General features: G+C 37.0%; 6 protein-coding genes across 8 annotated transcripts; 2 read left to right on the top strand and 4 right to left on the bottom strand.

The window, feature by feature from the left end:
• The first annotated feature begins 9123 nt into the window (after positions 1 to 9123).
• On the top strand, positions 9124 to 15593 carry LOC128862821 (homeobox protein Hox-B3). The gene is made up of 2 exons (XM_054101581.1): positions 9124 to 11261; positions 14188 to 15593. Exons 1-2 carry the CDS (start codon positions 10120 to 10122, stop codon positions 15125 to 15127), a joined length of 2082 nt encoding a protein of 693 aa, XP_053957556.1. The 5' UTR covers positions 9124 to 10119; the 3' UTR covers positions 15128 to 15593.
• Positions 15594 to 15991: 398 nt separating this feature from the next.
• LOC128862812 (ribosomal protein S6 kinase delta-1) lies at positions 15992 to 22301 on the bottom strand. Its single transcript, XM_054101569.1, has 5 exons — positions 21787 to 22301; positions 20932 to 21733; positions 19809 to 20751; positions 17022 to 17241; positions 15992 to 16957 (listed from the first exon to the last, which is right to left on the bottom strand). The coding sequence occupies exons 1-5, from the start codon at positions 21880 to 21882 to the stop codon at positions 16703 to 16705; spliced, it is 2316 nt and encodes a 771-aa protein (XP_053957544.1). The 5' UTR covers positions 21883 to 22301; the 3' UTR covers positions 15992 to 16702.
• Positions 22302 to 24346: 2045 nt separating this feature from the next.
• LOC128862787 (centrosome-associated zinc finger protein CP190) lies at positions 24347 to 29979 on the top strand. 3 transcript variants are annotated; one of them, XM_054101536.1, is made up of 4 exons: positions 24347 to 24465; positions 25424 to 25868; positions 25930 to 28272; positions 28331 to 29979. In XM_054101536.1, exons 2-4 carry the CDS (start codon positions 25467 to 25469, stop codon positions 29375 to 29377), a joined length of 3792 nt encoding a protein of 1263 aa, XP_053957511.1. In that variant the 5' UTR covers positions 24347 to 24465; positions 25424 to 25466; the 3' UTR covers positions 29378 to 29979. The 3 variants fall into 3 exon arrangements, with proteins under 3 accessions (XP_053957511.1, XP_053957518.1, XP_053957504.1); XM_054101543.1 differs by lacking the exon at positions 24347 to 24465 and adding an exon at positions 24773 to 24791; XM_054101529.1 differs by lacking the exon at positions 24347 to 24465 and adding an exon at positions 24802 to 25006.
• Positions 29980 to 31866: 1887 nt separating this feature from the next.
• LOC128862803 (zinc transporter ZIP1) lies at positions 31867 to 36549 on the bottom strand. Its single transcript, XM_054101557.1, has 4 exons — positions 35834 to 36549; positions 35529 to 35778; positions 32173 to 32551; positions 31867 to 32119 (listed from the first exon to the last, which is right to left on the bottom strand). Exons 1-4 carry the CDS (start codon positions 36295 to 36297, stop codon positions 32106 to 32108), a joined length of 1107 nt encoding a protein of 368 aa, XP_053957532.1. The 5' UTR covers positions 36298 to 36549; the 3' UTR covers positions 31867 to 32105.
• A 4484-nt stretch (positions 36550 to 41033) lies between these two features.
• LOC128862781 (ATP synthase subunit O, mitochondrial) lies at positions 41034 to 42151 on the bottom strand. Its single transcript, XM_054101517.1, has 3 exons — positions 42040 to 42151; positions 41427 to 41864; positions 41034 to 41342 (listed from the first exon to the last, which is right to left on the bottom strand). Exons 1-3 carry the CDS (start codon positions 42067 to 42069, stop codon positions 41187 to 41189), a joined length of 624 nt encoding a protein of 207 aa, XP_053957492.1. The 5' UTR covers positions 42070 to 42151; the 3' UTR covers positions 41034 to 41186.
• Positions 42152 to 44468: 2317 nt separating this feature from the next.
• LOC128862773 (protein SET) lies at positions 44469 to 46569 on the bottom strand. Its single transcript, XM_054101504.1, has 5 exons — positions 46085 to 46569; positions 45153 to 45342; positions 44792 to 45082; positions 44668 to 44718; positions 44469 to 44603 (listed from the first exon to the last, which is right to left on the bottom strand). The coding sequence occupies exons 1-5, from the start codon at positions 46340 to 46342 to the stop codon at positions 44593 to 44595; spliced, it is 801 nt and encodes a 266-aa protein (XP_053957479.1). The 5' UTR covers positions 46343 to 46569; the 3' UTR covers positions 44469 to 44592.
• Between the last annotated feature and the right edge of the window lie 14379 nt (positions 46570 to 60948).

Below are 60948 nucleotides of genomic sequence, written 5' to 3'. Positions count from 1 at the left end.
AAAATTCGTTATTTTTTTGGTGCAAATAAACGTACGGATGAGTCGGCAATTCAAAGGTTGGTGAAAAATTTCAAAAAACTGATTCTGTCGAGAATAGAAAACTGACTGTCAGACCAAAAACTGGACGTTCTGTTGAGAATATTGCTGCTGTGCTGCCGTAGCGCAAAGTGTTGCTGAACAACCTTCAACATCGATATCTCGACGTGCTCAGCAATAAGGCATTCACGAATCGACCGTTTGGCGGATTTAAACTGTAGACGTGCTCACGGTGGACATTCAAACGATGTAACCTTTCACATATAATTGTTAAGAGCTTTTTTTTTAATAAAAATATTGAAACCTGATAGAATCTAAATTTTTACATTTTTTGTTTTAAACAAACATCTAAACGCGTCTCTTGAATGACCCTTTAATGCTGGCTTTTATGTCAAATATGCCAGTTTGGCTTATTAATTTTGTTTTGCACTAACTTTATAGTCTATAAAAACTTACTGTCAGCTAGAAATACGATCTAAAATCAGAAGAAAGCTCTTGGCTCTAACTACTTGCATTAATTTTCTCAAAACAAGAAAATTTATTTCCACCTCAACTCAACAAAACGAAATATGCAACCATATAAAATAAACCGCTCACTTATTTCACAAACGATAACACTGTGCTTCTACAGTGACGTCAGTAAAGCACTAAAATTCCGAACTAGCACCAGAATTCTTAAAAAACATGAAGTACCAAAACGTGGTGGTTGATTTGTATTTTTGTGCTACGTTTTTTAAATTATGAAAACTCGAAGCGAGCTCAACACGTGTCCCACAGCGGAACAACTGACGTGGGCAGTACTCATATGAGTATCTTTTTTTGCTAATGAGCTGGAAATAAATACAATGCTAGCTTAAAACACGAAGGGTCATACAATTTATGCGTCGGCTCATTATTGCAGACAGACAAACATAGATATGCAGACAGGACTTAAAACTTTCAAATTTTTACGTACATGGGAAAAATGTGGATTGATCTAAAAGCACTTAAAGCTTAAATTGCCACTCTTCAATTAACATGCACACATACATTTGTACATACTGTCATTGGGATAACAAATTGTTGGTTGGCACGATTTCTGGGCAAGCAGAAGTTTCCGATGCAGTGAATGTAAAATATATTTATTTTGGCTGGATTTCCTTCTACATTAAAAATATGTGTACGGGGGTCTTTTGAAAAATCCAGCAAAGTCAAAGAGATGATACTCTTGACGCGCATCGAGATTATGTTTGGTTAGTAGCACCTCTTGGAACAACACCCACCAAGTTTCAGCCAGATTGGTATATTTCTTTGTGTTTGGCATTCGTTTCAATTGAGGAGCCGAGTGATTTTCCCTTTCCATCACGACAACGCACCAGCTCACGCCGCAGCAGTTGTGGTTGCAAAATTAATGGGAGTTGCGTTTCAACTCATTTAACATCCTCGCAATTCTCCAGACTTGGCTCCTTGTGATCCCTCGAACTACAGATTGTTCCCCATTTTGAAAAAATGGTGGGAAAAAGCTGCTTGTTTTGATTGAAACGAGGAGGTGATTGCAGACACGAATGGCTATTTTTCAAACATGGACAAATCTTATTCGGAAGGAATCAACTAACTAGCACAGCGTTGGACGAAGTGTATAAGCCTAGTAGGAGACTATGTCGTTAACCCCATACGTTTAAGTAGTAGTTTTTATTAAGTAGTTTTTATTTTTGCACGGACTTTTAATACAACCCTCGCACATACAATAAATTGTATTAAATATAGGGTCATACAAGTATTTACTATTATTCGTGGACTCAATATAATTGTATACCACAAACTATTACTATTTTAAAGGCCGAAGGCAATGCGATCGGTAATTCGATGCATTCCTTGCAAATTACTCAGATTTTTATTTAATTTTCCTAAAATGTTGTGGCCTGACCAAAAAAACGGTCATAACAAATACTTCTTTTCAAATTAAATTTAAAAAAATTTGATCAATAATTGATGCCGGCAACATTTCTGGACCCACACCGATACCGCTGGGTTCCGCTGGGTTCCGGGTCACCCTGAAATAGAAAACTTCACGCGTAAAGTAGACATAAGGAAAATAGTTGGGTCACTTTTACTGAAATTACCTTCTCTCCAAAAATTCACATTGGGAATGAGACAGAGTGTAGACTCTGTCTGGAGGATGAAGCAACCACAGAGCATATCTTGTGTAACTGTATTGCCTTAGCAAAGACAAGACTGCACATCCTTCATCGAAATTAAATCGATCCGAATGAAATCAGGAATACTCCTGTGGCAGATATTCTGAAATTTATCCGCAAGGCGCATAAGAATTAGGCTTTCAACCAATTCTCAACCTGAGGCAAGGAACATCTATGTTAAATAGAACCTGATGGAAAACATTTAGGGTTGTAGTGCCAGCCGCTAAGACTAGTATTAACTACTTAACTACTTCTAAAACATGTAGTAGTGCACAAAAGATCTTTTAGGTCGAAGTTTCGGCCATTATACACACTGCATATTCCAAATTATTCATTAAAAATTATTAATGCTCCTTCTGGTTACCCATCCCTGGATGCAATATCTTAGAACTAAACACTTATCTAAACAAAACATTTTTCTCAATCTTTTTATGACAGGTTTGATAACTACTTTCCAATAATTGTAAGAAATTTAGAATTTTAAATACAAATTTATTGCTAAATAATATACGTTGGCTTTTGAAAAAATGATTTTTTGTAAAGCAAGTTTTTGTTTCAATTCATTTCTTGGTAAATCAGTTGAGTTGTATTTTTTCTTTCGCCGTGTCCATGTGGCTATCAGCTCAGAATGAAACAAGGTGAATCCATTATTTGTTTTCTATGTAGTTTCTCAATACTCTGCCATGACAATCAAGTTAGTTTAGATTTTACTCTGTTTTTGAATGCTAGTTTCAAACCCATTTTTTTCTTTTCATTTAATTGGCTCAGCAAAAATATGAACTCCTATTAAAAAAACCAGAACTTTGTTGATTTCTTGAAGAAATTTCCTGCTCTTGTATACCCTCTTTTATTAGGTTAGGTTAGGTTGAACTGATTGACTTGCAGTCACGCATAGACTGGTGCGTTTGGCCCAGTTTAACAGAGCGCGCCAGTTGTTTCTCTCTCGTGCTCTCTTCACCTAATCCACCTACTTGGCTAGCCAAACAGCCCTTGACGTATATTAGTGTTGCAAACAGCTGTAAAATCAGTACTCCTATGTATAAGGATATGAAAACTGATAAGTGGGCATTGCAGCAACAAACATGTTTCAGACCTTCATAAATCGCTGCCTTAGAGGCCATCCTGCGCGTATGGTGGCCCGATAACTGGGTGTCAAATGATGAGCTCCTCCCCAAATGATGAGCTCCTCCCGCCTCAATTTAGATTCACGGTCGTAAATGGAGTTGGATTGGTGATACTATGTGAAAACCTGTGACTAACATCAGCAGAATATCTTTAGACTGGAACCCACAAGGCTCACGCAGTAGAGGTCGGCCCAAAGGAGCTTGTACGATGAATTTACGAGAACTGACGACTCGCTGACGTGGCAGCAAATAAATCTTAAAGCCAAGAATCAATCCCAATGAAATTTATTTGTTTCGGCATTTTGTGCCCCGAGCCGGCGCGCTAGCAAATAAAAATAATAATGTGAATAATACACTAAAAAAATAAAAATTAAAAAAAATAAAATAATAAGTGAAACTTTTAAATCCGGTCCGCGATATTTAAGGGGATAGGGGTAGTCAGAGGCCCAAAAAAATGATGATTTTCAATATTTTTTTTTTTTTTTTTTGGTAGTCAATTGCTTTATTTTACAAAAATAAAAAGATAGCATTAATACATCACGTTTCGACTTGATTTTTGCAAAATTTCAAAAACAAAATTAACAATTGTAAAAGTTATCGCTGCTTGTGTGGATCCCGTTTCTCCAGAAGTCCCTTACGGTGATCATCACAAATCTTTGGAGATTCATCTAAAATCAATCGGACAAGAGAAATTTGTTTTATTAATAGATAATCTTGTGCCTGATCGAAGCTTTTTTTAGTTTTTTCAAAATTAACAATATGGCGACCCCAATAAATATTTTTCAGATTTTCGAGAAAAACACCTACAACTAAAAAAAATCCTTCGATCAGGCTCGAGTTTTTTATGTTTTTCAAAAGCAGTACAAATTTTATTGAAATCTACTAAGCGGTTTTTAAGTTACAGTGAACACCAGTTCAAAAAACATAGTTTTGAGAAAAAGGCATTTAAAGTTTTGCTATCGATTTGTGTAGAGTTATACGAATTATTTAATTACTTACACTATGTCATATATTCTCGGGCCATATAATAGTTCTTCAGCCGACATAACAGCTTTCAAAATATCGATTTGCTGTTGCCTACGTAGCATTCTACCTTCTCGAGTGTTACCGTTAGCGCGCTTATCTGCCACTTTCATACGTGCAGCATCCAGCTACTTGTTCTCGAATGCTCCGGAGTGCCCGAGCGCCCTTTGCTAATTGTTGAATAACTCGAAAAGTATTTGACGGATTCACTTCAAATTTTCACACACCTTTAAGATGCCCAACTATGCTGGAAAGAGCACGTTAAAATAAAACACGTGGAATTAAACCTCAAAATGCAAAAATTTAACTGGCTTACTGGAAGGAGGCCTCCTCTTTCCATACAAAACAAACTTTTAATTTATAAACAAGTATTTAAACCTGTGTGGACTTATGGTATACAGCTATGGGGCTGTGCCATACATACTCATATCGAAAAAATACAACGATTTCAAAACAAGTTTCTAAAGAACGCAGTAAACGCACCATGGTATGTGAGGAACACTGATTTACATCGTGACCTCAAGATGTCATTAGTATCAGATGTTGTCAAACATTACGCTGTAGCTCATACCGAAAGGCTCGAAAAATATACTAACCCGGAGGCTCGGCGGCTTGCCAATTTAGATGACCAAATATATGTAAATTTCTGTCAGCTGTCTTCCAGTTATATACGTATTTCGTGTAAATACTGTCGAATTTAATAAAATAATTAATATTATTTGATAGTTGTGAACTAGGTGCAATAGAATGAAATGTATTTAAATATGTATAACGTTTCAATAAAAAAAAACACATTTTTAAGATATTATACTCTAAGAAAATGCAAAAAACAAGCTAAAGATCCAATTTTTTGAAAATTCTGACTAAAACTTCTCCAGAAGCAAAGAACTAGTTTCTAACTAGAAACTACAATTTTAAAAAATATATATATACATAGGTATATGCAGGTGTTACTGGCTTTTTATCGCTCATACAAACTTTATTTTTTCAGATTTGTTTTTACAGGCTTCTGAACGAAAGGCTGCAAAATCCACATGATACCTGTTTATCTGGCAACCCTGAGCCTAATTGAAGTTGTTCTGAAAATAAGTATAAACAACAACAAATTTTTGCTTTCCGATGACAAAAAAAAGTAACTATGACATCCTTTAGCAGAAAAACCTCATTCTAATTTAGCAGCAAAAGTTATTTTTGAGCACATCAAATTTCAATTATTTCCACTAAACTTCAACATTTTATTCAAAACCACTATTTTTCAGACAGTAATCAACCATACCAAGTTTACTCCATGAAAAACTTTTAATTTTTAGTGATTTTCTCACAATTTGATTAGGGGTTAAAAAAATTTAAGAAATGAAATTTAGCAAAAAGTTTTAATTTTCAAACATTTCCAACGATTTTTACTACTACTATCGCCTTTCTACTGCTCCCACACTGCCAGTATGTTTCACACCCTAAATTGAACCCTTAATCAAATTAATTCATTTGTTTCGAATGATTTTAGAACCAAAGCTAAAAGGTCGTTCGATTCATTACATCCTTTTGCACATCCCTAAATTGTTCTCACAGCCATATAAAGCCACTATCCTACATCGGGCAGCCAGTCATTCTAACCGCCTTCACTTAAAAAGTTGTTCACAATTTGAAAATTGGAGGCGCGCAAGCGCTCACGCAATCTATCTGCTGTCAAAGTGAAAAGACCGTATGTGGGATTGACACCCCTAAATAGCACACCGCATACTCATGCATCGTACATTTCGAAGTGCTTACTTGCTTTTGCGCATCTCCTGTGTTTCTAAGCATTCCTACACTGATGCGCTGCTTGCAGCGGGTCGGGGGTTAGACAAAACGATACCAGACACAAGCAGTTCGCATGCCAAATCGTCGTAAGCATGCAGGAAGTTTTGAATGGTGAGAAAACAAATACAACGAGCGCATAATACACAAAATCTATGGAAAAATATGTACAAAAGCATCAACAACAGCAACAACCCTGTAGGAAATCCATGCAAGTATTGAATCATATACATATATAATGCGCATGCTAATTTGACAGAACTAATAAAATATAGAACTATTGTATTATTTTATGGCAAAATTTTTACAAGTCTGCAATAATTACAATTCAAGTTTTATAAATAGCAAATCTTAAGATACTTCTTGCACAGAACATGTGAGCTTTGATATCAGTTTACTGAAACTTAAAATTTATACAATTTTTAAACAAAAAAAAATCAAGATAAGTTCGACCAAGATTTTTGCCGAGGCCGAACCGAACCGAACCGAACAAAACATTTGCGGCCGAACATGGCCGAATCTCGATCGTTTCAATTTCGTTTCTTCGATCATTCTCTACTAACAAGTGAGGCATTAGTTCAGAACAATTCACTCTATTTTTTTTTCTTTGTAAAGAAGTTGATGTCGAACTGTCAGAAACATTGTCAAAGGTGTCGTCACACCAATGGTATGTGGGGCATGCTCCCACTAGCACTATAACATTCCTCCTCCACCGCTGATTTCACTCTATCGATGTTCGAAAACTCTAATCCTACAACTGCCTCCACTTCCGAGTGAATTTCATTTAAATTTTCTAGCAACTGCAGTACCTGGCAACGCTGGCACAGAGGAGTTTTAAAGAAGCGCACAACACTCTACGTAGAAGCGCTAAAATTATGGTATAAAGTTATCATTTTCATAAAATTTGTGTAAAATAATTGAATTAACCGCAATTTTTTAAATTATAAAATTCAAATTTGTATAGGTATTTATTGGACAGGTCGAAAGTATGGCAGAAGGGGTAGGAGATAATATGAGCGGCTGTGACTGCGGAACGAAAGATCATTCAGAGAAATCGGTTTTTTTTTCATTCAGTTAGCCAAGCCGGAAAATATTTATTTTATTTTTTTTTATTAATTATACAGCAATTAAGTAATAAATCTCCTAACTATAATACGAAGAAGTACAAAAAACACAGAGCGCAAAGTATTTGAATACCAAACCTTTAGTTCCGAAAATCAATATGCCACAATTCGATTAAGCATTTAAAGCCAAGTGCCCCACAGAAGTCAAACATCTAATGCACTATTTATTTTGTTAGATAATTGTATTTTTACGTGCATGTCTGAAATCAGAAATGGGAGAATACATTTTTTTTATTGAAAATGTAGGCAGCTACGGTGTCAATCCAAAGAGAAGACATGGCGAAAAGATTTTTAGAGGTGTACTACCTAGCAGATCGTTATTCGGCTCTGAGCGAATTTGACTAATGTCCGACGTCATTCGTTTTTTGTTTCACTAAGTTTAGGCTAAATTTTTTGAAACACAAAATGAATGACGTAGAATTCAAAGATCCCCTCAAAAATTGTTTCTTCACCATACCTAACAAGCAAATCTGGTATTTAATAACCTTGAAGGGAAAAGATATTAGATTGTAAACATTGAGCAGTTGATTTTGCTGAAGAGAACTTTTCACCTCATATGGTGAATTAAACAAGTGTTTCGCATATTATTTTTGGCTGCGCATACTTACGTCTCGTATCAGTAAAAAAATAAGGATGATAGCTTACCAGGTTTGGCCAATCCGCTATGGTGAAAAACAAAATTATGTGAGTAGCTTCCGCTCTCACGTCATTGGGGATTCTGCCCGTTCATTTCACACACTCGACCAATCAGTCGAAGCATGAGTGAAGATTGCGTTGATTTTTTTTTTCGTATATAACCAACACATTATCAGTTTTTTCGTAAGCCAACCACCGTGCCAACCCCCATGACGGAAGCAAATCAGCTGATTCCTTCACATTCGCTTAGACCCAGTTAACGGTCTGATATTGGCCACACCTTCTGAAACAAAACTATGTCAATTGAACTATAGCAATAAGGTAAGACACCCAAAGTTATTTTAAAATATTCTCTGCAAATTATTTGAGGCACGCGTTTTTTGTAATCACTTCAAAATTAAGTCTAAACGTTTTACAAGCACATCCATAATAGCACATATGTACAAGGGGGCGCGAATTTAATTCTTTTTTCTGTTTTTGAATAATTTTTTTGTGTACTGCAGCTGTCTAGTTCCCAACTGTCAAATATGATTTAAGCACGATGCCACTTGCAAAAGTTATAAATCTTCCGATGGGGTGATTGATTTTGTGCCACCTTGTATGTATTGATGTATGTATGTACAAAGAAAGCATTACCTTAATTTGAGAGAATCGCATTGTATAACCTAAGGGAAATTATGTCAGCTGCATGACGATAACGTATATTTTATTACAAGAACCTCTTATAGTTTTGGTAACTTTTTTAATTTATAATTAAATATGTCGGATATTAGCATGTGGGCATGTATGTATATAAACATATTCTTTTTATTCAAGTTGAATCCATTTTTCCAATAAGAACTTGTAGCTTTCATTTAACTTCACTTACTGTGCCGTAATTCATCTCCAAATTTTTCCCCACAGGGAAACTATAGCTAAATATGCACATTGTTATTTACCTAGTTGCCCATCCATACACAGATAACTTCATGGTACATTCATAACGATCCGCCTAAAATAAAAAGTCGCACGGATCAACATTCTACGCATGAAATACCAAACCCAAGTGCTCGTATAGAAGCAACAATGTGTGGCACTGCCCTCTTTACACTCGCTTGTGAAGATCGGACGTTGTACTGCTCTTGCATAAGCACCCGAAGCGGCGTACAAAAATGGGATGCTGCTATTCGCCTACCCTCAAATAACTGTGCATTGTGGTCGTACAGCAAGCGGCGGCCATTGCGCTGCGCTGATTGGTTGAGCTAAGGCCTAAGTCAATTGACGGCTAAATTGAGTATAAAAAGGCAATCATCGTTTTGTGGGCACAATTAAGGGCACAGACTTCGTTAGCAATAGACACGCGTTGTGTAAAGGCGGCTGATAACGGTGAAATCAACTATCAGCAATCAGTATTGCGCGTTCACGACTAGTAAACTTTGTGTGTGCCAAGTTGAAACTATTCAGAATCGTTGAAAAGTGTCTAAACTTAACTGCAGCTGGCAGATGAATACTCTTGTATTTTAAATGGACTTAATTCCTTTAATTAAAGCGCTTTGGTGACAAGAATTAAAACTCAACCGAAAGCAAAATATTATACATATATGTATGCATATCTAAATTGGAAAAGTGTGCGGAAAATTGTGCAAATAAGGCAAAGCGATACCGACACTCGGTGAGACGGCTCAGCAACACCAACCAATGAACAACCGATTGCGACCGTTTCGCGGTAAATGCAATTAATTAATTTACAACAATTTAATTTTGTGGCCTGCAGAAGCTTCATCGTAGTCAGCGTAGCGCCACAATCATCAATTCAACACAATTGCATTAATTGATTTTGATTTAATTTTCACGCGCACATAGATTAGGCGCAATGGATTAAGTAGAAACCAAGCGAAATCTGTTACACACATACATGCATACATGCATACAATTGCTGTTTGAGTGGTAAAAGTGCGAGTGAGGACACCTGAGAAAGTGATTTATTGTAAGTGTTGCAGCTAATTGCTATATTTAGCTATAATATCCCACGAATCACAGAGTGTACCTTACAACATATCAACACATACGTATGTATGTATAATAAAGTAAACGGCGCGAAACGTAACGAAATTTTACGTGAACTCCACTAAATCAACAAGTTTAGCCAGCTAATAGATCAAAAGCAATTCGTTTACCACTAAGAAACCATACCCAAGCAACTGTTCGATATTGACATCACTGATGTTAGACACAAACTTTTGCGCAAGCAGTGAAGTACTGAATGATTTTCAAGTAAACATGGAGCACGCCACCTTTGACGACCAAATATTCAACGATTTCTCAGGTCCACTTAGTCCTTTGGGGGCCAAGCCATTAGCACCTTCTGCCACCGGAGTTGGCACGTCCGGACCACACGGTCTACATCCCGTCATGCTGGGCCTACCGCCAAACTCTGTACTACAACACAACGGTAGTGGCGAAATGTGTAGCCAGCGCTTGCCCGACTGTAATACGCTGCTGCCAGGCGGATCGCCAAAATTAGATCCCTACAAAACGCCTGATTATGGTCAGAAACTAGAATATGGTTCAGTAAATAAAATGGGTTGCTACTCCCCGACTCAAAAGTATGAATACATCACTGCCGTGCCACCCAATGTCAATAATCAGCACAAGCTGGATCATCATGCCGCACATCCACAGCAATACTCGGTCACACCACCACCACCGCCACCAACGAACGGTGGTGTCGCCAGTCCCAATGGCTTGATTCATCACAAACAGTTGCACAATCATCACCAAGCCCCTATGCTGGCTGACTACCATTCCCACATGTCGGCAAACAATGGCAAACTTGACTACTCTCCAAACTCCGCTGCGGCAGCTGCTAAATTGGAGTATGAGCAGCACATGCAACAGTTGTATGGTTCCAGTCCTCATCATACGCCACACGGGCATGACGGCAACGGCGGTGCGGTGGTGCTGAACGGAAATGAGTCTGCGCAGCAAGCAAATGGCCTAATCTCTGGCAACATGGCGCATAACGGCGCGGGCGATGCTGTTCTAATCAACACCAACAATGGAGCAACAAGTGTAGTGGGCGTCACAATGGCAGGCGCGACAGTAGCACAAGCTGGTAGTACAGGAAGTAATGCCCAATCGGGTAACAATAACAAACATAAGAAAGCGGACGAGTTGTGTCAAATGGGGTCCATAAATGGCAACGGTGGCGATATGAACTCAAATGGTGGCGGCGGCAATGGAGCCAATGCTAACAGCGGCAGTGGTGGTGGTGCGAATGGTCCCCAATCATCGACGCCACCAGCAAAGAACAAGAACGACAAGAAAAAGGGCGATCCCAATGGCATTAAGAAGAAGAAAACGCGGTAAGAGACGAAATTAATATTATCAACTTTTTATTTTGTGTGAATTGTTGACAGCAGGAAATCCAAGCTTTTATCTGACGTTTTTATATCGAACCCACTCACGCAGTAGAAGATGTGTAATAAGTTGCCGCGTTTAATGCCTAATTATGTGCCTACAAACATATGTGGATACATAAAAGCACAGCGGGAAGTGCTTGGCGTTTATTATTAATTCATTTTTGCTCAATTTTTTTGTATGCAATTTATTGATACACAATGTGGGAAAATGATTTTCAAGGGTTTAACCAATCAATAATTATAGACATGTATATGGGTACTTCCATTTCTCACAGAAATAGTTGACAGATAAGCAGTATGACCGTTATGTTTTATTAGGCCCTCTGCACATTATACGTCAAATCTTAGTAAATAATAGTATCCTGATCCTCTTTACACCAGATTTTAGCCAGTAAGTAAATATTGGCCCTTTTATCAAGTGAGACTCCTATGCGCAAAATTTAAATTCAAAAAAAATTATTATAAAAAGGATTATTAGATTTACTTGACAATTATCATATTTAAAAGTTTTCTTTTGAGGCACCAGCGACTGCAACTTACAAATAATAAAATGTTACCGAGAACAAAACTAAAAAATTACCGTTATTCGAGCTCTATATTTTTTCTTTCCTCATATTTGTTGTTGTAACATTAGATGTTGTAATATAAATTTTAAAGTGTAGTTGCAATGTTACAAATCTCCTGATTTAATCAAGAGCCAAAACAAAATATATAATTATTGGACTTACCAAAACAAAGAGTGGACGTTTTTAAATTATAATAAACTGTAAATATATATAAAATAGGTGAGGTTAGGTTGGCCCGCTTGGCTGAAAGCCATCACACAGACCTATTGGTCCTTAGTGTTACCAGATGGAGCTAGACCTTTTATAAAATATAGACAATATATAAAATTGGCGCTTACACCTTTTTCGTGTTTTGGGAGTTCGGCCGAGCTCCTCTTCCTATTTGTGGAAATACTTTCACATATTATTAGATGAAGAAAAAAATGCTGAGTATTTTCCATTACATCGGGCTTTTTTTAGGGGTTGAGAACTTGAAGTGGTAATACAAAAGATAAATATTGATTTTTTTTTTTTCATTATAATCTAGTAGATAAATTCATTACATTTATTTTGTATATATTCGCCGCGGCTACGAGTTGCATGGTCCATTCCATCAGTCGAATTTGTTGGCCACTTTGGGTTGGGCATAGTGCACCAAATAATTAATGCAAAAAGCGGATAGTTAAAACACTCAAAAACTGACGACTTGGTGATAACAAAATCCTTATTTTAACAACCACTAAAAAATTAACCATAGTGTAATTTAGCGGCAGTGCAAAATGGCCAGCCCTGATGGCAAGTTGCGCCTCTTTTTGGAAACAACAATTCAGCGGTCGATAGCGCTCGCCATCCACCGTAACAGCAGTTCTTTCCTCATTGCGAAAGAAATAAGGACCGATGATGCCGCCAGTGCTCTATGAATTTCGCGAACAGATTTCTTTTTTTTTAAGTAAATTTCCAGAATTTGGAAAAGTTACTCTGGCGTTAAGCGATTCATGATGACTTGCGAGGCCTTAAACCTCAATCATACAATCGTTTTACACTTGTAAAATAGACAGCTGCAGTATACAAACAGACAAGCAAAGGTCAAAATAAAGATTACCATCCCTCAAAATTTTTTTATTTAGTAAAAAAGTTATTCACAACAAAATTAAATGATTAATTTTGCGCCACCTCGTGTAGTTTAAAGTTGACATGACGCGTAAAAAAAATCACAAAATAAAGGCGGAAAATTAATAGAAGTTATTAATAATTTGCCTGTAACTTAATATCTGAGAATTCGATCGCAAAGAGAAAAATATCCAAAACAGTAAATGAACGCCAAACCAGTAAAACCTGCAAGTTTTACGAAAAAAAGTTAAAAAAAAAATAAACCAAATAAAATGCAAAATAACGAGCTTAACCTTACATGGTTTTATTTTGTTCACAATAATTTGTTTCATTTCATCATCGCTGTCAGATGAAGAACATTTCGTTAGCATCTTTATATTTTCTTAGCTTCTGCCTATGCATGTATGTATTATATATACCTTCAATGCCTTTCGATTTGTATTTCGGAAACTGCAGCAACAGCAACTACAGGCTATGCTTCAGAAGTACATACCTCTATACCATTGGCCAACTCCTATTTAATATGACTTCAAATAAACATTATTAATGTTGTCTAAAATGTATTAACTTACATTTTCCGTTTTAATTACCATTTTTATTTAAATTTAGTTTTTGACTCAATTCTCAAATTTTAATTCGTGTTTATTTTTACTTTGCGATCAGCTCTTTGTCTCAATAGCAAATTGGTACAAGTAAAAATTTATCCAGTAAATACTTGGAATTTCCCCTCTAAATGAAATGCCACATTGCTCTCTCTCTTTCCCCTACTTTGCAAGTTTACCGTTTACTGTTTACATGCTAAGCTTTTGAAATCGGAAAACGGTTTGCTTCAAAGATGGTTTGAGATAAATATGTTATACTTTATAATGTGATGGTTAAATTTCTGTCTTTAGTTCCAACATTTAAACTCAATGTGATTAACAAATTTTTTTAAATAGATATTTATGAACATTCTTAAAACAACGTAATGCGAACTTATTTCACTAAACAAAGCCATAAAGTAATGTTACATAATTTAATTTGGCAAAGGCCTCTTTTTACTTTAAAAGGTTAAATTAAGGTGTCATTCGTTAGGGTACTTCATACCCATATTTTGTGTACAAGTATTTTTCGATATTATGTGAGCTTTAGTAAGGACCAAGATAATAAATTCTCATATTTTAAAATAGTTTTTTTCCAAAAATTAATATTCGTTTAAAAATCTTTATTTTTAGAACCACTTTTACGGCATATCAGCTGGAAGAACTGGAGCGTGCATTCGAACGTGCTCCCTATCCGGATGTATTCGCACGTGAAGAACTCGCCATTAAACTCAATCTTAGCGAATCGCGCGTACAAGTGTGGTTTCAGAACCGTCGCGCCAAGTGGCGCAAGCACGAGCCTCCACGCAAAACTGGCTATATTAAGACAAACACACCGCCCAACTCCTCAATGAATACCTCACTTGGGCCACCGTTCGCTACCTTCCCACAAACGACCACTGTTACGCCGCCCGGCAGCATGGACAGTTGGACAAGCTATCAACCGCCCTACGAACTTAGTCCCCAATTCAGCTTGCTGTCGCCGGCTGCCAGCCCATATGGCACATACTCAAGCCAATACGGCACTTATGTGCACGAAAGCCAACTGTTCCCAATGCGTCACTTCGAGTATGGCAGCCCGCCGCGATTGGAAATGGGCGGCCCTGGTACGGATGATGGCAGTGCGACGCACAAAATGCACTCAGCCGACGGCGGTTATGGCCCATCTACAATTGATGATGCCAATGCGTCAGCGCATATGGGCGATCACAATGTTGTGGTAATGCATCATCAGGTCACAAATAATGGTAAATATCTAACCAGTGAAGAGGCGAAATATGTGAGTGTGGGTGGTGTGCCGCACACATTAAGTCCTTTGGATCCACATCACTCCAATGGGGGCTGCCATGTAGCTGAAGCCCAGCCACACCCGCACGATGGCAATACAGTGATGAAACAACACTACGGTACTATTGTAGCAGGAGCAGTCGGCTCGCAAGGAGTGGAGGATCCGAGCAATGATGGCACCACGTCTAGCCTACAAACTGTGATCAAAAATGAGGAGAATGGCAGTGGACCAGGACAAGGCGCCAGTGTGACTCATAGTTATGTATTGCCGCCTTTTTTGCACTAAAGGAAATGCTCTCACATCGGAAACAGCGGCACGACCACCAGCAATTCCAGACGCAGTGGCCCCTATCGACAGCTGGATTATTTAGTCACGACATTTTACGACGCCGACGTATTCAACGTAATACGACTGGTGCCATCGTCTCGAAGACCTGTTTTCAGCGGCCATTGTGATGCGAATTAAGGTAAATGTTATTCGAACGAGTTCAAACAGCTGCTGCTAAGGTGACCAGAAGATTGGAGTGAAGAGCATTTCATAGTAGATATTTCAAATTCAATACATTCGGTTCCTTTTTATTTTTAAGAATATGTGCGTAAGATTGTAATTGTGTAGGAGATATGTACATATAATAAATGAATAGTTGAAAAATAAATTATACATAAAATAAATGTTATTATAAGTTACTGGAAACGGAAAAATCGAATAGCAACAGAATCCAGAGTCTTGCCATGTTGTATGTATCAGTGTGTAGTTGTTAGATTAAAACAAATTGTCAAAACAATTTAATTTTGTATAGAATAAAAATCCTGTATTTTACAATTAGCTTTTTCAAAATAAAATATCTATATTTATTACTTTTTGTACTAAATGTATATTTTTAAATTGTATGAAAACTTCGATTGCATTCCATATGTGCCTTTTTACCTTCTTAGTGAATTCAGAAATAAGTTTTAGTGCTTTTAGACGAATACCAATTATCAATGTAGGAAATGCTATACGATTTAAGAGCTAAAACGCATTCCGAATGTGCCTTTTGTATTTATGTATGCATATATATATAAATAATATATTGAAAACTGTAAATCCGACCTATTTTAAGCAGTAGGAAGATGTTTAAGCTCTAAGTTTTTATTAGATAAAATTCACTCTGGTGTAAACATATGTTTTTTATTGTAAAACGTGAATTGTTGTGAAATTGACAATATCTTGATTTGTATAAGGAATACGATTTTCGAGCAAGTTTCAGTTCTATGTACATTTCGTATTACATTTGCTTTGATACTAATTTAATTAGATATAATTTTTTCTTCTATTAAATAATTTATATTCAATTAATAATTAAGGAATTTTAGATATCGTAATACTGTTAAATAACGAAAATAAAATAGTTTCCAGTAAATACTTTAAATTTGCATTCATTTGTACCAAACTTTACTTTGTAATTTTATGTTTAATAATGAACAAATAGGTAAAATTTATTTAGAATATCTTTTGACTATTAGAAAAATAAAAAACACAAAATTAAAATATTAAAATATGAAGCGAATATTGCTTAATCTTTAATAAGGAGATTCGCTTCTTTATATCGTGCGAAAATGTGACATTTCTCTTTTTTTATCTTGTCGTATCATACAGTCCCAGAAATCACCAGTTTATGCAATATCTCATACTCACCAACAAGAAAAACGCGGAATATTTAGTGAAAGTTTATCGCAACAAAACGAATTTAAAGGTAGCAAGCCAACTCATTCGGCTCCGCACACCTTACTTCTGCTACAAAATATAAACAAAATGAATTTCAAATAATCATACATCCACGCTATCTTAATTGACCCCAATTCATCTACGTATGCATTCTTAAATAATCACACTTTCATTGCACTGACTGCGTTCATTATTGCTGCAACTCAAACCGGCACACCGCACAGCCTCCCAATCTGTACCAACGAAAAATTCATGTGCTTGGATTTGTTCAAAGTCCGCCCGTTCTTCTGGCACCTGTTGTAACAGTTTTTCCAGCAAATCCCTTGCACACTCCGATATTTCCACATTTTCCGGGTATTGCACAAAACCATACAAATCTATGCATCCAGGATGAGCAGATTTAAAAGGCTAAAATATAGATCAGCTTAACTTCATTGCTTGTTTGCCCATATAGTACATGTTATTGACTTACCAGACCCAAAAGCAACTGGTAGAGCACAATCCCGTAACTCCACCAATCCGATTTGAATGTGAGCGGGCGTTCAGGAGCTACATAGTGACCAGCCAACGCTGTTGGACTATATGCTTTGTGAATGTAATTGTCGGCATCACTCAAGCCTTCGTTTTGGTAAAAATATGTGAGCAATAACTGACCTTTGGCACCAATTAGCAAATTTTCCATGTGAAGATCACTAAAAATGGAATAGAATTAGAGCTTATTATTTATATTAATTAATATGAGAACGCTACAGAATTATTTGGATGATAGACTTTTTTGCAAACCTGTTTTAACATATACATATATAATATAGGATTTTCCAATAAGAGGTGTTATTTTGGTAAAACATCAATGGTTTCGTTGCTTGTGTGGCACGTAGCGCCGTCTTGTTGAAAATAAACGTTGTCCAGATCAATACCATCCAATTCCGGTCATAAAAAATCATTAATCATCTCTCGATCGCGCAATCCATTCACCGTAACTATTACTCCAGCTTCATTTTCGAAAAAGTAAGGTCCAATGACTCCGCCGGACCATAAACCGAACCAAACAGTCACACGTTGAGGATAGAGAGACTTTTCAACAATAACTCTTGGATTTTCTGAGCCCCACATCCGACAATTTTGTTTGGTGACGAATCCACCGAGTTGCAAATGGGCCTCATCACCCAAGATGATTTTTCGATGGAATTCCGGAGCATTTTCATGCATTTCAACGACCAAATCAGCAAAGACACGACTTTGTTGATGATCGGCCGGCTTGAGTTCTTGTGTTAACTTGACTTTATAAGCCGGAATACCCAAGTCTTTAAGCAAAATACGGTGTAATGACGTTTGTGGAATGCCTAATTCCAGCCTTATTCCATAGAACGACGAGGAATGGACAAACCTGGGTTTTCTTCAACACTTTCGGCTACAACAGCAACATTTTCGGCTGCTCTTGAGCAAATTTTCACCATTTTTATAGTGAATTTTAATAATTTCAATGCATTGTTTAAGCATGTATCATTCCATTTTTATTAATGGCATAGTTTCTACTTGTCAAATATGAAAAAATGACAGCTTCAAAAGTGGCATCTACCGAAATAGCGGGCTATTCAAAATATCACCTGTTATTGGAAACCCCTTTCTACCATTGAATCTAATCGTAGAAAGTATTGCTGTGCCCCAGAGTAATACGACTCAGAAGTACTGGCACATCTAACTCAAATTCTAAATTTAAAAACCACTTCTGTAGGATAAGTGAAATTTGAAGTAAGACTGGGAATATCTATATAAATTCCAAACAAAGCAAGCATATTCCAGGCAGGATTGCTAGCAATCAGGGAAGCCTCCAAAGCCCATCTCCGACATCATGCATGTTGGAACTAAGATAGCTATGTATCTTCAGTTATAGTCAAGCTGCTCTAAAGGCGGTAAACTCAAACAATAGAGGAACTCGAAACTCGGTCAGTCATTGGATCTCTATCACTCTAGTGTGGATTCCAAGCCACAGTTACATGTAGAGTAACGAGAAGGCAGCTCATCCATCTTGGTTAGGATCCTTCTTAAGCGAAACCAGTAGAAGTTCACTTCAGCCGGGTTAAAGCGGATCTAAAGTCTCACTATTACTGCTTTTCAAATAGACAGGGTTACAGAGTAGTAGGGTTACTCTAACCCACAAGCGAGCTTGGAAGGCTGAGAAAGGCTGCAGATGGACAAAACTGATGTTACCTGTCATGTCCGAGCAGAGGGGACTGTAGGCGGCTGGTTGGACTGATGACGGGCCAATTTCTATGAGCGAAGCACATGGAAAAGGTAGGCATCTCAGACAGTGCACTCTGCTCAGTAGGTGGAGATGAGGATGAGACAGCGGACCACTTTCTGTGCGTCTGCGCAGCCTCCGCTCGAATCAGGATTGAGGTTTTTGGCACTGATGTATTAAGAAGCGACCACCTTGGTTCCTTGGGACCACCACATCTACTCAGATTTACTCGGAGGTCCAGTAGATTTAAAGAAAATTAAAAAGAGAATCCGAATGCAGTACAATGGACTTAATTGTATCTGAGTGCTGTACTTGCTAGTATCTTCCGACCAAAAAAAAGTAGAGAATGGAAGCAACTACCAACCTGTGCCATATCCAGGGAAACATGGCGTATCAAAGACCAAGCAACTGGTAGGCTACGAACAACCCAACATTGCAAGGCTAACCGCGGTTCTCAGTGGATACTGGAGAATAAGGAAGCACGAGGCCATGCAGTTTTAGAGAGGTCGGAGGGACTGGAACCCCTGTTCAGTATTTTTTTTTTTGCGGCAGGCTAATCACCTACAATGTGAGAAATCAAAAAAGATTAACGAAACCAACGCAAGACTTAGTCTTGTCGCGGCCCTATGCCCGCGAGAGGAGTGAGCAAGAAAAAAAAAATCTTTGCAATTCCGCGAGTTTATCAAGGCAAGATTACGAGCTTATGCCAAACATTGACGAAATTTAAAGCTTGGAACTTAGAGCATACAGCCACTAAAGGAACAACAACAAGTCAGGGAATTCGAGGTTTATGGTATCTAAATAAGGAATCAAAAACTCTTTTGAATTTATATTAATAATAGTAGTTGGATATGAAACAATTCTCAAATACAATTCAACCTAAAAGTTTGGTCGATTACTCAAAAAGCACCACAAACACTTGATTAAATAGTTCCCTGAGCCACATACCATTTTTCGTAGTATTAACACTTCCCTTATATGCCCATAACTTACAGGTATTTCAATGCACTTACTTACCTTAATATGACACCTTTGCCGTGTAAACTGTGTATAGAAACAGCCAGTTCCCGAGCCCATTGTTTCAAACTTGCCTCGGGTATTTTAGTGAATTTAATATTATTTTTCTTAGGCGAAGATGAGACCGTTTGCGATGTAGAATTTTTGATTTGAGCCTCAACTTTTTCACTCGCCGTCTTTGGGTCATCTTCCAATTGCTTGCTCTGCTGCAACGTTTTGGACACAGACTTTAGTAGCTGTTGAGATGAGCGCACTAATTCACTGAACTCTACCGATTCTGTAGGCGCCAATTCGGTGGAGTCGACCGGTGGAATACTGTTTTCTACTACATATCCGAAACGTTGAGAACTAATACCACTGGAGATATCGGGTTCAACTTGTTCTCCATTGGTCACAATTGATGTTTCCCCATCCATTTCATCCGGGAACAATGCTGAGAAATAATTAGTTGCTCTCGACGCTATCGTGGGCGTATATGACTGAACATAATCAAATAACCTTCCTCCCTCAGCATGTTTTAACAGCAAAAAGATTTTTTGCTCCGATTGGAAGAATACCAACAGATCGACCATAAACGGTACATGTTGTGGTAAAAAAACTGTTTGCGTGGGCATGTTACTGGATGGTTTCTCAATGCCCTTCATCACATACATTGTGCGCGGTTCTGGTTCTGTAACGCAATAAACCTGCATTACGCTATCTCCAAGCACTTTTAGAACTTTGTATTTGGCCAAATGGTTCCAGGGACGTTCGAGGTATACGGAGGGTTTGCCATCGATTGCACAGTCAGTTATATCAATGGATAACTGGAAGTTTTTTTTACCACCAAAACCTCCTTCGCTGGTACTTTCATTCATAAATTTATCGTAGATGTCGTCCGCGCGTGCAAGGTACTTTGAAATTTTTGCTTTGGCTATAAATTTGCGTTCGTCATTAGAATCATCTGCAAAAAACAGAAATTGTTCAATTTTTTTAACATCATTCATTGCTGGAAGAACATCATATCACTATGCACCATAATACAAAAAATAAAAATATAAAAACAATTAAAGTTTATACCTAGAAACAATATCACGATATCCTGTAATAAGATACTGTTAATAAATGTCAATGTTCTTTTTACCTTTGGACCCAATTAACAGCAGTTCAACGCCTCGTTTATAACGCACATGCGCCTCTTGATAGTCTAAATTTGCTTCTGCTTGCACAGCCCGGCTGAACTCCAATGCAGCTTCATAAATATAATCACTATCGTCACTTTCTATTGAAGCCATCGGTGTCAAGAACCGCGTGTAGTCTTTGCATGTCTTTTGATCAGCCGCCAAGTCTTTTGGCAGAATCGGCTCTCGAACGTTTTCAACAATTGATGGTTCTGCCTCAATGAGATCGTCAATTGTATTCTCTGTTTTTACATCAACAGTTGTCAGTTCTTCCAAATGTTCCATCTTATTTTGTGTAGGGTCAATCAAAGTGATGTTTACGTCAACGTCATGAGGATCATAACGCAAATCCAGCTTATCACATATATCTGCTAACACTCCACCTTTTGAGTCTTTCGCCGTATGCAAACGACGCAAGGGGGATGCATTAGGGGTAACAATTGAGGTTTTTAAGCCTCGAGTTGCACAACCTCCTACGCCAGTTTGCTGTGCCTCACTAAAGAACTGTGTGAATGCATGGCATTTATAGAGAGCTGGGTGTTGCGCTGCAAAATCAAGGAGTTGCAGAATGTATTCCTTGCGACGGCGTATGATGTCGGCATCAAAACGTTTGAAAAAGCTACAGTCTGTAGGTTCAGGCAGTTGCCCCGGCAATTTGAGACCTCGATGACGACGAGAAAGTTCGCGATGTAAGCGTTTTATATCATGAAATCGCTTCCAAATGGTTAGACATGTTAAAGCTTGTGGTAACGACCTTGGAAAAACCTATAGAAAAATTTATTAGATTCCGTGCGTTTATTTATTATAAGCATATTTACAATTGAGGTAATTTTGTAAATGGTATAACCGCCTTTATGAGTTTGTGTATCCGTGACAGTGAAGCTATGAATCCAACCACCGAGATTAGGAGCCATTTTAAGCGTACCGTAAGCCGTAAATTTCTATTTATACACTAATTATTTGTATTTTACCAACTTGAACTATACATTTACACTTAGTTTTCTAGGAATTTAAGCCATAAATAATATTTAAGCAATCCTTGATAAAAATACAATAGTGACCGTGCTACCATACCAGTTATTTTCACGAAAACCGGGTAAGTCAAGATAAAGCGGGCATCCGCATTAGCTATAAACCACTTCATACAATATAATACAAAGCCGATGTTTGCTTATTTGAAATCTTACTGCGCTATCTGTTTGAGTGTTAAAGAGCTTCTTTGTAAATGTTTTCACGTAAATTGGGAGGTTTTCAAAATTTTAAAACCTTCCTAAATAGTTCGAAACATACTCATCGAAATTTATATAGCAAATTGTTTCACTTATCGTGTTAATAGCTATGCTAAAACGAGGTGTGATACGAACAGTGAATTATTAATGCAAACTAGCTGTGTTCCCGAAATTATCATAAGCTATCAGCTTTTGGCGTTAGCTTACGAAAAACCCTAACAAAGTAGGGCAAATTTATGAAACAAAGCCATCGTTCACTTTAGAGAAAAGCAGAAAAATCAAATTTTAATTTCGCACATCAAAAAAATTTAGCTTAGTGTTGGAAAAAGTAAGTATAACGAACTTAGATATGAAAGGAGAAAGTAAATCTACTTTGGACTGTAGAAAACGTACCTCGAGAACACATAAGGTGTAGCTTTTATAAATTTTTGAATCTTATATGTGACTTAATCCTGCGCCAGACCTCTGTCTAAGTACTATTTTCTTTATCTCTCGGCGATACGCGTGTCGGAATGTGATGAAATGCTAACGTTACAATTTCTTTTTAAAATCCATAATCGACAGTTTTTACCATAAGGTAACTGTGTATTTTACTCCTAACTTTCCATATTCCACGTCTCCACACCTTCTATACATTATGTCAAAAAAGATCTGCTAAAGCAGAAATGTCAGGTAGAGAACGGGAATTTCATTGTTAAAACATATGTGTCTTATAGTCTTATAGACGGCGGCGTGTGACAGACGTTTGTTAAGAGGATTAGTGAACAGCTGATTTTTTGAAATTATGGCCTGTTTTTGGAGAAGTCTAAATAGTTATTGCTCTTATACTTAATAATAAATAAATAAATATTAAAATTTCTGTATACACATTTTAGTTTTCATGCCTACTTTTATTAATGTTTCCAAAATAATTGTTGACTATATTTGATACATTCCTTGTCAATTGGCATACAATTTCTTTCCCTGTTCCATATTTTGTCGATTAATGCTTACTCAACATTTCGACACGTAATTGTCCGTTTTATAATAATTGCTAAATTTGATTGAATGTGATGGCAATATTTTAAGAGTGGGTATCGTCATTTTGAAAATGTCGTCGCTGATACTTTGTCCTCAAACTCTTGATTGTTTAAAAGCATTGTTTGATTTATACGATGAAGAGGTAAAAACGGACACCGAGCTTGTGGATGAATCCTTTTTGCAAAGAAGGGAAATGCACAGTCTGCAAAACTAAAATTATCAAAGATGCTGCTAATGGGAACGTTACAAAAATTACTAAATGACTGTCAAACATGCAAAATGGCAGCCCATTGCTTCACAGATGTTGGCAATGTATGACTTTAAATATTTCAAGACATGAATTTCCAATTTTATTCAATTTATTAAATTCCATTTCGAAAAGTTGCGCCTACAAAAGTTTCCCTCTATGAACGCGATCTTAAACATTACCAATTTGTAGAAGCAAACCGTCGATACTTTCTATGCACCGACGTTTTCGTAAAATCCCTAGTTTCGAACCAAACAAGATGAATAGAATGCAAAAGGGGACGTCTTTCGAATACCGTTACTTTATTTTTCTCAATTTTGATAAGACTCGGCCTTCTATACACGGTGAGTAGACCAGCTGATTCGTTTCTTTCGCCGTGTACATTAGGACGTCAGCACAAAATAAAGCGCCGAAAAGCTTCTAGGTCCAACTACATGTTTTCTTGTTTTTTCTACTTTCCTTTGTCGTGACATCCTAATGCATCAAACGTTGTTGGTGGTCGCTGCATGATGTGCTGCATGTTTGGAGGCATTTACATATTTTTAGGAGGTATTTTTCTTCTTCAAACTATTACTTTCCGTTTGAGTTTTTGTGAAAAAAGGACGGGAAATATGTGAAATGTTATATATTTGTGAATACAAAATTTAAAATACCTAACTCAAGCTTTGCAATTTATGGAAGAACTTGGACTGATATTATATAGATTTCATGTATGAGTGAATAAATTTATGGCTTTAACAACATCTCCTACAACATTCTTGTGTTTGACAGTTTCCATTCTATTTTATCATTCCTGAATCTGTCGTATTGCTTTTATTACTTCACGTGTATAAATAATTTCACCACTTCTTCCACTCTTTGGTGTGTGAAGAGAAGCTGATTAACAACTCCTCTGAAGGACCGTGTATAACATAAAAAAAAACGAAGAAGTCACTGAAATTAACTAACACCTGACCTAATAGCTAAATGAAAACTTAACTTTCGGTTTATTTGTTGAAAAGGTTAGTATGTAAATATTATTTTAGCATAAAAATGTTTTAATAAGATTTGAAAAAGTGATAAGTTTTCGTTAATCGTCCTGTATGTGACATCTGATAAATATGTGCATTTTGTCTCTAAGATGATGATAAGCTGATTTCTGATCATCGTCAGAAGTTCATCGAAGCAAATCGTTTGTATTTTAGTGAGGTTTGTCGTGTTTTCTAAAATTGTGAATGATTGGTTTTTCTAATACACACACCATACAAAATGGCGCAAAATGGCGTTTCGTTCATTCTTCGTGAAGTCGACATATTGGTTCATGTTTTCGGAAAATACTAAACGACGAGTACGTAATTTTTTCGTTTTCTATGCATTTTCGTAGGATTCATTTTCATAGTTGCAGCGGTGTATAAGTGGCAAAAGCAGATTAAAATAAATTTGCCACAAAAATAAATGTTGTAAACATTTAGCGTTCGAATTTTGACGTTTTGTAACGCGAAGCCGTTAAGATTTATCAAATACCATAAATCAACAAAGCAGACAAGGATAGAAGTGAAAAAAGTAAAAGAAAATTGTTAAGTTATTGGTTAAATTTGTTTTATTAATAGCATTAGTTGTGTGCTTATGTGAAATTGGTGCTCCTGCCGCGTTTTCATTACAAGGACTGCTGCTACGGCCAAAGAAGCACCTACATTGGTGTCTTTATTGCAGTACAGTTTCTCGTGCATTGAATGCTGTAAAGCCAATGTAGAAATATGCGTGACACGCTGTTGGGGTGCGGAGCGTCTGAACGAATTTTTGTTGTGCTTTTGATAGAACTTTACTTGCGCCTACCATTTCGAAAGCTAACCCAGTTTTTATATACGTCTTTACTCAATCAATTTGAGATTTTTTTAGAAAATAAATTTCAAATAAGAGAACAGTTATAGAGTGGAGTAGAGATATACGTTTTGTAACAAAGTTTTCTTAATTTTACAGTTGTCAACACTTTTCTCTCTATCTGGAAATCTTCGCCGTCAAAATGGGTGAAATCAAATCTGTTAAAGTGGATAATTGGGGAGTATTCTTCCTTCAAAAACTGCAAAATTTCTTTAATAAGACGGACTACTGCGATCTCACATTGCAATTTCGAGATAACTCCCAATTAAAGGTTCATCGCCTAGTGCTGAGCGCTTGCACTGATTACTTCAACGTTTTGGAGCAGACATGTGAAATGGTAGATGATGCACTTATCATGCCCTATGAACTGCAGGCAGATGTTGTAGTACCAATAGTAAACTTCATGTATACCGGCACATTGGAATTCGAACTAAAAATGTATGGAAAGTTGTTACGCACGGCAAAGGATATGAATATGACGGTGCTGCTAAAGTTGTTAGAAGCACATCGCCGTACAATGGAAGGAGTAAATCGCATGCAACGGGTGAGTAAAAAAAAATGTTTCTCTGGTAATATAAAGATATATAAAAAAATGTTATCCATAGCCTCCTAGTCCAAAACCATTGCGTCGCCGGGCTCCCACATCTGCTAGTATGCCTCAACAACCAGCCCCCAATCAACAACGACGCGTATTAACGACGTCACCTAACAGTGTATCTGGAGTGCAGCGTCGAATCACTCAAACAATTAGTACTAATGCATCTACGCAACAAACTCCGTATCGTCAACAGATAGGTTCAACTTCATTAATAAAAACAACCAGTAGTAGCAGTACTTCTACTGCCATGCAAGGGCGGGCACATTACGGCAATCAAATTGCTTATGAAACTCATCAAACTACTATTAAAACAGAGCCAGAGGAACCAACAACCACATCGCCATTTGAACAGTTGCGCAAAGGTTACAATAATAACAAGCGGCCGGCCAGTACTACTTTGATTTCACCGCCCACAAAGAAACTTAATATTGAAGATGTTAAAGAGTTTGCCGAGCAACAGCGTATGCGGAAACAAATTGCTGCAGAATATGGTGATGATCAAGGCGAGTACGAGAGTGGTATGATGGAGGACGACATACACAATGATGATGACGACGATGAGTTGGCAACCACATCCGCCACTGCATGCACTTCCTCAGCTATGCAACCGTCCACATCGCGCCAAACCCAATTACAGCATGGTGCCACTACAATCACAATTAATCAAAATGAGAAGCCGCCGACTATCGTCGTTAAAGACAGTTCCAATTCGAAAATGAACCATGCTAAAATAATTAAAGAAGTACTTCGTCAGTATCCACATTTGGTAAAGAGTAATAAGAATATAAAACTTAAGATAATGCCCAGCTCTGGTGACCAACCACAAAAGATCATTGTAAAAAAGGAACAATTGGAAAATATTTCCAATGAGCCGCAAGCCCAATTACTGTCTCAATCGCAGTCAGTTTTGCGCACACAAACCTCATCGCAAACATTGCTGAAACCATTGGAGAAACCTCAAGCCAATATACAGCAAACTCCATCGGTTCTGCCAGTGGTATCAAAGGTATCACCAGCTCAACAGAAACCACCAGTGACATCTGCTGCCCCCGCCTCGATCGGAGTGAGTACAGCAACACCAGCAGCAGCGCCAACACAAAAGCGCCGTATCGATAGTAAAACAATGCACGCGTTAATTGCATTAGGGGCAGAGAACACCACTGGCCCTTGGTTGTGTCTTCGTTGCGGTGTTAACGGTCGTCCCATAAGTATTCCATCATATCGTGGTTTCCGTCGACATTTAATCAACACACATAAAGAGTACATTGACCCGGCTCTCTGCGAGCATTGTGGCTGGCGTTCAAGCAATAAGCGTGAGCTCCATTTCCATATGGAGGTAGAGCATAAAATGAAGACAACTTCGTACGCTTTTCCACAGTGTTTGTTGTGTTCCAATCCATTCCTGGACACAAATGCGCTAAACCAGCATATGGTTGAGGCCCATCCAGATGAGAATAAACAGCAATGTATTTATTGTAATAAGATTTTCGCACGTGAACTCCAACTCTATAACCATATGAAAACTTACCACAAGAAACAGGCACTTGAAGACGGCATTATTGATTATTCGGATGAAGAGTTTTCAGAATCGCAAGACGCCACCGAAATTGCCACGCCCGAGGTACAAGATGCTGCAACAAAGGAAAAGAAGGAATCAAAGATAAAAATAATTTCTGATATTAGCTTACCCAGTGCTGGAGCGATATTAAAACTAGAGGGCAACAATGTTGCTACCGAAGTTACTACACAAATGGACATATCTGGCGACCAGCAGGACTTTATGGAAACAAATGAAGGGACAATTATTACTTCTGAACCCAAATTCGTTAATGTTGATGGTAACGAGATGGTTTTAACCGAGGAACAACGTAAAGAGATCATGGCTCAATTGAATCAGGAACATGGAGCTGGTGGGGTTGTAATGGTATTAAACGAGCCTGCTGAGTATACTGCAGAAACAACATCTATTGCTGCTAATCGAGGTGATATAGAAAACGTAGAAAAACAACAGCCAGAACAAGAAATTGAGCATGAGGCTGAACACGAGTCTGAGGCTGAAGCCATGGAAGAAGAGTTTCCAAATGTAGCTGCAGCTGGTTCAACAGCAGATGAGGACTTCGATGATAGCCAGATTTACAATGAGTTACATCCGGCACAAAGTGGACAAGGCGATGTAGAAGGGACTGCAGATATAAACACTACTGACGTTTCGGATCATAAAAAGAACACTTCGGGGGGATGTGCTTTGGATGAAAGCAAGGAGTCCATGGAGAATTTGGAATGGGCTGAAAATTTGATCAGTGCACATGAGATGGCTGATCAAGAAATAGAAGCGGATAAAAAAGATAAAGTATGTATTACAAAAGAATGCATTATTGTACTTAAATAATTTCCTTTTTTTCTTGTAGGAAAATAAGAATGACGATGTAATAAACCAAAAGTTGAAGGAATTGACTGGTGACTGGTCAGAGGATGAGAATGAAGAGGAGCAGCACGAGGCGACAGTTTCTCCAAGTGCTGAGGTAGAGCAACCAGAAGAATCCTCTAATACTATTAAGAACGCAGTAGAAGGAAGAGATGAAACGAGTGCGGATAAAAAGGAATCTGTTCGAGAGGAGGCGAAGATTGCTGAAGAATTTACACAGGAATCTATTGAACACGAGAAAATCGAAGAGGAAACTGACAGCTTGGAAGTTGTAGGAGAAAATGTCATGCCACGAGGTGATGATCCTGGTTACACAAGTACGAAGGTTGATGATTCGAAGGTCGAAGAAGATGATGATCTAGACACACTCATGAAAAATTTACACAAGGATGATGCAGACTTAACAGATGTAAAGAGTGAGGAAACTGAAGACGAAGTACAGAAAATGGAAACGACAGATGTTGAAGTAGCTGTTAAAAATGAAAAGGACATCACTCCCTCTAAAGAGTCAACAACTAAAGGAGATGGGAATATTTCGAAACCTGAAATTAAGAAAGATGAGAAAAGTGGTGCAGCCGAAAATATTGTGTCTCTTCAACGCGATGTACTGCTAGAAGAACTTATTGCCGACACTGAAAGCGTGTCTAAAGATGAGTTCATTACGAAAGCGCAGCCAGCTGTTACTGAAATTACAAAATCATCTTCCATTGAGGGGGAAGAACCTTCTACTGCATTTGCAATAAAGGCGGAGGAACCAACTGAAGCTGTTGAAGAAATGAAAGTGGACGACACTAAGGCCACAGAAGTAATTGCAAGTGCAACTGCAGCTGATGGCGATGGAGATGCTGCAGCAGAAGCGGTAAAAGATGCCGCTATCATAAGTAAACCAACGGCAGGTGATGTCGACATAGTAAAAACATCCGAACGCGTGAACAGTCTTATTAGTGAATGGGCTGAAGATGAGGAAGAAGACGAACACGATACTGCTACTCCAGCTGCTATCACGGAGGCGGATGAGGAACAACTTTGAGATCTAGATTTAATTACGATGTAAGTTTTTAACCTAAAACATAGGAATAATGAATTCTAGAAGTAAAAAAGAATATGATAGCATGTTAAAAAATTGAACATATAAGAAGCAACGCGCATAATTGTAGTTATATACATATTCACATTAAGATGTTACATTATTTTACAACTAAATATGACTTCAGTTCTGTGCTAAAATGAATGATTTGATTGCATTTAAGCACGCTTACCCTTGTCTTTGTTTGCAGCTATGCAAATGTTAAATCTTTGAAAATTTGTAAAATTTGGCCATTCAATATTCTTTTATTTATCACTAAATACTAACTGTTAAACATATTCATTTGGGTAAAAATATATATACGTAATATATTATGTTTCAGTGCGTAAATACCAAATTAGCACCAAATAATCGAAGAATCGTGGTAATTTTTGAAAAATAACATCAACTAACATATTTGGTTATTGCTTCAAACTTCACAAAAATTGAACAGATTTCGAAAAAAAATATCAAAATTTTTAACTTTATAATCAGAACTTTTAGAAAATTCCTGGATATACTATAGCCCATTCATTTTTCGTATAATAAAGTGTAATTATGGTAAAGTCGCTCAAAAATTACTTTGACTTAAAAAAAAGTACATTAGGTGTTGTTCGGAAGTCAAAAATCAGTGAAAATTTATAGTTAAAAAGTTAACGGAAAACGAGTGAAAAATATTGTAAAAAGTTGAAGTGACGTAATTATTTGAGCACAAAAGTGTACTCGTATGAATTTTACTGATTTCATGTATTACAAACATAATACCATACATATTGAAATATAAATACATATGTATACATATTGTGGAAGCCGTAGTCCAATGGTTGATGCGCGACTACCCAGGCTCGAGATACACTGTGGGAACCAAACTCCAAAAACATAGAAAAGGTTTTTGTTTTTTTGTTTTTCTTTATAATGGTGGTCACCCCTCGGAAGGCAATGGCAATCGTCAGAGTGTATTTCTGCCATGAAAAAAAGAAGATGAAGTTGTTTCCAATGTTTGTGTAACAAACGGGATGTAAGCGGCAATTATACATATATACATTACCATACCCTAACGAAATATAGACAACTCAGATGCAAAGATGTATTATTTATTACACTAATGCACTCACTTGTAGCATAGAAGCAAAGTTTTGAGTAGGATGTCGGCTGAAATTAATATTTATGTACTTATTTACTAATGACAAAAATGAACGTTAAAAGGATCGTTTGAAAAAGATTAAAACAGATAACCATCGAAGCTCGGTATGCGGAATATGCATTGGTTTAACTTATTACCAATTAAAGTTAGAATAGCTTTCTTTACTGGAAGAAATGATTCGGCTTATTTCTGTGTTCGACCGAGCAAGGCATAAATGGTGAACTGCATAAGGCGATAATTGCAACTTCAAAATAAATATTATTAGAAAAGCTCACATAGCATATTATAAATTTTGTTTCTCTGAAAAAATATAACCATACTTCCGTTGTTATTTTAACAGTTTAGAGCACTTCGGCTTGTTCTGGTAGCGTAGGCCTTCTGTCTGTGGCACGAACCACTCATAATTCTGTAGCATGCTTTGATAGAAATTAAATACTTTATTCTTAAATAACAATATAGGGAATTTACCCTTGGTTCGTACTAATTTCTTTAAACACTATGCGTAAAATATATATGTCAATACATATTTATGCTGTCTACAATAAACCGATTACTTACAAAATAAAAACAACTATGGTTTAGTCAAGAGTTATTATATTGGAGATTAGCATTCGAAAGCAGAGCATGTTAAAAATAGCGGCAGTGCTACTTTCCATGCGATAGAGTCAGGCTTTCTCTCATTGCTGCTACAACAGTTCATGAAGCAAATAGTTTGAAACAATTGTTAATATTTATGTACCCAAAAAACTTGCAAAGTACGGGAAAGTGAGAGAGCAAAATGACATTTCATTTTGAGGGGAAGTTGCAAGTTTTACTGGATAAATTTTATGCAAGTGAGAAAAACAGCTGATCGTAAAAGGTAAAAATTAGCATGAATTAAAATTTGGGAGTTGCGATTGTTAATGGAATGTTTCTCATCTAACAGCGATGATGAAATGGAACAAATTATTCTGGAGAAAATAGAATCATGCGATGCTTAGCTCATTATTTTGCATTTTATTTGATTTTTTTTTACTGTAATACTAAATAACTCAACTGAATTTTTATTTTATTTTTGGGTTTTTCCCCGCCAACAATTTAATCAGCTGTAAAATGCAAATTGTTACTGGTTTTGCGTTCATGTACTTTCTTTGATATTTTTCTCTTTGAGAGCGAATTCTCAGAAATTAATTTACTGGCAAGTTACTGGATAATTTTTACATGAACAAACCTAACACCAACGTTAAGCATTCTGTTAGTAAAAAGTTGACAATCTGATGTCAAGCACAATATAAAAGTTTTCACTGCAGAACAGAAATGAAAAAGTAAGTTTTTATTTAATAAATACTACTTTGAAGTTTATTATTGTTTATTTAATATTGTTAGTGCGAAATTAAATTCAAATAAAGCTAAGTTACTCGTTATTTTCATATTCTCAAACAATGCGTGCGACACGAAATAATTTTTCATAATTTTGCGACAGCTTATCAGCTGAGTATCAGCACCAGGCCATCAATATGGTTGTAATAGTAATAATTGTTGTTGTAATATTGAGTAGATCTCGATCAACTAGCTATCGCCATCTGTATTGAAATGAATGGTAAGTAATGTACATATCAATGTAGCTGATGCTTACCGTCTAAATAATAGTTAATGATGCACATTATGGCGAAACCACCAGAAACGGCTAGGAACTGTCCAAAACCTGCTACCTTTCTCGAAGGATTTTGATGCCATCGCGCCTTTTCTCTAGGTATGACCTCACAAACGGTTACATAGAAAAGCGTTCCACCAGCAAGCCCCTGTATAACCGGCAGCACCGAGCCAGACCAACTGTAGGGCACGTCTACTATGACCATGCCGATCGCAATGCCACAAACAGCACCCAGTGCAAACACCAGTATGCCAATGAAATGTTTGCGAAGACTTGCTTGTGGATTTGAGCGAAACTCCAAACCCAAACAGAAGCCCATAACAAACTTATGACAGGCAACTGCTCCGAGCAAAAAAATGACCTGAAATTAATACATTATTAAAATATTGCTAGTTGGAAGCATTTGGATCGTAAATATTTGTTGTAGTCTATCATAATGCAACAATGTACAATAAAATAAAGCTTTTGCTACTCTACAGTTCTATGACATATTTGTATATACATACATATAAGGTCAATTAAGAAAGTTCTTGATATTCGCTGTCCGATGCATATTCTAATTACAAAGCTCCAAAGTCTGTTTAGAAGGTTTGAAGAGAAGTCGACATAAATAAGTATACACTTTTAAAAAATATCTGGGGGTTGAAAGCTCTTATTTTATTCTCAACCGGGATTGTGAAATTTAATGTATTTCCACTCCCACAACCATACAGAAAGCTTCTATACACTTGAATTTTTTTTTCGTTAAATTTCTACTGGAAAGCTACGAACGAATATTGGATATCTGGAAAAAGCTGTATGACAAGAGAAAAACGTTTTATGGAATAACAGAAAAGAATATACACCTTGAGCGGATTCCTCAACATAACGTCGGTTAGCATCACTCAAAAATGTATGCGGAAGCTTAAACTACGCATGTAAAAATTGATTCATTCAAAACCAGCCATGTATGCGTATGCTGTCCCTCTTATACAAAAAGCGTCAGACGTCTAGAGTAAAAAAAAAACAAAAAAAAAAAAACAGCAATGTGCTATGTCTTTTCGTGACTTCCGATGGTATTTGCACAACACTATCCGCTGTGACAACATTAAAATGATTGCGAACGTTTTTTCTATCAACAAGTGGCGTTGCTGCAAATTGCACTAACAAATTAATTTAAATTGGATCTAGTTTATCAGTGGATTACTGCAAATATTTACCATCATTTTATTTCATCTCGACGTGGTAAAAATAATCTTACGCATTAAGTAAATATGCTTAGCGGATATAGGCCATTATTTGTTGAAAAATAAAGTTAGTGATAAGCATAGATTGCAGAACATAGCACATTAGGGGTTCTCTACATCTAGCAAGTTTGCATAATAGCATGAAATACCAAAATCCTACACAAAAATAAGATAATACTCCCACGCTGCTAAGTTACTATAAAAGAAGAACAAGCAAAGGGTCGTATTTGTCCAATTCTTAGACTAAAAGTATATAAGGGTTTCGCTATTGCATTTTTTGCAAATCTGGCACAGATTGGAAAACTTTGGAATTCGTGCACCTACCAAAAAAGGCTTTGCGTTACCTAGACAATCTCCCTATTTTACTTTTTACATACACATATGGTCATTAAAATAGATACGCCGCGTTTATCTACCGATTTCCTTGTGCCGCTCGGACAAATTTAAAGTTATTGAAGTTTGGAGCAATGAATCAAAAATAAATTTATTTGGAAATGATGCTGGGCGACACAGACCTATTGATAATCATGGTAGATAACCACTGTATCTAGAGTAAACTTCGATAACACAGTCCTGCGAGGGTGAGTTTCTAGAATGGCTGTACTTGTTTCTTGTAGTTTTTTATGCGCTGAAAACGAATCTGACCTTCAACATGCTCCATCACGTCAGGATTTTTGGTAAATGAAGCCTAAAAGGTCAAAAAATGGCCATTTTAGCCATTTTTGATTATTTTTTTTGGGATAGAAATTTTTTTTTTCAATTTTCGACGAAAAGGTCGCATAGTACAACTCTTGAGCTTTAAAACCCATTTTTTTAAATTATTGTACGATTTTTTAAAAAAAAGTTATGACATTTTGAAATTAACAGTTTCAGTTACGTATACGTTGGGTATAACGTCTATCCCAAAAAAAAATCAAAAATGGCTAAAATGGCCATTTTTTGACCTTTTAGGCTTCATTTACCAAAAAATCCTTACGTGATGGAGCATTTTGAAGGTCAGATTCGTTTTCAGCGCATAAAAAACTACAAGAAACAAGTACAGCCATTCTAGAAACTGAAAAAAGTTAAATTTCGCAGGCCTGTGTAATTTAAACAACATTTTTAATGAAATCAGTAAGTTATTTTTGTATCCTATCTATTTCAATGACCACATGAATATTTCCTTTTGTTCTTATTGTCATTGGTCTAATTTTTAAAAGATTTATATTTGTTATATTAATCTATTCGTAGCCGAATGAGATGGTGCGTGACTGCCATTCGAAATTTGGAGTACTTTGGTTTGAATCTCCGTGAAAAACCAAAATGAAGAAAAACGTGTTTTTTAATAGCGGTCGCCCCTTAGCAGGCAATGGCTCCACGAGTGTATTTCTGCCATGAAAAAGCTCCTCATAAAAAATATCTGCCATTCGGAGTAGGCTTAAAACTGTAGGTCCCTCCATTTGTGGAACAACAATTAGACACACGCCACAAATAGGAGGAGGAGCTCGGCCAAACCCCCGAAAAGGATGTAAGCGGGGGTATTAAATACGAAACTGTTTTTCCGTCAATTTCTTGAGGTTTCAACGGTCTAGGAAAAAGATGATTCACACCGCGCAGAATTCTGCAAATAACACTGGAATCTTGTAATGGGGTATACATTTCTGACAGACAATACATAGCTAACCGGGGTCTAGTGAAAGGCTAATTCTAACAAGTTGCTACGTCGGCTTCGCTATTTAATAGCCATGTACATATGTATACCCTGCGACAAATGTTAGCACATCAGTATTTTTTTAACAGTTTTAACTATTTCATTTTTTTAATGTTTATTATTTTTGTATAAAAGTGTAGCTTAATATCTACGAAAACTAATTTTAATTGATTAATAATTAATTGTACTTTATATTATATTATACAAACGAATTCGATTATTTTTATTTGCTAATTTGAGTTTGCTAAAAAATCCCGTTAACTTTTTATAATTTTTTTCTTTAATGGTACTGATCATTTTCTCCATATTAAAAATGTGCATTAGTTATTCGAAAAATAAAATAAAACTAGCCAACATGTACCTATTATCATTTGTCGCGAGGTGTACTTATGTATGTTTAACTCTTAATTAGTCAGGCGTACCTTTGTTGCTGAGTTTTGTACACCAATAGCAAGACCCTCGATGGCTGAATGTAAAGACAATGCCACAAAAAGTCCAAAGGTCCCCGTCATAGACTGAGCACAGGGTTCTTCATGACTCGTATGACAAATTCGAGCGTTTGCATCCGCTATGGCTGTTTGAACCGCACAGTGCGAGGTGTTATTTTGAAAATGTTGGTGTGATGACTCATTGCAGGTATTGTACGAGTTGTTTTGTTGTTGTTCACCATGACTGTTACATTGAGTTTTACAATTTTTAATACTCTTTTTGTTTATTTTAAACTTACTGGTTAGTATTGTAATGATCATGTGCATCAACCAAGAGGGGGGTGGTGTCATTGTTCACGGCGCCGTAACCTTGATTGTGGTTCCGAAGTGGTTCTGTGCTTCGAAAATGCCTATGTTGTATCGCTTCACCGAAAAAGTAATGTATGAATTCATCAATAAAATATATTACGAAAAACCCTCCACAAATTGTAATTTCCGCAAAGTTTGAATCCATCTGCTTTCGTACCTCTGGCAATATATGTACTAGCGCAGTAGCTAACAATATGCCCGCACCGAAGCACAATAACATTGATGTTGTTAGAGGGAAGCGTCTACGACTCCGATCTGAAATTATAGCTGGCAGCATTCCAGATAAAAGGCTACCCAAACCTAAGACACCTATAGCTAAAATTTTTTCGCCATCACCACGGTCTGTACTGTTATTACTGTTACTCCATATTGAAACACCCGTAAGGTTATACATTTTTTTTTTCTAAGTGCAAATTCCCCGCTTAATAGATGCTGACATTCGCGCACAACTGAGGCATTAACACTGATACTTAAAATATCCTCTGAACTTCCAAGATTTAATCTCTATCGTGTGCAAATTTATCACAATGTAGTCTACTGTTCTTCTAATGTAGTGATTCTCGCGTTATTTTCTAATCAACTCAAAAGTAATGCGAATGTAAATAACGCCTTTAATCAAAATGTAAACACATCGTTCCAGAGATGTAATCATGGTGTGTAATAAACAGGCGAGGTCAGTTAGTCACCAAAGTTGGCAATACATGCTATGAATACTTTATGTCATTTATTGCCAACATCTGTAAACCAATGAGCTGCCATTTTGCATGTTTGATAGTATTTGGTATTTATTATTATTATTGGCTCTCTTTGATACCAAATGATACCAAAATACGATGTAGATAATACAAAGATTGGGACCCTTCACAAATAGCTCCTTTGTTCATTTGAGTGACGTCAGTATAAGAATTAAACAAACCTGTATGTACAAAGTTGCTTCTTTGTTGTTCAATATGTGAATATTTTGTATTTCAACTAAAACAAAATAATAAAATTGGAGGAGCGCGTGTTAAATTGCTGTGTTCATCACTCTTTTCTTTCCACAAGGCGAATCTATAAAACGCACCAGGGCAACAACAATATTAACATACATTTTCAATTAGAATGTAAACAAAAAACAAAGCAACTACAAAGAAGTAGGCCAATTTGACATTCAAAACCCCAAATCGCAATTCCAGTCACACAACCTTCAATGAATTCTCCTTGGATCTGCACTTAAATTCGCTTATTCTTCCTCTTCTTTTCATTTGTTTATTTTTTGTGCTGATGTCACGAGCCTTGGATAGCACAATCTTGTTGTTGTTGTTGTTGTTAACAGCATAGGTAGCCCTGTCAGTGTAGGCATATGATCGTTCGTCTTCGTCTAGCTCATCTAGGGGTAGGCCCAGGAAACATGCTGTTTCGACAGGTTGGGTCCAGAGGGAGAGGGAGGTTAGATGAGTAGGTTTTAGAGGGCATGTAAAGAGGTTGTTAGTGCCATGCGGGGTACCTTCGCATGCGGGACATAAATTTGGTATGTCGGGGTCAATTCTTGATAAGTAGGAGTTTAACCTGCTACAGTATCCAGAACGTAGTTGTGCCAGTGTTAGACGGGTCTCACGGGGAAGCTGGAGCTCTTCGTCTGCAATAGGTGGTGGTTGGACTCCGATTACAGCATTCACAGGACGGGAGTTCAAGAAGGTGGTAACAGTCTCCCGGTGAATGTCGTTTATAGACTGTCTAAATACTGTCCGGTCCAGTAGGTTACGGTCAGTCTTGTCCTGGATTTCGCCAGCGTAGTCTAGGAGGTGTCTCCTGACGTGCCTGGGAGGCGGCTCGGGCTCAAGCAGGTGTCTACAGGGATGAGACCTACGGTAACATCCGAGCAGGAACTGCTTGCTGAGCAATTTGTTGTGCTCCACAACTGGGAGCATTTGTGCCACGTTATGAAGGTGTTGGATGGGTGACATCAGGAGGCACCCGGTCGCTGTCCGGATGGCGGTATTTTGACAAGTCTGTAGCTTTGTCCACTGCGAACCACTAGTTCCAGGCGACCAGACAGGCGCCACCACTACCTACACCTCCACAATCTTGTCTTCTGACATTCTTGCTTTTATATTGAATTTTTTATTTAAAAATACTTGTATTGATTTATCAGTACTAATGCTAGACATATTCACTAGAGGTTTTTTGAAATAATTAATTATTGAACTAATTATTTAAATACATAAAATATTGAATTTAAATTAACGAATTACATACGCGTACAGTTTTGCTTGCATATACATATACATTATATTATACATAAAATTTTTTTTTTTTAAATCAATAAAACTGTGTTTTGAACTTTTTTATATCTTTTTGTATTAATTTTGTTAGCTTTTTTTAAACGTGTAGTAACTGTGCCTACAACTGATTTTCACGATAAACAGAATCATTCTTAACTGATTTTCGAATTTCAATTTGCACTCGGCAGCCCCTTTCAGTGACGTCATATTTGTTAGGCTTGCATATGCATAAATCTGCATTTCGTTTAAGTTGCAGTGCAATATCATCTCTGGTGCCGTTTGGGTACAATTTACTTTCAATTTTTATATACATATTAATATAAGCAATAATATTTAAAGAGGCTACAAAAAAGCAAGCTAACAGAATTATTTAGATTTAAAAATATATGGATAGTACATTTTCTACACAAGCAATGGACTTTGGAGATGGAGTAACTGTAAAAATTGGTGATGCCGCTGATTACGAACATGGTGATAACGGTCCAAAGTTAAATGCCGTTGACCCATCTAAGCTGGAACTTCAAAAGATTCGGGACTCTAATGCTGATGATGGAAACGTGTCGTCCGTAAAATCTGTGACACCCAATACTACTACTACTGTACAGGTACAACTCTTACATCCTCGCAGCCGTGAGATCCTAGCAGAAATGCATAAAAGTATTCACAGCGATGGAAGTGGCAGTAATAGCAGTGGTGATACTATCGACTCCAACTACTCAATGCAGACCGTATATGAAAAAAAAGAAAATAAGTTACTTCCCGAACCATCGGAACCATCCAATGGTGCCCAAGATGTATTAAACACACCATCAACTGAGCCTTCGTTAACCATCTTGAAAAATGCGGCGGAACCACTTGAAACAAATACCGTAATAGAAAAAGAAATGCAGAAACAACAACAAACAAGTCAAGTGACACAATTACAGCATCGAGATTCTATTTCTTGTGGTATTGAAGATTCAACGGAACTGCTGTTAGTTGACTCTGCAGAGTACGATGAAAAATATTTTGGAAGCACGGACTCGGAAATAGAAGTATTAGTGTCGGAAGAGATATCTGAGTGGTCAGCCGGTGGTGCAGTCATGGATGAAATGGGACAAACATCTGACGATCCCGTTCTAGCAACAATAACAGCAACAATGCCACAAATGAGTTTAGGGGGGAAAAAAAGTAGTCCGGAACGTAGCAATACCCCAGTTAGTTCAGTAGTGGGTAAAGAAGAATCTACTGATCAAGAAATATCTGTAGAAAGCTTCAGTCGCAGCTCTGATAGCGGTAGTGAAGAGTTAGGCAAAGGACAGCTACTTAAAATAATAAGCGGACAAGCAACGCAAATTCAAAAGCTTGAAAATACGTTAGACCGCTACCGGAGTACACATCAAACGCTATATAAACATGTCGAGGAGTTACGACGGGCTTTGAAGTCCAATGAGGTGGATGTTCCTACCACAACAACGGAAGCGGTCGGTGTCAACAAAAAAATATCTCTTGATAACCAGTAATAAATGTTCTATGGCTTGTATGCATTGACCTTGTCATATTTAAAAAGATGTCCATTATTTGAAATAGTACATACCTTACAAATGTTGCGCTTAATGTAGTAAATACGTGATATATTCTTTATTTTTTGTGAAAATGTTTTACTAAGAAAATATAAATTTAAGCATTTTGTCTGAGATATCGAAAGTTTCATTAGTTATTTTAGGGCCATCAGAAAATTTTCGGTCGTCCAAAGGTAATTAAGACTTGGTACCCAATACCAAACGTTACATAGAGGGTATTTACTGTCGAATTTGGCGGTAATACTTCTTTGACGCATAGGCACCGCTTCATCGATCACCGATCCGACTGTTTAAACTTTATGGACTCTGTGGGTTGCTACTTAGACACAAAGCACAGAGCATTTGGCGAATAGAGTAGTTATTTTACTAACGCGTTCCAATCGCGTCGTACTCCATTGTTAAATGTTAAAGCTAAGTATTCTCGCCAAATTTGACAATGCACGGATTCAAATCCCCTATGTATGGAGCCACATATTATAATCTTTACAACTTCTATGTATCTTTTAGGGGCAAACAATCACTGGCATACTAATCCTACTCGGTGTGCGTTACTATAAAGAGCCCTTTTTTATTGTTAAATAGCCAGGCATTATTTTTTGCAGTGCTTCTAATAAAAGTAGAATATGGATTGTCACTATCGCCAGGGCGTAATTAAAATGCTTATCATCAATAATTAAGAATATCATCTTACTAGCCTGGGAATATATACCAATGGAATTTGCAGGTTCTACAGGGAGAAATATGAAATCGCTGGTATCGCGCCCAACACTGATGCATAAGCGGGACATATAGCACACTTGGGAAAACATATTTTACCAGAAGTTGCTACCCCAATAAAATAAGACAAACACTAAAATGAGGAAGTTAGAAGTTTAGATAAGGTTAGGTAGTGCTGGCTGATCTTTTGGTCTTAGAGAAATACTCTGAATCCAGGAAGAGGACACAATAGATTTATTGGGCCGCACTTCTAAATCTTAATTTGTGGATGTTATTTTCGAAATATTTTGCACTGAACTTTCGTCGACAAAATCTGAATTTGAACTAAAATAGACCATCAATAAGATTTCTCGAAATATAATATGCTGATCCTAGTGCAACCTAGCAGGTCTATTTCATTGGAAAAGTATTGTTTCACCCAGTCAACATACAAATGTTTTGAATATGAGTTGAAGCGAGAAGCGCTTCAAACTCGATTCATCGTTCCAAAAGCTTAGAGTGATGCAAAAATCTGTTTCAGATTTTAAATATAGTGTTATATTCTGTTACACCTTACATCACGCGCAATTATTTTTTTCCAGTAGTAATTCGAATGTATAGACCCGACGGTCATAGAGTTTTATTATAGAGTAAAAGATAAAAGCCTTTACTTTTTACTTTGTATTAACACTTTGTTTTAATATATTATTTTCGACATAGCATTTTCTGTTGTATTCACTCGTTGCTACTTAACTTTTATCTTAAGCCGATGAAGAAATCACATCTGTGTACAACTTGACTTTGGTGGCAATGCTCATATCAACGTATTTGTCGCCAATAGATACGATCAAACCACCAATAATGCTAGGGTCTACACGAGATGTAATTTTTAATTGTTGGTTACCCTTCAGGAAAGACTGAAATATGAAAATAAAATTATCAAATGTTACCATTGGCATAAAATGATAGAATAAAATACAAAGTATTGAATTTCTAATTACCCTAAGTGCTGATTCCAACTGTTTGTTCTGTGACGAGTCCAAAGGCTTGGCAGTGACAACTTCACACACAACTTCTCCACGATGGGCAGCCATAATAGTTTTGTATGCACTTATAACAGTGTCAATGTTTTTCAAGCGCCCATTATCAGCCAAAAGTCCCAGAAGGTTGGCAGTTGCTGGTGCCATCTTTAACTTACCGGCCGTCTCCTTAAGTGTGTTCGCCATAAGCTTTTTGTTGATAATTGGATTGGTGACAGCCATACGAAGCGAAACGTTGCTTTTCAAAGCTGCTTGCAGGGCATTCAGATCCTTTTCCACCTGATCCAACTGCTTCAACTTTGAGGCAGCTGAGTATAGGGATGTGGCATAGCGACCTTCAAGACCGAATACTTGAATTGGTGGCTTCACAGATTTAGTTTGAGAACAGAAGGTTCGGGTCTAAAGAAAAAAATATAAAAATTAGAATGGTTAAATTACATAACCAATATATCATTGAATTTTCACACCGCGGCATGCGACACATTTTGCAACAAAAACCTTTTCACACGACTAAGAATTTATTTTGATTATACGAAATATGCAACTTGTAGTAATTTTTCCAGATTTAACTTACCAAAATTGTAAGTTTATTAGCGGCCGCCATCCTGGAAAATCTGAAGAAACCTTTCACAAACGTCGCCAAATGAAGTTTATTGAATGACACCGAGTGTTGCCAGCTGATCAATCAATAATCGAGAATGCTTTGGCAACTCTATAAACTATGACATGCATTATTAATAGCGGCCTCTACATGATACAACATGTCGGTCCAGACTACCGAGAACCGGAAGAAACAGCCGTTTTTCGTTGGCCATAGATTTAACGTTTTTAAATATTACATTAGTCAAGATGAATTTATGAATTCGTGGGAATAACGTTTGTCTAAATCATATGCTGTATGCTATAAATTAGAAAATCTGTCGCCAAGCCTTATATTAGCATTGCCACTTTTTTGCTATTTAAATATTCAGGTTATTATAGCGGGCCTTAAACAGTGGATTTAGGATGGTTGAACATGGTGAATAAAAAAATTCGGAAAATTTGTTTCAGGCGAAAAAAGGTTATATGTGTATATATTGTAGGTTAGGTTGACCTGCCTGGTTGAAAGCCATCACATAGACCTATTAGCCCTTTGGAGTAACAGATGGATCTTTGACCCTTACGTTTGGCTTGTAGCAGGCTTCTTGTAATAAGCCTGCGTCTTTTGCGAGTCTAAGTTTGCTCTGAAGCTCTTAACCCGAGAAACATTGCAGGTAACCAAAGAAAACACTTTATATGCAAGCAAGACAAATTAAAAATGCCTATTTTTTCAAAATGTACTACTACAACAAATTAAAATAAAATTTACATGCATCGCGTTATATATGCAGATTTCTGCAATTTCTAGGTTTGAATGACAAAATTTCAGTCATAACGCAAAACAAGATATTGCGTTATTCTAAACACCAAACCTGCCAGCAGTTCTACTGTTATCATTTCGTAAGAATGCGCCTTAAGTCATATCTAAAACCTGTCACACTCCCTCGATTACTGGCTCACCTACCACAAATTACTAAAGATATACAGTGCACTCGCGGTAACTCGAATAGCCGCTAAGTCGAACGACGTGCTAACTCGAACACATTTTTTCCCCTATTGACTTCTTTGTAACTCGAACAATAAAAAAGCGCTATAACTCGAACAAAAAAACAAATTTATTTGTACACACATTCTTTTCAAACATGTACATTTTGTACATAGATACATATGTAATAGTATATGTATATAAATTATATGTATACTAGTGTATTGTCCATATGAATATTTCGGCGTTAATATCCCGTTAGTTTTCTGGGAACAACATATTGCATTGACCAAATTGCTTTAAATTTGTCATTTGTAGTGTATCAGTGCACGTGAGTAATGGATCGTAAATGGTTGAAGTGTTTAACATTAAAAGAGAGGGCTGAAGTCCTTAACAAAATTAAACGTGGACGTAGTGTTACTTCTCTAGCGAAGGAATATGGGGTAGCCAAGTCCACCATAAGTCTTATAAAAAAGAAAGATAAGGCAATTTATGGCTTGCACTAACGCTACCGGCAACCATAAGCTTAAACTTCTCGTTATTGACAAAGCAAGAAATCCTCGTGTTTTCAAAAATTTTAACTGTCCGGTGGAGTACAAAAATTCCAAATCAGCCTGGATGACTTCGGCGATTTTCAAAGACTGGTTTCATAATTCGTTCGTGCCGCAGGTAAAATCCAGATTCATTAAAACAACTTTTTTAACCAAGTTAAATGACTTTAATATTTAGGTAAGAAAATATTTGAAAGATGGGGACTACCTGAGAAGGCTCTTCTTCTAATTGATAATGCCCCATCACATCCCAACGAAATCGAATTAAAGTCCGAGGATGGTTTAATTTTAACTATGTTTATGCCGCCGAATGTGACACCATTGATCCAGCCAATGGACCAAAATGTAATTCGTATAACGAAACTATACTACAGAAATTTTCTACTGGCTTCCATTTTCAACAATCGATATCGATGACTGTTTTTTTAACATAGCACACTCAATTGATAAGTCGAACAGCGCCTGTTTTAATTAGTTCGAGTTATCGCGAGTGCACTGTATTTCAAATCTGTTTACTCATATTAAAAATTATTTAAATTTTAAGGACTTTTATTCAGTTTACATGTCATACACACATTAATTTTAATTCGAACAAAATTATTTCAGATGTGAATATTCAAAATACAACTGAATATTTGGACTAAATATGTATTTACTTGGTTTGAGAAATGCAGGCTTTCAACATAGTTTGCACTTTTTAAGTTCATATGCACATATAAACAGTAAACATCTCTAACCTCAGATGCGAAGTTATCGTCTTTTGATAAGCAGCAAAACGCAGCTGTTTCCACAAATGGAAAATAATTTACAACTAATTTTTCGAGATTTCATTGAAAAATATTAAACCAATTTGAAAAGGTTAGTCTACTCGAAGTCCAATTAAAAAGAAATTGAATATATAAAAATTATTAGTCGATCGGACACTTTTAATTGTATTTCTTATAATTAAAGAAATCTATTTAGCTGTATTTTGTCGAAGACCTTTAAAGAAATTATTCCTTCAACGGTTTGTTTACTTTTCATCTGAAAAAGAGAAAAAAATATATATGTAAACATTTCATCTGCCGGTTTGTAATTTTGGGCTTACCTTCTTCGTCATCGTCTTCGCCTTCTGCATCATCATCGTCAAAAAGTTCCTCTGTGAAAAGAAAAGTGCATATCGATTATAAATGGACCTTACATACATACAATTAAGCTAAATTAGAATATACCATCATTGTCCTCATTATCGTCTTCATCATCTTCTGGTTCAACCTCAATATCAGGTACCAAATAATACTGAAGAGGATTTGGCCAGAGGTCATCTTTGATCAATTCAGCAATCTCATCATTAACTGGATCAGTATTGTCTGAGAACCAATCGAAAAATGTCTTATAGTCCGCAGGTCGTTTCCGTTTATTTTGCTGATAGGGCTTCGTCATGCATGATCTTATAAGATCTTTGCCGTCTTTCCACTGGATGGGTGTGCTCGTTGACGATGGACAATCACTGTTTTCCGCATCTGAGCAAAAATATTTACAAATATATTATTTGGTTTATACAATAATTAGCATTTGTTTTGTATTACTCACTTCCAGAACCCAAGTGGAACTCTTTAGTAAGCACCTTATTTTCAAAATAGGGGTTTTCGTCGAAGTAGAAATGGATGCGGTATCCCGATTTTATATCTTCGAATTCTTCTACCTCTAACTTAGTAAGAGCATGGAGGCATTCTTCCTCTTCTTCATCCAAAATGGCAGACACTTGTGGATGGTTAATAAACTTCGGAAATAAAAGCATAAGGATATGAATTAGAAAAGCTTGTAATAAAGTGATATAATATAATAAATTTGGCGGTCAATTTTCGTATGAAGCTCGCTCGGCAGTGCACCATACAAACAGCAAGGGGTAGTCTCTGTATTGTAATTCATTGCAGAAATTATGTAGCCAAATTGGTTGGGACTTGCGAATTGCCCAATACACAACTTGTAATTACATAAAAGAAAAACATCGCTGCCTGCAGGACACATGTTCCTGCGCAGAGATGATTTCCTTGATGTCAAATTTTATCAAGTACTAGAATTCGAGGCGTATGCAGAATGAATTAAGATCGTACAAAAACAGTGAAAAAGAAAGCAGAAGCGACTAAAAAATCGCAATAGTATAAGAGTGAAAATGTGTACACAAAGCGCCACGCCGTTTCGTGACTACCAACGACAAGGCACACACACACACACAGGCACATACACTATGCAGTGCCATATTGGTATGACTGCCTTGTGGTTGCCAACAAAAGGGGTATGTAGAAAAAAACGTGTAAAAGAACTGATTCAGAATACACATTTTTACGTTTTCAACACACATACCAAAAACAATTTTCACTTAATATTGGTAAGTACGTGAGAAAATAAAACTAGACATCTAATTGTAACATTAGTATAAATTATGTAGTATACGCAATGCCCTCACTTTGACCACCGGCACTATGAAAATTAACGACCATAATCACAGAACAGATACTTACCGCTGTCACCCAGAAATTCGGGATTCTTTTCACCAACTCGCTGCGCTTCTCATAGCAGGGCTTCCTTAATTTATTATATTTCTGCTCTACCTTGAGTATTTCCTCGCTCGCCTTCTCATTAAGCGCATCGATCTCATTTTGGCAGGCATCAATTAGCTCCAAAGCTTCAGACTCCTCCTCGTTAGGCGCGTTTGCAGACGCCGCATTGCCGTCACCATCATTCGACAGTTTAATTTTTTTGCTCGGCAAGCTAGACATGTTGATAATTAGATGATTTTACCAATTTAAAAATGTTTGCAGCAATTTTTCTACACTTGCACTGTACACACAATTGGTACAGTCGTTACGCCGTGGCCGTTTTTACTAACGAAGAAGCGCAATTTGTAAGTCTTTCTTTTTCTTTGGGCCCCCCTTCTAGAACAGCGAATGAGAAAATGCCGCACAAAACTGTTGCAAAGCGACGATGAGAAATAAATGGCGAAGGCGATGAATGCCGGTAATTTTCTATGCAAATATTGGTAGCACTGTGCAATAAAACGGAGTTGCCATTACAGGTGTAACAGAGATGCATGTAGTGAGCACTAATGCCGTGTAAGGAGTCTATGTTCAACTCCTACCAGATTTCACTTTATAATTTTTTCTGCTTTATAATTTTTAAAAATATTAAATTATTATTATTATTATTATTATATATAAGAAAAGTAGAGGAGATCCACTACTTTACTTTAAATTAAAATCACACTATTACTTTATTTTGCTCAATCACTGCGAGTTCAAACAAATTTTAAAATTTATGTGCAATAATTTATTAAAAAATTTGGTTTGAAAAATAATTTTTTTTTTTAATTTTGGAAATAATCAAGAAATTAATTTATCATTTATTCTGCCTTAAATCAGTCAGTTAATAAATCTATTTTGCGTTCACATTCACTTGACATATTATACCATTGCTTTTCCTTTTATTGCTTTAGTTTAAACTAATTAATCGCAATTTAATAAACGAAATCACTCTTGTGCTTTTCATAGCGAACGCTAATTATCTAGTGCTAGTTATCAAACGCTGAAATACACACGAAGAATAAGAGATAAAAGAGGGCAAGACAAAATTCAATAAACATTCATGATATTATAGCTTAGACAGACAGTGACGTTAATCGGGATTAATGACTTATTTCAGAATAAAGTGCAACTAATGCGGATTGACAACTATATGTAATTCTCATAATTTAAAAGTACGTTCACATATGCAGCTATTAGCTGTAAATCCTCAAAATTAATCTACCCTTTACATATAGCGGATTACCTGCAAAATTGACAGTCAGCAGTCAGTAGTGCTTTGAAAGGTTTTTCTTCATAGAAATTTGTTTGGTGGAATATCTTGGAGTTTTAGGTTTGTTTAATTATTATTAACGTTATGAAGAAAAGACAAGGAGAAGGAAAAGCTAATTTAATTACGGAATCGGTTACTGGTAATAAACAGTTGGAGGAAATTCGTAATCGACGTTTACTGAGGGTTCCCAAATTATGGCAGCAATACACATACGAAATCCGATATTACGTTTTATAATAAGTAATAAGAGGACAGACGTTTATGGATACACGTTTTTTCTGTTATATGAATGCATAGTTAATAATACCTAATACAAATTTTATTAGAATTATGTCTACAAACCTATTTTCTTTGCCGGCATCCATTTTATTTAGTTTTTATTTTGACGTTTTTCTCTATACGCGTAAAAATAATGATCTATTACACAGAAACACAGGGTTGTATGTACAAAAGTATGGCAATAATCTTGGATTATTTTATAGTCGTAAGGGAGAGAAATTTTGTATGGGTAATCTGGCTTTTTAAATATGGAATGGGAGTTAAGCACGAAAAAGTAGATAATCTAGTTACATGTGAACGTATTATAATTATTATTATAATATAATTATTATTAATTAATTATAATTCATTTTATTATTATTAATTAATTATAATTCACTTTGGCAGCTCTCCTTTTTCTTCTTTTATTTATTATTATTATTATTTAACCTGAAAAATTGGTGATGGAGAAAAAAAATTAAACAAAGATTTTACTTTATTTTATAATTCACACAATTTATAAAAAAGTCGTCGGCTCAACCGAAATTTATTTTTAAGGGCAGTTTGTTTTCTATCCTAAAATATTTGTAATAAGATATTTTATAAACATAGTTACAAGTTCATATAAACTTTTCAAACGACTAGTTTTCTTCCAGGTTAAACTTCCAGACGTGAATGATAACTCCACAGTTCTTAAAATATGCAGTTGCTTCAATAGCTGCAAATGTTCCTCCAGAAGGTGGAAGAATTAAAAGGCCGTCTCCTCCACAATTCTTGCGGTATTTAGAAACCTCTTCTACATAATAATTTTTTCATAAAAAAGCACAATTGTTCAATAATTTTGTTTTAATTTTAATCTTTTGTTGATTAGTTTAGTACCAGCTTTTGGTAATTTCAATAGAGTCGACCTTAACTCGACTATGACTATGCCACATTGATAAAACAAAAAGTCAACGAAAACGTTCACCGCACAAGTATCAGAATACTTTATTTCTGCCATCCATTCTTAAAGGAAGTTGGTGCACATTGTATCCGCTATTGACATAATATGTCCCAAGAACAATCCCGCCTTCCATATAACTTAAATTTCCAAAAGTTAAAAAAAAATTATATATCAATAACCACTGAAGTAAACTTGGTTTAGAGATGATCACGTCAAAGTACAATATATGTTTGCGTTAACCCGATATAGGGATAAGGAAACGTGACCTGCTTCTTAAAACTCTGTCAACAACTACGATTTTTTTGAGTTAACGGGCATTTATCAGTGGGCATCTGCCAGTTTACTGGAAGATGAGTTGCGATTAAGCTCCCAACCAAAGAAAAAACTGGCAGCTGATGACGCAAAAAAAAAAAAAAACAAAAAAAATAAGGGAAACATAAGTAAGTTCCTCAGCTAGTAATATCAAATTTGCGAGTGTATTTCTGCCATAAAAATCGCCTTATAAAACCATTTGCCGTTCGGAGTCGCCTTAAAACTGTATGTCCCTCTATATGTGGAATTACATCAAGATTCTCACTATAAATTGGAAGAGTATCTAACAGAGGATGTACGAGCCAATTATTTGTTTAGTAATTAGTATATTTATATAAATAAAGAACACATATTTTCAATGCCTTTTTTATTCTCATTAATATATCATAAGAGAACAAATGCTCTTAATGCCTAGCCTACAGTCTGTTAATTAAATATTTCAGTGCATGCATTGCTCAAAACATCTTTCCTAAGCTGTGGAAAATACAGAAACTGGTGCTGATCAGTAAGGGTAAGGGTGACCCAGCACAACCGTCAGCTTGGCGTCCGCTTTGCATGCTGGGCAGCGCCGGGAAATTGCTTCAGAAGCTCATACGGCGCATACTTGCAGAGACTTTCGAGAGTGCAGGAGGATTGTCAGCAAGGCAAGGCAATCTGAGCTACGACGAGATATTGAGCATAGAAATGCCAGAAGATACATATCCAGTGGGATACGCGGACGATATAGCGTCCAGTTGTGTTAAACTGCAAAGGCAAAATGCACTGAAGGCTGTGCAACGAACAACGGCGCTTAGAGTTGCCTCAACCTACCGCACTGTCTCAGGCGCAGGCATTTCCGTGATCAGCGGGCAGATAGGCGTCTACCTCATGGTCCGCGAACGAATGAATGAGTGGGACTACAAGAAGAAACACGTCATAACTGCCTTCTTAGAACGGAGATGCCGAACCATGTTGCGGTGATAAAGCCGATGGGACACTGAACCGAGTGGCAGATGGACGACGAAACTTATTCCATCTATTGACAAATGGGTCCAAAGAACTGCGGGAAAGTGAACAACTTCTTAAATCAGTTCCTCTCGGGCCATGGATACTTCCGTAAATTCCAAGTGCATATACTGTGAATCGTTTAGCGATGAACGTCTGTTCAGCGTTTTTTAGTTGTGACAGATGGCTCGCAGAAAGAAATGCTCTGAGGGAGCAGATTGGCGCCATCGCGCCGAGCAACATAATCAGCAAAATGCTCTAACGCGAGGGCAGCTAGAACGCGGTAAAGAAATACATCGAGAACGAAAAAAAAAGATTGACCTCGACACAGTGCAACAAAGCGAAGCCGCACAGGTAGGGGCACAAGAAGACGAGCTTATAGCACGAAAGCTGGCTGTAAATATGGTGGACCCAGACGTGAGTGAATAGAATTGGTTCTTTATGGATGCCGTTCTGGGCCCTCCCGAAGTAATATAGAAAGTTGTTCCGGGAAGGGTGCCTCCCCAGAAGGAGAGGAGGGATCGTTTTAGTGGCCACATCACACGACGCAGTAGACGACGGTCGCTGTAAGTGCGAAGGCATTTTGAAGCCTACCTCACCCACCAAAAAAAAAAAAAATAAAAAAAAATAAAACATAAAAAAAAAATAAAAATAAAAAAAAAATAAATATATGATACAAACGGAAATTGCCACCAAGTGGGATATTACAAAAAAGAAAAAAAAAAAAATGGTTTATCTTAATCAGATAATTATATTTTATTAATTAATTTTTAAATTCACAACTGTTCCCTAAGCATTATGACCCTGATGAATTCTTTCATCGAAGAAGCGGACTAATCATAAATTTAGTTAAACACACTTAGAACATACTCACGCCTTACTTTATAAGAACTATGCTTTGCCCACGAAAGTTTGGAGTTTGACGCTCAAGTCTCAATTATTCTTACATTCCCAACCACTTGACAAACTACCTGTACTTATTTAAATTAATTATTAAGGCCTTTTCAATATTCTTTTATTTGTGTAAATTTTTAATTATTTGATCTTGACGGCGCTGGCATTCCATTACTCGTTACCATGATACTGGAAGCATCGCGAAACGTCATGGAGGTGCTCATCAAAATACTGCAACGTCACGTGAAATGGTTCAATAAGTGAAGAAGCGACTTGAGCGAAATCCCCTACAAAGTGCCAATCAAATGGCGAAAGAATTGAAAATATCTGACCATAGCATCCACCGCATACTGAAAACTGATCTCAGAGTCAAGCCTTACAATATCCAAAAGGCGCATGATCTCGTAGCAAAGCAGCAACAAGTCAGACTTGATCGAGCGCTCCTTCGCTTGGCCGAAAACGGTCAATTTCCGAACATTGTGTTCTCTGACGAGAAAATTTTTAAATTGAGCAATTCGTAAACTCCCAAGACGATAGGGTTTATTTGACTCACCGCTCATACGAGAATTTGAATCATCGATTGGCCACCAAGAGGCAGCACTAAAGCCACAGCCACAGGTAATGGTTTGGGCCGCTGTAACCGCAGATGGGCACTCTCCAATCGTTTTCATCGATAATGGCGTCATGGTAAATGCAAAATATTATCGGGAAAGTATTCTGGAGGTTGCTTTAAAGCCGTGGGCAGACAAACATTTCGGTGGTAGATCATGAACGTTTCAACAGGACTCGGCACCATCTCACAAAGCTCGAGTGAACCAAGAATGGCTAAAAAACAACTTTCCGAACTTCATAATGTCCACACAATGGCTCTCAAATTTGCCATATGCAAATCCGATGGTTTATTATCTTTGGACCGTTTTGGAGACGAAGGTCCCAAAGATTCAGCAGTCTCGAGGCGCAGAAAAGAGCCATTGCCCGCGAGTGGGCCAAAATACCGGCAAGTCACATTCGGGCAGCTTGCGATTCGTTGCTGCACCGTCTCTAGACCATAGTCAAGGCAAAAGGTGGCCATAAAGTAAATTGATTCTTAATTTTGTATTATTTTCCTACATTTTTCTACTTTGAATTGAATAAAAGTAATTTTTCCAACTAAATGTATGGCCCTTTTAATTGGGTACACCTCGAGTGCTGGTCCCTGTAGTAACACTTAGGTGAAACCCTTCGGCCTCATCAGTTTACACGTTACCATAAGTAACAAAACGTGTGGTGTTGCGGGCTGTGATTAATTATATATATGTATATAATTGGCGCGTACACCCTTTTTGGGTGTTTGGCTGAGCTCCTCCTACTATTTGTGGCGTGCGTCTTGATGTTGTTCCACAAAATTGAGGGACCTACAGTTTCAAGCCGACTCCGAACGGCAGATATTTTTTATGAGGAGCTTTTCCATGGCAGAAATACACTCGGAAGTTTGCCAATGCATGCCGAGGGGCGACCGCTATTAGAAAAAACTCTTTCTTACTTTCTGATCTTTCGCCGAGATTCGAACCGACGTTCTCTCTCTGAATTCTGAATGCTAGTCACGCACCAACCCCTTCGGCCACGGCGGCCGCCGTGATTATTTACACATTGCTAAATGCACCATTCGTGATAAATTATGTAAGTACTTCTGTGACCTATATTTGAAGAGCATCGGTCTCGAGTGGTCAAAAAGTCCACTTTCCGCGCGCATTGCCCCAATGACTCTAAGATGTCCTGACTTGAGCGGTATGTCAGGATGTATTTCATATTATACTTGTCCTGGATATACCGATACAAACCCTTGAACGTGGTATTGCTCCTAGGCAACACAATTTTAGAAATTAAATGTTTTTCTACAACTTACTTTTTCTCCACTTTTACTCAAAATTTTCAGAGCTAACAACCCAGTGTTTTGCTAAGGGAGCCGATTTGTCAAGAGGGAACGAGAAAGCTGCTTACTAAGCAAACCTTTTATTATTGAATCGTGCAATATAAGTACATTTAAATTATGTATTTATATATGTATATACCATATTCTATATATATACAACATTAACTTCTCCCTTTGAATAAGCGACTTCCCACATGACACCCACTTCAGTACAGTATGGCTTTTATTGCATGAATAATACAACATTTAAAAAAATTATTGAACATATTTTTTTTATTTATTCGTGGTTTACATCATGTTTACATTATTACATTTTTCTTTTCACAATATCTGGAATTTTGCCTACCCCATTATGGCGGCAAAACTCGCGTGACGTCACAACAAAAAGTGACTTTTTTCTCACACAAAAGTAAACTTTAGCTATTCCATCCATGGTTATTTACTGCAACTGCCGGCGTCGTGAATGTCAACGATAGCAGCAAGGATAGCCTAGCGCCACCACTTCGCCTCTGACTCAGCCATCATTTGGGACTGCCGTTGACGCACAGTTACGCGTTTAACAAGCCGGCATTAGTGTAGATATAAAAGTGTTTGTTTGACTGTGTATATAACATAATGAATGACACTTGGTGACATTTTCGCTGAGCTGTTGTTGCAAAATTGCAAAAATAACAAAACACAATTCACACACTAGTTGGCTAACTAGTTGACTGAGTGGAAAGCCGTCAAAACGACGTGCAATGCAACCAACACCAACCGTACATTCTCGTTGTTGGAGATAAAACTATGCGAAGCGAGGGAAGAGCTGCAGTTGACGTGTGCACTCATTTCTCTTTCTGGAAACGCGCGATAGGCACGAAAAAACGTTCTGAAACCAGTTGTTGTTACTATCAACGCCACCGGCATTTGCATGCTGTATGTGGAACAACGCTTGCGAAAGAACTGGCTGCAATTATGGTTGTGGTGTATGCCGCAAACATTTCATAAGTACATACATGCATGTATGTAGGTATGTACATGCATAAGTTATGGAGATGCATACATTTTTATTCGAAAGAGAAAATCACCTAAAAGAAGTTTGCTCTTGCGGTTGTTATTGCTGCCGTGTCGTCATCTGCTCGTCCATCAAGCGATTTGCATGCAACAGCCGTATTTTACACTTTCACGAACTGAGTTATAAATTGTGGCATTTCACGCGTGTGGCATGCCAGGCACGCCATTATCACAATGCTCTACTCAGGCATTTATACATGTATACATATATGTATGTATAAGTATATCTGTATGGAAGCACGCATATACATACGTACATGCAGTTGTGTGCGACAAACAATAAAGTCACAACTGGTATTTGGCATTGCATACCTGCCGGCGTGAATTCACTTAACGCATTGATATTTAATAAAGAGGAGGTCGGGTGTTCTTCGAATGAAGGCCTTCTTTCGGCAGGTAAAAACAAATATTCGGTAAAATATGCGATGAAAGAGCTCTGTAGAAATTAGATTTTCTCCCCAAGTGTCTGTTGTGCGTTCTGCGTTACAGACCCGCCCGCCCTTCAAAATACCTGAAAACTGGTCGAATGCATGTCTTATAGATTTTTACTTTATTTTCGGTCTTCATGTGGTTGTTTCTTCATGCAGCAATTCTCAGGCAGCCAGATAGCGATGCTGCTTTGTTTGCCGCTTGCTTTACTTCTATTCTTAGATTGCTAGTGATTATTGAATCGACATATGTAGGTAAATTCCAGAATCTGCTGTGTCGGCTTATTGCTAACTGCTAATTTGCATTTTATGGGTTCTTTGGATACAACCAAGCATTTGGTTTTTTCAGCAGATATGTGCATGCTGTGCACTTCAGCAACGTGCTCAAATTTGAAGAGAAGTCTCTGTATGTTGTCTTCATTCTCAACAATAAGAACTGCGTCGGCCGCGTAACTAATTATCTTGAATTCGCCGGTTATTAACACCGTATTTCTCCGAACTTCGAACAGATCTTTCTATCCGGAAAGTAGAGTTTGAGGGTCGTGCTAGGGCAATCTTTCCAAATAGGCAGGATTGGATTGAGGGGAAAATCTGCACCGAAGCTTGCATCTCTGTCTTCACTGACGGTTCCAAGATGGAATCGGGAGTCAGAGCAGGGGTTTACTCTAAATCAGCCAATTTTTCTATCTCCTTTAGACTGCTGAATACTGCTAGTGTTTTTCAGACAGAAGTCTTTGCGATCCTGTAGGTATGCAAAAGGCTTATGGAACGCGGGGGCGAGGGAGATATTAACATTTTCTCCCATAGTCAAGCCGCGCCCAAAGCTCTGATGACGCCATGGTGCAGAACAAAATTAGTAAACCCTTCTGTTAGGAGGAGATCAACTCTCTTGGGTGTGCAGGTAACATTTCTCTGATCTGGGTTCCAGGACATAGGAACATAGAGAGAAATGAAATTGCTGATGAGCTTGCCAGGAAGGGGACTAAATTGGCCTCAGAGGCCTCCTACCCGGGCATCGGTATCTCCCTGACAGTTTTTAAAGGGGAACTGCACAAATTATTTCTCAGGAAAGCGCAGGAAAGATGTAGCTCCATTTCTTCATGTGCTATTTCGAAAACCCTTTGGCTACAGTACAATATACGGAGGAATGAGAAAGTCCTTTGGACTCCGCGCCATTCAATTTCCAAACTCGTAGCTGTGTTTACCAATCACTAGACGATCGGCTCACACACGGTTACCATTTAATCCCCATTACAGAACTCGTGGGGACCTTTCAAAGGAGACTCTTGAGCACTTTTTCTGTAAATGTTCGGGTTTGGCAGCTAGACGATTTGTCACTGAGTGCTCCTTTCTGCGACAGCCTTGGGCAGTGCGCCAACCTAAATCCCACCAATCTCCTCCGTTATATCAACAGCTCTGGCTAGTTGTAGATATCTTCGTGTTGGAGGTCTCATAATGCTATCAAAACGCGCTTTAGTGCTACTTGAGGAGTGCCAGACTGACACCATTTCACCTACGTACCTCGCCGGTTGTTACTCGCTATCCAGTAAATTTGTTAATGTTGGACACCGGCTGTCACTTTGCCTAATTCCAAATGTTTTCGGTACTAGACATTTTAGCTTTGAGTTTGTTGTTTTTTAGCTATTCTTGGATCGCTCGAGCTTTGTGAGATGGTGCCAAGTCCTGTTGAAACGTCCATGGTCTGCCACCAAATGTTTGTCTGTTCACGGCTTTAAACCAACTACAGAATACTTTCCCGATAATATTTCGCATTTACCTTTCACCAGGCTCGATGAAAAGGATTGGATAGTGCGCATCTGCGGTTATAGCGGCTGAAACCATTACCTGTGGCGGGTGCTGCGTCCTGGTGGGCAATCAATGACTCAAATTCTCGTATGAACAGTCGGTCCATAAACTCTATCGTTACGAATTGCTCAATTTGAAAAATTTTCTCGTCAGTAAACACAATGTTCCACTTTCGGCCAAGCGAAGCAACTCCTTCGCACTAAGTCGGACTTGTTTCTGCTTTGGTGAGAAATCATGCGCCTTTTGGATCTTTCAGTTCCTTCGCCATTTGATTGGCACTTCGTCGGGGACTTCCCTCAAGTCACTTCTTCACTTTTTGAACCATTTCACGTGACGTTGCAGTCTTTTGATGACCATCTCCATGACGCACTGATTTTTAGATATTTAAATGCAATATTAATTTATTTTATTTTTAAATAACAGCTAAAAGCCAACTTCACGTAAAAATACTGTGGACAGCACAGCCGATGCGGGTTTTCTTTCGCCTACGCAGAAAGAAATTTCAAAAAAAAATTCTACAGTTTTATCGCCTCTTCGCCTACAAGTTGTTGACATTGAAAGAACTTTCAGTCAAGTTTGTCATAATGTGAGCAATTCAATGATTGCCTCAATAGCTACTCCACTTGACAAGTGTCAACACCCCGTTGAATATTTGCATTTATTAGCGAATTCCTTCGAATTGTCAGCAACTCGAAGTCAAACGCCAAGCTGGATTGCCGCAGGCACTTGTACGACATTGTTCGGTACAACTACTTCGTTGCCCGAGAGGATGACCCCTGGTCAGTCGATTTAATGCTTTCAAGAGTCTGTGCGTAGATGGGCGAAACGTGTGTTGCATAATTGAAGGTATTTATTGTTAAAAAGGACGAGCCCAGAATGGGATGATGCATGTTGCATATATTTGAGTCTTTAAAATCACACAAATTCCTCGCTGTTCAATTAAGGGAGGAACATCCGAAATTTTTTGGGTTAATATATTAGTTTTAATTGAATTTAACTGAATTGGTTTATCTTTTAATATTTGGTTATAAGCAGGCATTAATTCGTTGATAGAATATTTATTCATACAATTTTTGGTTTATGCTGAATATGACATAACACATGAGCTGAAGAGTCCTGGGTCTAACGAATAAAACACCTTTTTTGGTTCAAAATTAGCTTTATTCGTCAACGTAATTTCCATTAAGAACAACGCAATCATTCCAGCGCCGCTCTAAAACTTTCTTTGTTTTTATTTAAACTTAAAATATTAAACATTTTTCTCCCTTTTTGGATTTCAATAATATTTAGAAGCCTATATTAGTATATACATTGATTTAAAAAATTAACTCGTTATTTAATTATATATTTATTCTTTCTTATTCATAAAAATGTGGCACCATTTAAATCTGCAGGTCAGTTGGTCGTTTGCGCTTAAGTCTCCTCGTCTCGGTTTCCTTTTTTAATGGAAGTCGCCGAATTTCGCTGTTAGAATGTTCTAGTAGTCGATTTGTGTGTCTTAAGTTGTTGTTAGGTATTTCTTCATGGACAGTTTTTACTTTACGGTCTCGATGGATATTATCATTTAGTATATACCATTCCGAAGTATCTTATTTTGCGTTTGTTGTATAGATTTTATATTTGTACTGCTTGCAGTTACCTAAAGCTCTGCACCATATTTCCATATTGGTGTTATAATTACTTTGTATATTATTATCTTATTTTCTAGTGAGAGCGTTGAATTTTTTCCCAAGAGCCAATGAAGTTGTTTAAACCTAGTCTTGATTTCGCGTCACTTTGGTCCAATGTGTAACTTCCAGTTAATTTTATTGTCTATAATCATACCCAAGGATTTTGCCTTTTTGTCGTGGTGGATTTGCTTATCCCTTATGAATATTTGATTGTATTGTTTTTTTCTCTTGTTAGTGTATGTGACGTGGGCGGTTTTATCTTCGTTTGCTTGAATTCCCCATTTCTCGAACCATTGAATGGAGTTGTTAAGTAATTCCTGAAGTTTATAAGCAGCCGTTCTTGGATTTTTGTCTGATGCTAGAAAGACCACTGTCGTCTACAAATGTTGCTATTAAAGAGTTCTTCGTTGCCGGTGTAGGGATATCAGAGGGTAAAGAAGCTGCCCAAGGACACTACCCTGCGGTACACCTGCTTCCATTGTTAGTATGTATATCAGAATACTTACATATCTTCGAATTTTACATAAAGTTGTCTTCCAGTTATATAGCTTTTCACTAACTTGTAGTAGTCTTTAGGTAAATAAGTTAAGAGTTTTTGTAGAAGCCCTGCATGTCATACTGCGTCAAAAGCCTTGGCTACATCGAGATATACTGCTTCACACGTTCGTTTTTTATCGATGTCTTCAAGAATTTTGTTTGTAACTCTGTGAACTTGCTGGACGGTGGAATGTTTCTGCCTGAATCCGAATTGGTGGCAAGGTATTGTATTATTTTACCTTTTTGTATGATGGGCTCGATTCTTTGAACATTTTTTGATAATACTGGAAGTATACTTATAGTTCTGTGTGAAGTTACTTACGTAGGATCTTTGCATGGTTTTGGTATTGGAATAATTTGAGCAATTTTGCATACTTTTGGGAAATATTTCAAGGTTTGATTGAACAAGTTCGTTATATAGATAAGCCCCTTCTCTGGGAGTTCTCTTAAAAAATGTATCCCAGCAAGTTTTTTTGTTTTATATGTTCGATGATTCCTTCGTATATGAGCTCTGATATATCATTATTATTGGGGAATGGTCAGATGACAATTCGATTAACGATTTAATTGGCATATCTTCACGGTTAACATTTTTGGTTATAAAAAAGACGATCAGATCAGGACTTTTTTTGGGTAGTTGGCCAGTATTTCAATACAACTTTTGGAGAACGATTTATACATACAGTAGGTTCTGTTTTTATGCGGTAGATACGTTCCGCAAGAAACAGCATAAAAAAACAGCATAAAAAAGCGACTAGTTCTATAGTAAAACTATAGATACGTTTCAAATGCTAAAACCGCACAAATCTGAAATAATGTAATAAAATCGCATAAAATAGGGCACTAGTCCCATATTATAACTATAGATACGTTCCATAGACCGCATGCATCTGAAATAATTAAATAAAATCGCATAAACAAAATATTGTATTTTTGAAAATTATATCTTTATTTAAGAAACGTCAGAATCGAAAAATAAATTTAAGTCAGAAATAGAATCAGACAATACCCACATGTTGCGCGTTCGTTTAGGATTTGGCGTAAAATCACTTTCGTCACTTTAGGAAATGTACACGTCTGATCTAGATAGTTATGCAGGCGGTTCCATACTTGTAGGGTTAGCATTTCTGATGTAATCTGTGATGAGTTTTTGCTTAGCTGGTTTAGAATCTTGTTTATATGTACAATTCCCGATAGGTCGACATGCATTTTGTAATTTAAAAAAAAACCGCACTATTTCAAAACCGCATAAAAAAAAGCCGCATAAAAGCAGAACCTACTGTATTTTGCCTTAAAATATTTTTTTTGCCAACAGTGAGCACCTTGAACAGAGCTTTCCCATAGTCAAATGCTCAAATATAAAGCCAACTCGTTATTTTGATATCTCTGCGATGACAGCTAATGCACGCAACTTCATTTTTCGATCATTCAAAACGATTTTATGAATTTTTTTTTAATGTTTTCTGGTGTTACGGCCTCATTTGGACGTCGTGCATCATCTCTCTACGGTGTCTCTACGATCATGTTTGAGATCAGCAAATCGCTAGAGCAATGGCTGGCAAATGATGAAGATTTTATGATTTTTTATAAATTTTGTACATAGTTTGAAACTTGTATGAATATGGTATTTATTAAAGAAAGAACTTTATTTTTATAAAAAATAATTCAAATTAAAAAATGAATAGTCCAAACGGTATTTTTTCCGCGGGCTGTTGATGCATAAATTGCTTAGACGCATTTAAGGAGTCCCGGTGGTCTAGAGCTCGAAAATGTAGGGTATTTTCAGGGTTTTTTTTGCAATAAAAAAATGAAAAACGATATTTGTTTGTGATAATTGTTTAGACTTTTTATTTAACTTCTTTTACATACAAAAATTAAAAAAAAAATTGTTTTTAATTTTAATAATTTAAAAAATGGCGCTGAAGTTGACCCTCCCGAAAAATTGTACCTGGGCGGTGTTGTCCATTTTGCCTATTCTATTTATCTGAAACACAAAAACCAAAAAAATTATTAATCAGTATGACTGTAGCAATGTCCCGTACTAAAACAAAAAAAACAAAGTGGCGCGGTTTTGAATTAGTCACTCTAAAACTTGAGTGTTTCTCAGTTTCTAATCAAAAAAATTCGAAATAATTGAAATAATAATATGATTCTAGTACGGGCGATAGCCATTGATGTTGTGAACAATATATTAAAATTTCAGACGAGTCGGTTGAATAGTTTTTTCGTTATAAATGAGTTTAAAATTTCAGGCACAGGAGCGCGAGGGCCGCTCTCTACCTAGTTAATGGGCTGTAGAAGCTGTAATATTGGGGATTTCCGCATAAACATTTCACAGTATATTCTATACTTTCGAAATATCGAAAAAACAAAAAAATCGATTTTTTGAAATTTCTAGACCACCGGGTCCATTTAAATTAAATTTCTCCTACATTTTGTGGAGAGCGTTTCGATTTTCTCAAACGGCAAACGGAGCTTTCGGCGTTTAGTGCCGGCCGCTGTTAGGAAAATTTGGTATTTGATATTTTACGTGGAACGTGCGGAACGAACCCATGACCTACATGCATTTGGTCACTCCTAAGCACACTTAACCCTGCACACTTAATCATGCCCGAATTAAAATGGGCGGGCTAACATTTTTTTGAGTAGATATATAAGATAGGGTTAACTTCAATATTAACTGTTCAAAATTTCCAGGTCCTAGATGTCCTGGTTCAAGAGCTACAGGATGTTGCGT

This window comes from Anastrepha ludens, chromosome 2 (assembly GCF_028408465.1).
Source record: "Anastrepha ludens isolate Willacy chromosome 2, idAnaLude1.1, whole genome shotgun sequence".
NCBI lineage: Eukaryota > Metazoa > Arthropoda > Insecta > Diptera > Tephritidae > Anastrepha > Anastrepha ludens.
This window is presented reverse-complemented; position numbering and strand designations above follow the sequence as displayed.

What these genes read in the sequence shown, in the direction of transcription:
- LOC128862821 (XM_054101581.1), top strand. Translation starts at nt 10,120, where the DNA reads ATGTTAGACACAAACTTTTGCGCAAGCAGTGAAGTACTGAATGATTTT. An exon ending in ATTAAGAAGAAGAAAACGCG is followed by an intron (nt 11,262 to 14,187) that starts GTAAGAGACGAA and finishes CTTTATTTTTAG; the next exon opens with AACCACTTTTACGGCATATC.
- LOC128862812 (XM_054101569.1), bottom strand. Translation starts at nt 21,882, where the DNA reads ATGGCTCCTAATCTCGGTGGTTGGATTCATAGCTTCACTGTCACGGAT. An exon ending in TTTACAAAATTACCTCAATT is followed by an intron (nt 21,734 to 21,786) that starts GTAAATATGCTT and finishes ATTTTTCTATAG; the next exon opens with GTTTTTCCAAGGTCGTTACC. An exon ending in GCTGTTAATTGGGTCCAAAG is followed by an intron (nt 20,752 to 20,931) that starts GTAAAAAGAACA and finishes TGTTTTTTGCAG; the next exon opens with ATGATTCTAATGACGAACGC.
- LOC128862787 (XM_054101536.1), top strand. Translation starts at nt 25,467, where the DNA reads ATGGGTGAAATCAAATCTGTTAAAGTGGATAATTGGGGAGTATTCTTC. An exon ending in GAGTAAATCGCATGCAACGG is followed by an intron (nt 25,869 to 25,929) that starts GTGAGTAAAAAA and finishes TGTTATCCATAG; the next exon opens with CCTCCTAGTCCAAAACCATT. An exon ending in AAGCGGATAAAAAAGATAAA is followed by an intron (nt 28,273 to 28,330) that starts GTATGTATTACA and finishes TTTTTCTTGTAG; the next exon opens with GAAAATAAGAATGACGATGT.
- LOC128862803 (XM_054101557.1), bottom strand. Translation starts at nt 36,297, where the DNA reads ATGTATAACCTTACGGGTGTTTCAATATGGAGTAACAGTAATAACAGT. An exon ending in GATCATTACAATACTAACCA is followed by an intron (nt 35,779 to 35,833) that starts GTAAGTTTAAAA and finishes TCAATGTAACAG; the next exon opens with TCATGGTGAACAACAACAAA. An exon ending in TACAAAACTCAGCAACAAAG is followed by an intron (nt 32,552 to 35,528) that starts GTACGCCTGACT and finishes TATTAATTTCAG; the next exon opens with GTCATTTTTTTGCTCGGAGC.
- LOC128862781 (XM_054101517.1), bottom strand. Translation starts at nt 42,069, where the DNA reads ATGGCGGCCGCTAATAAACTTACAATTTTG. An exon ending in CTAATAAACTTACAATTTTG is followed by an intron (nt 41,865 to 42,039) that starts GTAAGTTAAATC and finishes TTTTTTCTTTAG; the next exon opens with ACCCGAACCTTCTGTTCTCA. An exon ending in AGTTGGAATCAGCACTTAGG is followed by an intron (nt 41,343 to 41,426) that starts GTAATTAGAAAT and finishes TTCATATTTCAG; the next exon opens with TCTTTCCTGAAGGGTAACCA.
- LOC128862773 (XM_054101504.1), bottom strand. Translation starts at nt 46,342, where the DNA reads ATGTCTAGCTTGCCGAGCAAAAAAATTAAACTGTCGAATGATGGTGAC. An exon ending in CGAATTTCTGGGTGACAGCG is followed by an intron (nt 45,343 to 46,084) that starts GTAAGTATCTGT and finishes TTATTTCCGAAG; the next exon opens with TTTATTAACCATCCACAAGT. An exon ending in CGATAATGAGGACAATGATG is followed by an intron (nt 44,719 to 44,791) that starts GTATATTCTAAT and finishes TTCTTTTCACAG; the next exon opens with AGGAACTTTTTGACGATGAT.